The sequence below is a fragment of the Meles meles genome, chromosome 14, assembly GCF_922984935.1.
Source record: "Meles meles chromosome 14, mMelMel3.1 paternal haplotype, whole genome shotgun sequence".
Taxonomy (NCBI): Eukaryota; Metazoa; Chordata; class Mammalia; order Carnivora; family Mustelidae; genus Meles; species Meles meles.
This window is the reverse complement of record NC_060079.1, coordinates 43,337,742-43,409,830: the sequence shown is the minus strand read 5'-3', so window position 1 is coordinate 43,409,830 and position 72,089 is coordinate 43,337,742. Positions and strand designations below refer to the sequence as shown.

General features: G+C 35.2%; 1 non-coding gene and 1 pseudogene across 1 annotated transcript; both read left to right on the top strand.

Annotated features, from left to right (window-relative positions):
• Nucleotides 1–45,755: 45,755 nt before the first annotated feature.
• Nucleotides 45,756–45,889, top strand: LOC123925390. Its single transcript, XR_006814987.1, has one exon. It is a non-coding gene; the product is annotated as a small nucleolar RNA SNORA70 (small nucleolar RNA).
• Nucleotides 45,890–64,518: 18,629 nt separating this feature from the next.
• On the top strand, nt 64,519–65,314 carry LOC123956061 (annotated as a pseudogene).
• Nucleotides 65,315–72,089: the final 6,775 nt, after the last annotated feature.

Below are 72,089 nucleotides of genomic sequence, written 5' to 3'. Positions count from 1 at the left end.
AAGTACTGCATAGGGAATATAGTCAATAATATTGTAATAATGTTGTACAGGGACTATACGTACCATGGTGAGCACTGAGTAATGTGTTGAATCAATGTGTTGCACAGTAAAACTAATATAACATTGTATATTAATTTTGTACTTCAATAAAAATGGAGAAAATTTATTTTTTTAAAAAACAGGAATTAAGGTACTGGAAGAGAGGCATAATTTTTTCTGATAGCCAAATTATTTAATTGTTATTTTCCTACACAAATAGATGTATGCAACTAAGACTGTCCATGCTTGTATATTTACTTTGTCCTTTTAGATGAATAAGGTATTATTTTAAGTAATGTCATATTTATGTTTAATGAGCTCTTAATATTTTTACCTATTTCAATAGGTTAATTTTGATAGCAACATAATTAAAACATTAGGAATACAGCATATCAGCTTTTCCAAAATCTAAATCTTAACTGTGTATTAGTCAATGTCATGTTTATAATCAATACTTGGCATTGCAGAATAAAAATAAATAAATCTTAAAAATAAGTAAATAAATAAATAGATTTTAAGATAATATTCATTAATGAGAAAGAATAGGGAAAGGGAATGATAGAAATCAAGTAAAGCATGTGAAGTAAACCCTTCCCTCATTTGTTTTTTTAGCAAGTAGCTAATTACATTTTTTTCATATATTTTACATTCCCAAAAGAAAAACACTGTGTAGTTTTACCAAGAATTTCATTAATAAATTAAGAAATAAAGAATTTGGTTAATGACTGGTTTTTTACTTAATTGTTAAAAATGATCTAAGCTTTCAAAAATATTGCCTTCATTAGTATAATCCATTCATTAATACATTAGTACAAATACAGATTTTCTTGTTTCAAGGAGTTTGTGATGCTAACCATTTAAATCTCATACAGTTCAAGCTTCTGTAATTTATCTTTAAGTGTAAATATATCTTATGCACTCAGACAGTTCTTAAACACATTTTAATTGCCCTCCTCCTGTGTACATTGCACTGATCTAAGGCCTAAGGATACAAGAAGCAAAACAGACAAGCATGAATGAGAAAACATAAAAGGTTAAGAATTGTTGGTCTAGAATGTCAAGCAAATTATCCAGAAATGATACCAGGAACTATTTCTGTATTGAGTATATTACACAAAAATATCTTGAGTCCATGTATTTTCATATAATCTACATTTAAATTAATTAATTCCTTGGAATCAAGTAGATGGAGATGACATGCTCTTTTGTATTATATAATATCATCCTAAATTTCAGGTTTTTTAAAAAAATTATATTCAAAGATTGCATTCAGTGTAATATTATTCCTTGCTATAAATGTAAGCCCATTGTACTATACAGAAATATATTGGCTTACATAGAAAAACTTTCATAATTGTGTTTTTAAACAAAGCTTTCAACTTATGTGCAAACTAGAGACTTGGAAAATGCTAGTGTGCATTACAAATTTGCTGTTTTATTTTATCCAGCCCTAATGATTTTCATTATCTCCTTAGTTGATAGAATCCATTTCCAAAACCAATAATCTCTTGAAATCCACTGAGCCACAAATTACTCACTAGAGAAAATTTTCAAAGATCATTACCTTTACCATAGATTTTCGTTTTTCATCTCCTACATACTCACTTGCAATGCTTCTTATAATAAGGGGAGGGGAGATTATAAAGTTACAGAGAATGGTTTCAATAAAATAAAGATCAATGCCTTGTTTACCATTAGAATCACTACATTTTATTAAAAGTCAGTATTGCATCATGTTTAACCTTGATTTTGTATTTGCAGATCTAATATGCTATTATGAAAATATAAATGGGATCTTAATTACACTGTTCTGATGGTTTCTGAGGTATCTTATGGTTTTATTATAATTTTGGGAAAGGGACAAGTGTGTGTGAATAGTTGATGAATTTTCTTTTAGAGTTGAACAGTAATTAGTAAGGAAGTTATTCAACATACTTAACTTTGGGCATTTCTTATATAAGAACATGATTTTACAAGTATTAAAGTATTAAAGTTTCTTACTTATAAGTAAAATAAATGCTTCATTCCTTTTTTTTTTTTTGATTTTATTTATTTATTTGACAGAGAGAGATCACAGGTAGATAGAGAGGCAGGCAGAGAGAGAGAAAGGGAAGCAGGCTCCCTGCTGAGCAGAGAGCCCGATGCGGGACTCGATCCCAGGACCTGAGATCATGACCTGAGCCGAAGGCAGCGGCTTAACCCACTGAGCCACCCAGGCGCCCAATGCTTCATTCCTTAAAAATCATAAATCTATTGATGTGACTAAAAGAAAAAAATTCTCTTAAGTGACGTTAATCACTTTGAATTAAATGAATGTTGCCCTCACAATCTATGTATATTCAAATGCTCAAAAGACATGTGGGAGTGACTAAAAGTTCAATAAAAATCTGAATAATTTTGTCATCTAATAAATGTTGCTATGAAGAAAATCACATGCCACTTAATGATGTCTTTGTGTTTCAAGGACATAGTTAAAGAAAGATTTTATAATCCATGCTTTAGGAAATCTTGGTCTGAGTATTGATAGTATGATTTATTAGCCTTGTGATCCATGACAAGTTATTTAGTTTCTCTTCCATTTTCTCACATAGAAAACAGAAAATTGGGTCTTTTTTACAAAGCTTTTACCACAGTGCTTGACACATGGACAGTTTGATGGATGTGTGACTTTATTACTTTTGAACAATCAGGCCTACATTTTGTTTTGGGCTTTCTCTAAGTTGTGATTATTAACTGGCAGCAAACACTGCCTCACACCATCAGGGTTGACAAAGCTAGTTGCTTGCTTTTCAAGCCTCCGTTGCATACACTACATGAGCGTGTGACTCAGGCTCTGGCAACAAGAAGCACCATGGGCTTCTGAGTTACTGGCAGATAAAGATTTAAAAAAAGAAAAAAAAAAAGAATACTTTTTCAAGAGTTGGCAGGGAGAGCCAGAACAAAGGAGCAGATCCATTACCAAAAACACTTTGGGGATTATTATGGAGAAAGCTGGTGTTAGCCAATGTATACCAGTATGTTTGTACTGGTCATTAAATAAGGTTTGGGGTACTTTTTTTCTGTTTAGCAGCTGGCCTACTTCCCAGCCTTTCCTAATGATTTTGTGAAATGCTCAATATCTCCTAATAAACTCCCTTTCTGCTTAACCCAGGAAGAGCTGCTTGAAATGCTTACAAATAAGAATAACCTCTATACAGAAAGTGGTCACTGAATGTTAATTACTGTTTTCTTATAAAAGTAGAGCAAATAGTTCATAGGATTTATTCAATGGACATAGGAAATCTTTCATTTTTTAAAGGGCTGTACAAGATGCCCCGAACTTTACACTTTATATCTAATAGCATCTTGTGATTCTGTGAAATACATCACATATGCCTGGTGGATTTTGATGTTGTGATAGCACACAAAAGCAAATTATATACATGTATAAATAAATAAAAGGATGCCCTCAAAATCACTGTATGTATGTATATGCGAATGCTCGAACTGCCTGTAGAAGTGATCAGAAGTTCAGTAAAAATATCTGTGCCTAATTTTGTCATATAATAAATGTTGCTATTAAGGAAAATTACAGGGGCTTCAGGATGGCTCTGTCAGCTGGGTGGTCAACTCTTATTTTCCACTCAGGTTGTGATCTCAAGGTTGTAGGATTGAGTCCATATAGGGCTCCACACTGGGCACGAAGGCCGCTTGGGATTCACTCTTTCCGTCGGCTCCTCCCACACCTCATTCTCGTTCTTTCTCTAAAAAAAAAAGAAAAGAAAGAAAGAAAAAAAAAAGAAAAATTGCATGCCAATTATATGAATGCATATGAATATGAATAACTATATATATACATATAGTTCCATAGTTCTGAGGTTCTACATCTACCAAGAAGTGGGAGATCAATTGTATAAATCAATATGAAAAATGAAAAAAAAACAGTAAAATACTCTTGTATAACCACAAATGGGAAGGAAACAGAGGACAAAAGAAAGTTTGATTCTCAGCCTTGAGAAATAAATGGGACATACAAAGGTTCAGTAATGTAAGCTAATGACACCTTGTACTTTGCAGCTATAGTTTTGCTTAAAATAGAATAATATTTGAAAGCATTTGAGAAATGACTACATTTTAATTATTTCTTGTCATGCTTCCTCACATTAGGTAAAACAGCTTGTTTTCATGTCATTTTCCTATCTAGTCCTTGTGCTAATTAATCCGGCCATACAAAACTATAAAACGTACACTAAAAAGACATAAAAAATAATTGACCTCCCTAAGGCAACGTTCATGGCTTTTCCTGGTAGGATATGGATTCATTAAAGTTCTTGCACATTACTTGTATTCATTAAGGGATGAAACAATCTATTTTGTCATCAACAAACCAAACAAACTCTCTAACTTCTCACTACGTCTGTAGCTTTTGTTGAATTGGTCTGACCCTGACTTTCCTTCAGGCTTTTCAAAGAAGAAAGTAGGCAGATCCATGGGGAGGGAAATTAAGTGGGCCTGGAACAGGCTCCTGAAGTGGTCTGGTACCTGTAGATTCAGAATATAGGAGAGTTCAAGAGGATAAGAATAAATAGCTGCTGAGCTGCTAGATGTCCCAGCAAATAACAGCAATTTTGGAGACTGATTTTTAGCAGATGTTTTAAACTTTTTGAGTAATAACAAAAACTGTTATGTTGGTAACAAATATTTCTAAGTTTCACAGTATCAAATATTTGGAAAAATATACATGCAATACACATAGCTGGCTAGCCTTAATATATTATTGACCTTATTACGTGAAGAGTAATGACTATGAAAAGGAAAAACACCCGAAGAGTAATTAGAAGAGTAGTCGAAGGACTTCAAGGAAGAAACACAAATTGCTAGTAAATACAACTATGTTCAAATGTCCAAGAAATAAAATACATGCCACCAAAATTCATACATACCATCTTTTTTCCCTATCTGTATAAAATTGGCAAACATTATGAGAAAAGGAAAACAGATATTCAGCGCTGGAAAGCTGCAGTGGAATAATCAGTCTCACACTCTGTTAGATAGGATATAAAACTGTCTGGAAAACGAACACCAGGAGCCCCCAGAAATGCATCCCTTATGGGGCACCTGGGTGGCTCAGTGGGTTAAAGCCTCTGCCTTTGGCTCAGGTCATGATCTCAGGGTCCTGGGATCAAGCCTTATGTCAGGCTCTTTGCTCAGCAGGGAGCCTGCTTCCCCCGTCTCTCTCTGCCTGCCTCTCTGCCTACTTATGATCTCTGTCTGTAAATAAATGGGTAGAATCTTTGAAAAAAAAAAAAAAAGAAAAGAAAAGAAAAAGAAATGTATCCCTTATGACCAAGTGAGTCTACTTCAAGAATCCGTCCTAAGTGAATCCTTAAATTTGGAACACCATAGTTGGTTTGTTGTGTTTTTTTTTTTAGCAAAAATTGTTCGATTTATAATAAAATTATCACATAATTTAGTTTTATTTATTTTTTAAAAACATTTTATTTATTTATTTGACAGAGAGACATCACAAGTAGGCAGAGAGACAGGCAGAGAGAGAGGGGAAGGAGACTCCCGCTGAGCAGAGAGCCCAGTGCAGGACCCTGAGATCATGACCTGAGCTAAAGGCAGAGGCTTAACCCGCTAAGCCTTTACATATATATTTATATGTATAAAATCATCATGTACGTACATATACACAAATCTATATGTATGATTATGTGCACATATTATGTATATATGATACCTGAACCTATAAAACTATTTAAAAGGGGCATTTACAGTAGCTCCATCAAGGAGGAAAATTTCAGTTAATTTATGTATTTCTTTTTGTATTTCCAGTATAATTAACACACAGCATTATATTAGTTTTAGGTGTAAAATACATAGAGTGATTCAACAATTTCTATACATTATTCAGTGCTCATCTTTTTTTTTTTTTAAAGATTTTATTTATTTATTTGTCAGAGAGAGAGAGAGAGAGAGAGCAAGCACAGGCAGGCAGAGTGGCAGACAGAGGCAGAGGGAGAAGCAGGCTCCCTGCTGAGCAAGGAGCCCGATGCAGTACTCAATCCCAGGATGCTGGGACCATGACCTGAGCTGAAGGCAGCCGCTTAAGCAACTGAGCCACCCAGGCGTCCCTATTCAGTGCTCGTATTAATAAGTGTGCTGACAATCCCCTTCATCAATTTCACCCATCCCCTTAACTATCTCCCCTCTGGTTCTCTATATTTGAGAGTATGTTTTTGGTTTGTCTCCTTTTTTTTTGTTTGTCTCATTTTTTAAGTTTCACATATGAGTAAAATTATATGGTATTTGTCTTTCCCTGACTACCTTATTTCATTTAGCATGATACCATCTAGATCCATCCATATTAATTGCAAATTGCAAGATTTCAATATTTTATGGTTCAGTAATGTTACTATATATAGTAACATTAACATTACTGAGTGTATATATATATATATAATGTAATATTACTAAGTGTGTGTATATATGTGTGTGTGTGTGTATAAAGTATATATATACTTTATCCATTCATTTATTAGTGGATAGTTGAGTTGCTTCCACACTTTGGATATTGTAAATAATGCTGCAGTAGGCATAGGGGTGTGTATATTTTTCGAAATTAGTGTTTTCATATTCTTTGGGTAAATATCCAGTAATGGAATTACTGGATCATATAGTAATTGTATTTTAACTTTTTTGATGAACCTCCAATCTATATCCACAGTGGCTGCACCAGTTTACATTCCCACTAATGGCACACAAATGTTCCTTCTCCTCTATTCCTTGTGCACTTATTGTTTCTTTGTTTTTGATTTTAGCCATTCTGACAGGTGTGAGGTGATATATCATTGTAGTTTTGATTTGCATTTCCCAGATAATAAGTGATGTTGAGCATTTGTTTCCACAGGTGCCCATGTATCTAAGCTGGAGGGGCAGAGGAGGAAGTAAATGGCACCTGCCAGATCCTTTTTTCTTGGAGAAGTTTCTCAAAGATCCCTGTTCCTCTAGCACAGGCCCTGAGATTAGCAAACAAATATCCCTCCAGTACACCCCAAGCATCTTTCAAACTGCTGTTTCTGTGCTGTATCTCAGCATGGCTGTTTATTGTGCCATCATTCTCTGGCTCTCCCAAAGCCAAGCCTGCTAATTTTTTTAAGTTCCTGGTGTTAAGCCTCACCAATTGGAAAAACTTGAGACATTAAGCCTTTCTGGTTTTTGGAGCCAAATATTGTAGGGATTCATTTCTCCAGTGTGTGTCTCCCATGCATGGGGTGCCTGGTGTGGGATCTTCTCTTCTTTCCTCTCCATGTCTGTGGCATCCCTCCCTCCCATGGACAGTCCTGTCAGTCAGTTTGGTTCCCAACCATATCTTTGTTCTCCTTACTCTTTTTGGTGTGGCCTTTTCACTACATTTAGCTGTAGAGCATTTGGTCTGCCACCCTTTGGGTTGTTCTCTGGGTTATTTGCACTAGATGTATTTGTAGGAAGAGGTGAAACTAGGATCCTCCTTCTTTGCCTCTACTATTGCTTTTGTTGTTGTTGTTGTTGTTGTTGTTTTTGTTGTTGTTAAACTCACGGGCCTCCCCCTCATCCCACCATTTCCTCCATCACCCATCACTTGAACAACAAGGGGCGTCATACCCCCTAGTACACACACACACACACACACACACACACAGAGCCAAAACAATACCTCACACCCACTTTAACCAATAGGAGCCTAAAAGCAAGGCCAGATGCAATCAAAGTCCTCAGAAAGAAGCAGAGAGGAAGGAGATTGGGAAGAGATATTGCAGCATGCTCTGGGCTCAGGCCTTTACAACAAGGTCCTTGAAGATGCCAAGGCCTTTGGTTGGGTTGGGGATAGCAAATAACTGAAGGCATTTCAATTGGTGATGCTCCCAATGACTCACTCTTTCTTTATTGCAACATGTTCTTTATAAAAGCCTAGTTCCTCTCATAAGATCTGCTTGGGCAACATGTGATATCATCATAAATAATCTTTTTTTTTTTTTTTTCCTCTTTGAAACATCAGCAGATTTCTTGGAGTTTCTAAAAAGCTAAGAAAGTCAGTACCATCTCCCAGTTTTGGCAGAGAAACCCATTTCTTTTCTTTTCTTTTTTTAAGAAACTCATTTCTTTCCCAAGATGTCTATCTCCTCTTTTCCCCCTTGCTCTCCCATAAGAATCTTCAGAAGGTTAAAGCTCAGATTGGGCCTCTTTGTAAAATGTTCACAGTCTCTGCTGTGGTGCTCTGAAATTTCTCTGCAGTCCTGACCTCTGTAGGACACTTGAATTCCAGCCTGGCCACGGCAAAGGGGCAGACCCATGGTGCAGAACACTGAGTGCAGGGCACCAAACACCTGAGCACCCAGCATGAAGTACAGCTGCCATGGGTGGCTTATTTTTCTTAAAATTTTTGTTTGTTTATTTCTAAAATTTCTAAATTGAGCAAATTCTTCAATATGTTGTAAAACATATTTTTAATATGCTGATAAAATGAGAACTTCAATTCTAACATCTTTGAGAAAGCAGAGGTTAAAAAAAAAGTTGTTAATCTTCTAAAACTGATACTATGAAATTCAAACACAAAAATGTGTTTTCCCTGGGGCACCCCATTTCAATAACACTTGCCCACTCAGGTGTAACATAGGAACCCATGGTCATAATCCATTTTTTAATGTCCTCACTCCTTGCTCCAGAAGATTTAACATAAATTCCATAGCCCTTAAAATGTGTAGTTATGGAATCTGTAATTTTTACTTTAAATTTACAACTTGTTATCTGCCTCCCCAGTTCATAGTAGCAAAATAAATTGGAAATGGGGTGTGTGTGTGTATAGGGTGGGGAGGGTAGAGGATGTGGAGAAAATGTTAAGTAACAAAAGAGGCAATAGAGATAGTTTTTAAAAGAAAGAAGACCCAAAAACACCCTCCCTCTTTTTTCTTCCATTTCCAAAAATTCAAACAATACAACTCTGTTCTCATTTAGATAGTAATATCACATATCTCAGTGATCTCTAAGTATGCTGCAATAATTAAATTTTTAGTGCTATATCTGTTTCACCAACAAATGTTCACTTTCCTTTCCCTACAACTCATTTATTCAATTAGGAAATTGAATTTCTCATGTTATAAGCATTTCTTTCTAGAAAAGCTTATTGTGTGCCTTTAGCAAACTCTGAGGTATAACTTATTTTCTAGAGCTCCCTACAGGATCAGGCTGAGTCTGGATGTCCTCTGAATGTACCAACTGGCTTGATTTCTTTCCCTAACCTGGCCTGTTTCCCCTACTCTCTTCCCTGTTTTCTTTGTGAATGCACTGTCTTAATAAACCACTTGCCCATAAATTGTCATCTCAGGGCTGGTTCTGAGAAACCCAATGCAAAACACTTCCAGAGTGGAAAACATGACACAGGTTCTTAATAGGGATACAGCTTACTAATCTATTTAAATGGGAAGCCAGAGTCTTGAATGAAATCATCAGTTAGACCTGAGGGACTATTTTAACAGAGGAATTTATCAATAACACAAACAAAAAATGATATAAATAAAAAGAATTAAACACATGTTATGCAGTGACTTGAAAAACTTAAACAACCTAAGCATGGTTGCTTGTTCCAGCTCGCTCACCTATGTTCCTCATCATCTACCTCTGTCTTTCTCTCTGGCCCTGGAAGTTGACCTGCCTTATTTCATCAATTTGTGGCTCTGCATTTCAATTGGGCATAGATAATGGGAAGCCGCATTAGGAGATCTTGGGGAGCAAGTAGATGAAGTTAGAGTGTTCATTCCCTTGGCTATCTTCCTTTGAAGTTTCTTTAGGCTTCTAACTTCCATTCTTGACCCAAATCACATTGATCTCAAGACTGCTGACCTATCCAAAGTTCTGCCCTTCTGATTCCTACAATATATCTCTGATAGGCTACTGTGTCTGGATTCTGATAGAATTTGCTCCCTTTTTTCCCCTTTGGGCTTAGGGATGGTAATAGCTTTCTACTATCAGCCCTGAATTATTGCAGTATTCCTGTGATTTCCCTAAAATTACACTTTTATAAACGTTAAAATTGTAACTAAATATTACTCATGTCGTCCGATTTCTCAGCATGCCATCCTTTTCCTGTTATAATCTTAATAGAAGTGTGCATCTAAATTTATAAATATTATATAATACGTTCATCATTTTGAATTATGTTTCTTATTTCTATGTAATTGGCCCCAAATCCTATGTAAATATATCTTCCTTTATCATTTTAAATTATATGTATATGTCCAATCTCTATGTTTTTTTAAATACAATTTTAAACACTCTCATACAGATTTAAAAAACATGTAACAGTATAATTTCTTCTGGTATCAAGATTGTTAAATTATGGTCATGTTGGGTTTCTTTATATATTAAGAATCAAGTTTTAAATTATATTTCTGGAGCTATAACTAATACTATTCCTTCTAGATACTCTTTGATTTTAACAACATTGATTTTCAAGGATATGTACTCCCATTTATTGTGCTCTGTATAGTTGCTATGGTTGCCATTTTTTTCTGGAAATAGTTCTACCTATATTGCATCTCTAGGGCTATATGAGCTCCATTTAGAAAACTTTCTCATCTCTTTCCCAGAAATAGAAGAGTTTTTTATAGTTTTATTTCTCTACACTATAGAGAGAAAAGATGCCCAATTTGTGTAAAATTTAAGAAAACATCTTCCAGAAGGGAAAAATCCCTGAAATAAGAAGAAGGTAGAAATAGTTGCTTTAAATATTTGAAGCCCTCCTCATGTGAGGGTTAGGGACACATCTTCATAAATCCATGAGGTCTTTTCAGGCAATCACAAATGCAGTCAAGATCTTTATTTTTTTGTTTTAGAATTCCATGATGCATAATAAAATTACATGTTGCAAGTAATATCTAATTACAAACCTAAACTATTACTTAATTTGATTAATATATTCAAAAACTCATTATCAGAAAAAATTTTGAACTAATCAGCATATATTTATTGAACACCTAATATAGGAAGCACTAGATTTAAAGTAGTAAAAGAAAAAAAAATCTAGTCAGCCTTAAAAGAAATTTTATAAAGTCCTGAATTTTATTCATTTGGTTTTTTGTTTTTTTGTTTTGTTTTTTTTTTAAAGATTTTTTTTATTTATTTATTTGACAGAGAGAGAGATCACAAGTAGGCAGAGAGGCAGGCAGAGAGAGAGGAGGAAGCAGGCTCCCTGCGGAGCAGAGAACCCGATGCGGGGCTCGATCCCAGGACCCTGAGATCATGACCTGAGCCAAAGGCAGCGGCTTAATCCACTGAGCCACCCAGGCGCCCCTATTCATTTGGTTTTCAAATATATATTTTATACTTGCCCTAGGAGACAAAGAAAGTGATTCTATGCAATTTCTTTATCCTTTACAATTTCAACATATTTTTATTCTTCACGAATCTACTTTGTTTATTTTATCTATATTCCCCTTGATACAACATTTCTTGGCAAGGTTTATTATATTTCCTTCGTGTCAGGAGCCCTTGTCACAGTTCCTGTTCCACAGTCCTGTCCCAGTACTTGGTTCATTATCTTATTTCTTAATGTTCTAGTAATTCTAATCTATCTCAGAGTAGGAATTGGGCTACAGGTCTTCCTTCCTCAAGTCAGAAAGGAAGAAACCTGAAAATACATTTCTTAAACTAACACGGGAAAAAAAAAGAAAGATAAGTCTGAAACATTGTTTGAAGTTGTACAGTTTTCAGAGTCTTATAAATAAGAAAAAATTTAAAAAGTGAATTAAGGCCTTTAGTATTCCTCCTATTTTTTGAAAAGTAGTAAATAAGTAAATAAATAAAAGAATATATATTTTTAAACTTTATTACTTTGCATATACTTACTTTCTGGAATTGATACTGGAGTTTGAATAAATTTTTATCTTTAGTTAATACCACATTATCAATATACCTCATGTAAAACCTCTCAAATTATTCACTTAGTCACTTATCAATTCATTTACTTTTTTTTAGCACTTACATTCCTTAACTTCATTTTCCTTCCTCCACAGACTAATTCATGTAACACTTATCATCAAAGAGATTGTGACCTATAATGGAAAAAAAAAAGTCTTATAACACATTTCTAAAGAATAAAATTAAATTAATAAAATAAGGTTTATCATGTACTTCTTAAATAATTATTCAACAATAGTTTGGCTATTGAGGTCTTCAGTTTTATGGAAAGCAATATTATGGAACGAGCAGAGAGGACAATGGGAGTTTTAGGAAAATAAGAGATTTAAGCTAAATTATTAAAAGTGAGCAAATTTCAGTGAGGTGTAAGCTATAGGGAGGTAGACTAGAAAATGTGAAACAGTGAAATAGTTGCATTATATATGGAAGTTCTGAAATATTGAACTGTGAAACCAAGATAAGTTGAAACAACAACTCAATTTAAACTAGACTAAACAAACATCTAATAACTTCTGACATTGTACTGCAAAATAAATGCAGTAAAAGGAACACACTGAAATGTTTCTCTAAATTATTTAGGCCTTTGTCACTTGATTTGATTATTGTAAGGCAAATTGAACAAAGGTTTTCTTTTTTTTCTTGTTAATACTTTTTATTTATTTATTCGATGGGGAGAGAAAGAGCACAGCAGGGGGAGCAGCAAGAAGAGGGAGAAGGAGAAGCAGACTCTCCCTTGAGCAGAGAGCCTCCAGTGTGGGGCTCAATCCCAGTACCCTGGGATCATGACCTGAGCTGAAGGCAGATGCTTAATGACTGAACCACCCAGTTGCTCCAAGAAAAGGTTTTCTGAGGATATCCTAGCAACTATTTAAATCTTTATCTGGGTGCAAAATTGAGTGGTTTATCCACAAGAGAGTACCATTTAAATGACACAAGTTAGCTTATGATTACCTAACACACAGCCTTCCACATATCTATATTTACTTTATGTTTATACACAAATGTATACTCATTCAACAGGATATGAGGCAACCCCAGAGAATGCATGCTAATATCTCTCACTATAATGTGAGGTCCAAAACACCTAGACAGACTGTTATGAAGGAGATAACTTTTACCAGATATGGTCGTTCTTATTTAAATCCACACCTGAGATCTACAACTGAAAGAGTAATTTGGAAATTAAAGTGAAAATTTTAGGGGCACCTGGGTGGCTCAGTGGGTTAAAGCCTCTGTCTTTGGCTCAGGTCATGATCCCAGGGTCCAGGAATAGGGTCCCACATCTCTGCTCAGCAGGGAGCCTGCTTCCTCCTCTCTCTGCCAGCCTCTCTGCCTACTTGTGATCTCTGTCTGTCAAATAAATAAATAAATAAAAATCTTTTTAAAAAATGTGAAAATTTTACTTGGAGAAACATGTCCACGTGTTGTGAGCTCACTCCATCCACTGCCCACTCCACTCTCAGGGAGGAAGGCTAGTGAGTACAGTTTGTCCTTCCTTTTTTCTCTCAGACCTGTTAAGAAAGTCCCTTTAAAAAATAATAATAATAATAAATAATTAAATTAAATTAAAAAAGAGTCCCTGATACAGGGATATTTGTAAACCCCAGGAAGGTATCATGGATTAGGATCCTACAGTCTAATGACAACAAGCTCACTCTGAGGAGTCAGAACTGGAGAGACAGAGAGTGAAGGAACGCAAGAGAGAGCATAAAAAAGAGAATGAGTAAGCTCATAAGAAAAATAGAGAATTTCACTGAATTGAACTGTTGCCAGGGGCCACTTCATGGACAATAGCCAGTGAAGTTTCACTCGGACCCACATTGGGAAGAGACCTATACTTGGGGCGTAATGCTCTGTGGTCAACATGTTAAAACTCATAATACACCTTCGAATCTCTGCTTTTAAGTGAAATCCACAGGACAATGAAGCATGGTCCAGGATTTCCAGGCTCACATGTGACCCTGCATCCTGATCTTCCCTGAGATAGGTTCCTCACAGCCAGCTTCCTTCCTGTAGTGCTAAAGACCCCACTCACCCAGCCTCCTACTTCCCATCCCTGCCCAGCTTCCACTGCCACCTTCTGCCTAGAGTGTGTTCTGGGTCATACTGGCGTGGGAAGTCCTGTGTTCTACCACTATTTTCTGTCCCATACGGATGCCTGGATACAGTCACGAAGGCGGTCAAATTGCTGCATGCATCCTGTGGCATCTCGGGGTGGGGCAAGCCATGAACATCCTGCTCTGGGCTATCAGCGCCACAGCATATTCAGCTGGAGACTTGAAGCGGTGAGCTCCTCATTCCCCCCTATCCAAGAACTTGGCATGGCTTGGTGCCTTGATGATGGCTTATCTGCCATGAGTAAGTGTGATTGGCCTACCTCCAGCCAGGGTACCATCATCTGTCTAGAAGCAGGATCCTCAGGGCTAGTGAGATTTTGCATGCAGTCTCTGAGTTTCCCTATGTTTGAGGGAGCTTGACATTAAACAGCAAAAAAAAAAAAAAAAAAAAAAAAAAAAGTGTGTGTATATATGAGTGGACAGAAAGGCTGTGGAAGATAAAAGATAAGATTTAATGATAGATAGATGATACATAGACAATAGATAGATAGATATAAATTTAGTTAGTACTGTTTTTAGTTAGTACTAGTTAGTTTCTAGTTAGTTAATACTATTAAAAAGAAAAACCACAGACCCAAGACGGAGTCACTAATGCTGGGCCAAGTCACCAAACCAGGGCTTAGTACCTAACTTAATTGTAATTTCAGCCTTCCCCAGAAATGTTATCTTAAAGGGTCAATCAGGAGTTTTCTGAATGAGGTGATCTGTCACATGGGCCCTTTCCATCTCCTGATGAGGTAATCCACCTAATAGAATTCCCTGTTCTTGGGGTGCCTGGGTGGCTCAGTGGGTTAACCCTCTGCCTTTGGCTCAGGTCATGATCCCTGAGTCCTGGGATCGAGCCCCACATCGGGCTCTCTACTCGGGAGGGAGCCTGCTTCCTCCTCTCTCTCTGCCTGCCTCTCTGCCTGCCTCTCTGCCTACTTGTGATCTCTCTCTGTCAAATAAATAAAAAAATCTTAAAAAAAAAAAAAAAAAAAAAAAAAGAATTCCCTGTTCTTCCTATAAGGGAAGGTGACCTTGACTAAAACAATTCTTTCTTTTCGTTTGTTAATATCTTGCTTGCCACACTCAACTTCCTATTATAAAACCTTCCACTTTGGGGCACCTGTGTGGCTCAGTCAGTTAAGCATCTGCTTTCAGCTCCGGTCATGGTCCAGGGTCCTGGGATCGAACCTGACATTGGGCTCCGTGCTCAGTGGGGAGGCTGCTTCTCTCTTTCCTGCTCCCCCTGCTTATGCTCTCTCTCTATTTCTCTGTCAAATAAATAAATAAAATCTTAAAAAAAAAAAAAGTCCACTTTGTACAACTCCTGGAGGACCCCTCTGCTTCCCAAATAGGATACTGCTCAATTCATGAATTGCTTAGTAAAAGCAATTAGATCTTCAATTTTACCTTAACCGTCATTTTTTAAAAAGATTTATTAATTCATTTTAAAAGATTTATTTATTCATTTTGGGGCAGAAGGAGAGCGAATCTCAAGCATACTTCCCTTTGAGCATGGAGCCTGAGGTAAGCCTTGATCTCATGACCCAGGAAATCATGACCTGAGCCAATCACACTGATGCAGAAAAAGGAGATCTTTTTGCACTTTACCCCTGGCAGATTACCATCTCCTTTCACCTCTGGAGCCACTAGAAGCAAGCAGGTTAGTGAGGAAAGGGAAATAGAACTAGACAGGTAAGATGAAGTTGGCACAGTTAACGTTTCCTTCCAAAAGACTTGATACCAGACTTGAGCAAGACTGGGTGAGAAGATTTAACTTGATGCCTGGAAATTGGTCATTACCATGGCATGGTTATATTGATGACATGACAGTGTTCTTGTGACTAAAAAAGATGATAGGACCTTTTCTTACTGAAAGGTAAATTTGGCTTAGATTTTATCACAGTAGCAGTGTCTGAGAGCAAGTCCACACGGGCAATTGTAGTAAAGGTAAAGTAGTACACTGTGATTCTTATTTGTTTAACTCACTGTGACATACTTATATGGACTTATCAACCACCTATTTTACTCCAAATCAATAGCTTTATTAGAACAGCGTAAATTTAGGCAAATAATGGATATTAATTTAATTTCTAAATTTTAATTATTTTTAATACTGATAAGGTTATTTATAACTGAACTTAAATAAGAGATACACAGAATTAACCATTTTTTAATTCACCAGTATAAACATGGTTTTTACAACTTATTTGCAAAGCATGCTAAATACCAAATTGCTATTTTTTAAAGTTCTGAAACATTTGGTAACCTAAATATTACAAATTGATTTATAACTTCCATTTATCTGTATATAATAATCCATTTATCATTTATCCAGATTAATTTTTAAATTTCTCAGGCTGTCTCATCTAACATATACCCCTGAGAACTAACTCTAAGGAGATGCAAATAAGAAAAAATTTATTTTTTTCCTGTACTTAGGCACTTTAGCGCCCATTTAAAGAATTTCCAAAATATACCTGGCAGTTAATCCCAGTGCTGACATTGACACTTTCTACATGTTTCTCAGTCTGTAAATATTTCTCTGAATGAGATTTTAGAAATAATTATTCCACCTGAATAAATATACCCTAGGGTTGTGCAAATATCTAAATATTCTGGACAAAAACATTTGTAGGAAAACTATATATACACATTCTGTATGCTGAATAATAAATAAATAAAATTAAAATGATGATATTACATATTTCATAAAATAAAGGAAATGACAAAATATTTACTGGATAGTAAAATATTCATTCAGAAGGCATTGTCTTTTCTTTTTTTTTTTTTTTTTTATTTGACAGGCAGAGATCACAAGTAGGCAGAGAAGCAGGCAGAGAGAGAGGAAGAAGCAGGCTCCCTGCAGAGCAGAGAGCCCGATACGGGGCTCGATCTCAGGACCCTGAGACCATGACCTGAGCCGAAGGCAGCGGCTTAATCCACTGAGCCACCCAGGCGCCCCTGGCATTGTCTTTTCAAGTAGTAGACATTGGAGTGGATATGATAGACACATTAATGTTTTAAGTAACATTTAGCAGGATAAGCACTATATTCAGACAGTACAAAATCTTTGGAGAATGTAAGAGAAATATTATTGGGTATGTAAGGAATAAATAAATAAAGTATCATGTTTAATGAAAGGCATTTTATTCAGACCCTAAATGGTAAAGATTTCACAATTAGGATAGAAGAGAAAGGCATTGTAAGGTATAACTCAGTAAATCAATGTCAATAAATAAAAACAAATAATTAAATGGGCATCTTGACTTTAATTAGGGAAATTGTGATAACATCTATTGTGTGCATAATGTTTGAGTGTGGGGAAAGTATAGAACAGAAATCAAGTTTGACACAAGATTGTCATTTACTTTTTAAGAGTTTTCTACTTTATCCTATGAGACAATCAGCTAAAATTTTTCTTTTCAGCATATAACTGAAAACATTATGAAAAATTGACTACAGAGGTCAAGGAGTGAAAAGCAGTCTCAGTTAACTGAATATTGAAAAAGATCATACGAAAGACCACTGTGAAACAATAGTATTATGGCTCAATAGGGATAGATCTGGGAGATATTTAGTGGTGGCATTGACAGGATTTAGAAACTAAGGAAACATTTAAATTGAAGAAGAGTGATGGAGAAAATTAGGATTATGAACAAGATTCCAAATTCTTGTTAAAAACGAGGACAAGTGAATTAAATAAGAGAAATCCCTTATTCTCACATTACTTAAAATATTCTCTAATGTCTTCAAAACTCGGATTTAATTGCCACCCCCCACTCTCCTATTTTCTTCTATTTCAGATTGTCAGTTGGTTGAAGCATTTTAGGCACCCGCCACTGGTTGACAAACACATTTTCTTCAGTATTCTTCTGACCCTCATTTATTACCAGGAAGAGGCTGATTTTATCTAGCTCTAATCCCTCTACCTACATTTTTGGGTCATTTCTCTGCTTATCTTTAAATTTAAAAATTATCAATTTATTTCTAGACCATTAGTCTCTTTCTTTCTACATATGCCACCCTATCATTAAAACATATTCAAATCTTGGGGCACCTGGCTGGCTCAGTGGGTTAAGCCGCTGCCTTTGGCTCAGGTCATAATCTCAAGGTCCTGGGATCGAGCCCCACATCAGGCTGTCTGCTCAGCAGGGAGTCTGCTTTCCCCTCTCTCTCTGCCTGCCTATCTGCCTACTTGTGATCTCTCTCTCTGTCAAATAAATAAATAAAATCTTTAAACAAACAAACAAACAAACAAAAACACATATTCAAATCTTTCCTGTCTGAAGACTTGGGTGACATCCCATTTAGCTTTTTGCTTTACCCCCCTATTTCACTTCATAGCCAGTATTTTCAACAAGTTGTCTGTATTCATTGTCTAAATAGTTTCACAATCATTATTTTTCACTTTTTAAAATCTGGTTTCTACCCTCAGAACTGTGATTATAATCCCCAAGTTACAAAATCCAAAGAATGCATTTTAGTTTGATGTATTAAAATAAGCATGCATGTTGCTATATATCCCTTCCAATTAAAACAAAACAAACTATTGGTCTTACTGACCCAGATATACTTTCTGGAACTTCGCAGGAAGTACTAGTCTGATCTGAAGTCTGTTCACTATAGTCATTCCTTAAAATTTTGGTATTTATTAGTCTAAGCCTATCTTTTCCTTTCTTTTCTTTTCTTTTTTCTTTTCTTTTCTTTTCCTTTTCTTTTCTTTTCTTTTTCTTTCCTTTCTTTTCTTTTCTTTTCTTTCCTTCCTTCCTTCTTTCCTCTTCTCCCTCCCTCTCTCTCTCTCTGTCATTACCTGATAGTATAAAACATTATCTTTGAGCCAAAACTGAACTGGATATTTATATTCAGCACATGGTGTTTTAAAGCATTGATTACTTCTGTGGAGAAGATATTTAACTCCCCATCACTGATTTTTCCACTCCTCTTGAAGGAAGATCCCCAAATATGTAGAGGTGACAGATTTCAGTGACCTTCTTACCATCTAGGAAGGTGAAGTTGGTAAATCTACTTTGAACCTGCTCACTACTATCAGACAGAGAGGTTTTTGCTATTGCATTGCCCATTCAGACATTGCTTTTGTGAGCTTTCAGTCTGGAGTTAGGAAAGTAGAAATAGATCTGAGTTAATGTTCATTGGTTATATTGGAGATATTTTGATGTTTTAGATAGATTATTCATGAAGCCAAGCTCACTAAGATTCCTGGACTCCTGTCTACTTTATAAGCCTGAAACACTTTGTATTATCCTACCAGTTCTGTGAAGTTAAATATCATTCTAAAAATGTACCGTTTTCACTAAGGCATTCAGAGAATTTTTCTTTGCTTGTTAGAAGAACTACCATAATATATACTGGACCATGTGTATAAAAATGTAGCCATTTGGCTTCCCTTCAAAATTAGATAATCTGACAATTCCTAGTGTTGAAGACCAGCTGGCTCTTATATTAAGTGAAGCATGTGGCTTCCATTTCTAAACCACCCTACTATTACATTTGGAAAGCTTTACTTGTTTTGTTATACAACAGCAAGGGTGGTATTTGACTTTGTGAACTGCAATTTACACTTTTCCCCAAGACATCTCATTCATTCTCACTGCTTTGAATGCCATGTGTGTGTTAGAACTCTAAAATCTAATATATTGTACACGAACATATTTTTAAACTTCAGATCTATCTTTACAATTGCCTTTTAGATATCACTTTCAAGGACCTAATATTACAAATAATGAAAACTGAGATCACTACTTACCTAAAAATATCCCTGCTATTCTTTCTATCTTAACATATTGGTTAAATGTAAACATGTACATTTAATTTTATATATCCAAATATAATGTATAGATACAGTTGGATATTTGTGTATGGAACCCAACCAGGTGAATATAATCTTTATTTCTAAATCACTTAGGACTGAAAAAGTGCATTAAATTTTATTGTGGCATGAAGGGTGTTTTTTGAGGTAAAGAAGAAGAGGCTATTATCTGCTCTTAAGCTATAAAAAATAGAAATACATATCTGAGCAGTCAAAATTCAAGAAAAGCCTCCAAAGTACTAAAAAATCTAAAGAAGTTCAAGAGAGAGATAATCTTGATGTAAATGATGAGATATTAACCAATGTAACATTATGAGCCTTAGAGTGTACAACATTTACCTAGATCTCTGACATCAAGGAGCTTAAAACTTAAGAGCAGATATAAGCAATTATTTAAAAATCCACAAAAGTGTGACAAAGGCTATATGATTTGGATAAGACAGGTATCCAAAGAGTATATATCACTTTATTTTGCCATATGAATCTTGAATATGTACCTACCCAACAGTTTAAGGTCTCTTTTCCCAAAGTGTCACACCACTAGAATGAAGTTTTCAAAGATGATACAGCATAACTGCATGCCACCCTAATGATCCACTTCTGTGCACAGTGAACCTGAACTTAGCATGGACTAAGAGAAGCAGGAGATAGAAAGATCTGAGATCACAAAGTAATAAGGCATGAAAATATTTCAGATATTTTAAGTCATGTTACGACTTTGGATTTTAGGGATCCCTGTGTGGCTCAGTGGGTCAAAGCCTCTGCCTTCAGCTCAGGTCATGATCTCAGGGTCCTGGGATCAAGCTCCACATCAGGCTCTCTTCTCCGTGGAGAGCCTGCTTCCTCCTTTCTCTCTGCCTGCTTCTCTGCCTACTTGTGATCTCTGTCTGCCAAATAAATTAAAAAAATATATATTTAAAAAAAAAAAGACTTTGGATTTTACCCTGAGTGATACAAGGAACCATTGCAGTTTATTGCAGATTATTATCATGCTGTAGAATATAAATTTGAAAGAACATTATGTCAGCTGTTGATAATAAATTGTGGGAACCATGGGGCAAGGATAAGATAGATCTAAGGAGACTAGTGAGAAGGTGTTTCAGATACCTGAAACGAAGGTGATGGTGGCTCACATGGGGAGTAGCAGTGTATAGAATGAGAAATGTATGGATTCTGGATGTACATATTTTTCCCTTTAGAATAATATATTTTATTTTTTAATTTTATACTTTCCATGTTTTTCCCTAAAAACAAGGATGTTTTCTTTAATCAGAGTTGAATAATCAAAATCATGAGATTAAATTTGATACTGTACTATTTTCATATCTGTATATACCTTGGAGGTGGAACCAACAAGATTTCTTGCCAATTAAAGCTGTTTATAAATGGAGTTTCCTGGATGGCTCAGTCAGTTAAGCATCCAACTCTTGATCTCAGTTCAGGTCTTGATCTCAGGGTCACAAGTTCAAGCACCACATTGGGCTCCACACTGGGCATGGAGCCTACATAAAAAAAGAAAGAAAGAAAGAAAGGGCAAATAAAAGTTGTTTTAAATAAAAGAGAGGAGTTAAGGACAACTGTAAAGTCAATAAGTTGAAGTAATACAGTTACTTCAACTGTATTTGTTGTAAACAGATAGATAGAGCTGACACTGATGAAAATGGGAAACCTATGAGTGGAGCAGATTTTGGGTGTAGGGGAAATCAGGAGTTCATTGTTGAACATGGAAATTGTGAGAAGTCTTTTAATATCCCAGTGGAGATATCAAGTAGGATATTTGATATATAAGCCTGACCTTCTGGAGACAGGTCAGGAAAATTTTTTCTGGAAAGGAATTGAGATTAGTCCTCCTGCCTAAGGAAAAAGCAAGAAAATGGTGAAGAAGGATGTAAAACCACTTAATATTGTAGATAAAGGTAATTGGTTCATTTCATGGCAGATAGTCTTTATCAAACTCAACAATCAAAAAACAAATAATCCAATCAAGAAATGGGCAGAAAAAAAAAAAAAAAAAAAAAAGAAATGGGCAGAAGACATAAATAGACACATAGACACGTCTCCAAAGAAGACATGCAAATGGCCAAAAGATACATGAAAAAATACTCCATATCACTTGTCATCAGGGAAATACAAATCAAAACCACAATGACATATCACCTTACACCAGTTAGAATGGCTAAAATTAACAAGACAGGAAACAACAGATGTTGGCAAAGATGTGAAGAAAAGGGAACCCTCTCACACTGTTGGTGGGAATGCAAGCTGGTACAGCTACTCTGGAAAATAGTATGGAGGCTCCTCAAAAAGTTAAAGTAGAGCTACCACATGACACAGCAATTACACTACTGGGTATTTACCCCAAAGATAGAGATGTAGTGAAAAGAAAGGGCACATGCACCCCAATGTTCATAGCATCAATGTCCACAATAACCAAACTGGAAGGAGCTGAGATATCCTTCAACAGATGGATAGATAAAGAAGATGTTCATATATACAATGGAATATTGCTGGGCTAACAAAAAGGATGAATACCTACCATTTACATTGACATGGATGGAACTTGAGGATATTATGCTAAGTGAAATAAATCAAGCAGAGAAAGACAATTATCATATGGTTTCACTCATATGTGGAATATAAGAAATAGCACAGAGGATCATCCGGGAAGAGAGGGAAAACTTAATGGGAAAAAATCAGAGAAGAATACAAACCATGAGAGATTTTTGATTCTGGGAAACAAACAGGATTGTGGAAGGGCGTTTGAGGGGATGGTCATTAAGAAGGGCATGTGATGTGATGAGCACTGGGTGTTGTATGCAACTAATGAATCAATGAAAACTACATCGAAAACTAATGATGTACCTACCATGTGTTGACTAATTGAATTTTTAAAAAAAATAATACCTGACAGGTGCAATATTCAAAAACGAGTATGAAAGTAAGGGGCATAGTTTCAGTTCTGCATGACGAATTTACTTAAAATATTTTCCTTGATGGAAAAGGGCCTAAAATCGCATAACAGCTACTTTCTCATTTTTTCCCTTTTACCTCACCTTTCAGAATATTTTCCCTTACATATGAAGTGATTTTTCCCTCCTATCCTATTGAAAAATCTTCAGTTTCTATTTATTTGCTTTATTTCTAAGTGAATTTTCCTGTATTCTTTAGATCCACTGTGATAAATAGTTGATAAATAGAATCATGTTTCAAGGTATTCTCATGTCACCTAGCAAGTATCTCTTTCAGTAAGACTGTAAGAGTCCCTTCCTCTTATCTTTATAAATTTGCATGCATTACGTTTACATGATAAGCTGTGGTTCTCTGATAAGTCAACAACCCTCTAAAATTTCCAAATCTTATCAAGGCTCTTTCAGTTGTTGAGTCTCCTAACTCCTAAGGAGGAAAAACAAAAACAAAAATAAAAACAAAACAAACAGAAAGATTCTACTATTATGCTACTAGCCTTACAGGTAATTGAAAAGATTTCTAATCTGGGTATTTTGAAATAGTCTTTTTTTACCATGTTTCCTTCTTACTGGCAATCTTAGGCTGATATCTTTATCTGCCATGAGTAAAAGTGCTATTATTGCTAGCACATCATTAATGTCCAGCAGGAGTATAATAAATTACATCTGTTCTCTGCAATTTTACTCTAGCACTATTTTTTTGTTGTTGTTAAAATGTATGAAACTGGACTTCCACTTGGCACAAGAGCACAGAGATACTCTATAACTGTCAAGGTCACTAATACATTTGCAATTGGGGTTATCATATTATTTTTGGTCTGCTTACAGAACAGCCAGACAAAAGAATCCCCGGTTGAAAGTGGGGCAAAATCAGAATATGTGTGGAAATAAGGCATGGGCCATTTGTGAATATATTTACTAAAAACAGTGTAATTTAGCTATTTACCAACGTAGACAGCTGGAGTCCAGTATTGTTAAATTTTTCACTTGAAATATTCATAGTAGAGATAATCAAGGTGATGTGGGTCATAAGACTTTTTTTTTAAAGATTTTTTTACTTATTTATTTGAAAGAAAAAGATAGAGAGAGCATGAACAGGGGGCAAGAGAAGAGGTGGAAGGAAAAGAAGCACATTCCCTGCTGAGCAAGGAGCCTGATGTGGGGCTCGATTGCAAGACCCTAAGATCATGACCTGAGCCGAAGGCAGACACTTAACAGACTGAGCCACACATGCACCCCCATAAGACATTTTCTATATCCTTTCAAGCTTCCTTACAAGGAGAGTTTTGTCTGTTTGTTTCTGTTTGGAGCCAGAATTTTTGCAGGTGATGGGAGTATAGATGAACAATTTATTACATTGTATTTTTTTCTGTAGGTCATAGGAAGTAGAAATTGGGAATAGCTATCAGACAGAATACCTGAGTTAAAACAATTAATTTTGGTCATATTTAATTATTTACTAGCATTCATCTTCACTCCTTTTAAGTGTTACAGAAATGTTGTGGGAAGCCTAATGAATGTCAATTTTTCCTTTATTGTATTTCAAATTGCTTTCAGACAAATTGCCTCATTTTATCCTCAGAATAACTATAAACTAATTAATATTCATATGCATTCATTCTCTCTCTAACCTCTTATATATGGTCCATATGGTTAATCACCGATTCTTACCACTTAATTCAATAATAAGACAGCCCCATCTTATTTTTACTTAGAAAATATCCCAACAGCTTCACTTAATCTTGCAAGCATGAAATCTGGCTAAGGTAGCTTGGTGCTTCCTGGGAAACCCAATGTATCATGCATATTTGAAACACAGATAGTCTGTAATATGAAATATATCAACTTTAGATAAAAAGTTACCCAGCCTTGGGGCGCCTGGGTGGCTCAGTGGGTTAAAGCCTCTGCCTTCGGCTCAGGTCATGACCCCAGGGTCCTGGGATCGAGCCCCGCATCGGGCTCTCTGCTCGGCAGGGAGCCTGCTTCCTCCTCTCTCTCTGCCTGCCTCTCTGCCTACTTGTGATTTCTGTCTTTCAAATAAACAAAATAAAATCTTTAAAAAAAAAAAAAAGTTACCCAGCCTTCCTACAAAAGCTTCCAACTAGATAAGCAATCTCATAGTACTTTAGTATAGCATTTATTATATTATTTTGTAACTGTTTGTTTACCTTTCTGTCATAACAATTGATACTGGTTTCAAAAATATGAAAATATGCTTTTTAAATCTGCATTGTCCCTAGCAAGACTTATGGGACCTTTTTGATAGGCAATAATTTTTTGTACATTCATGACTGGAACGCTCTCCTCTTCACCCATGTCTCCCAAAGGTTTCTTTATTGTCCAGAGGACCATTTTGGGAAATCAATTGAATCAAGAATCTTGAGACTTACCCTAAAGGCAATTAAAAACCTGGAAAGAAGATAGTGGAATGGGAGAAAATTAGCATCCTTTCACACTAGAAAACACTTGCAAAGCTTTATTAATTCTTCTATCTTTTCTCCACTTTGAAACACAATTGTCCTGCTTAGGGAATGGGACCTTCATTAACAAAGATTATGCCATATTTACAAGCCTTAGTTGCGGGACATAATGTTCTTGAATTGTCCTTATTACTCAAACTTACTTCCTAGCTCTCACATGTCAAATGTGCCAAGATCTTCTGTTACTCAATCTCTTCCTTGCTTATAATAATTAATATCTATGTTTACCCTGAATATTTCATATTTTGTATTTGGATCACATTCTGTAACTGGAGTATATAACCCAAATTATCCCTGTTTAGGATATTACACTAAACTCAGTACAAGCTTTAGAATCTTTTTTCAACTTTTACGATGATATATTATAAACATATTTCACCCATAGATTTTCTCACTATTTTAACGTGTATTCCTGATGACTTGTGATTTGCAGTTCAGAGGTTTAAAGGCTCTGTGAATGATTTAGTAAGTAGGATATTCTTCATTTGCAAAATTGATTAATTTATTTTAAATTTGTGTTACATTTAAAGAAAACATCATATGGCATTGAGGGATATTCTGTCAAGCATACTTCAGAAATTACATTTTGGTCACTAGCATTGTGGATTTTTTATTTATATATTATTAAAGAATAACAAAGCAAAAATACAAAAACATGATTTTATTTTTTAAAATGTATGGACTGTAGGGGCTCCTGGGTTTGCTCAGTGGGCTAAAGCCTCTGACTTCGGCTCAGGTCATGATCCGAGGATCCTGGGATCAGGACCCTCATTGGGCTTTTTGCTCAGCGGGGAGCCTGCTTCCTCCAATATCTCTCTCTGCCTGCCTCTCTGCCTACTTGTGATCTCTGTCTGTCAAATAAATAAATAAATAACATCTTAAAAAAAATGTCTGGACTGTAGAGGTGGTACATAGATGAATAGTTAAAAGCTATTTAAGGTGAGAAAGGCTAATAGGTGAAAGACAGAAGGTTGTGTAAGGTGGTTAATATATTCTGTATGCTATAGTATTATGGATACTTGACATTATGCTTTAAACCTTTACTGCACAAAATTGAACCTTTATTATTTGCAGATTTAAATTTTTGGGGGGGTGAAACTGGGGGATACCAGAATGGAGCATTGGATATGATGAAACAATCTAGCTATATTACAAATATATGAAACAACATCAGTACATGGGGTAGAGATGGAAAAGATGCTGACCTAAGTAGCTTTGGAAATAAGCAGATTCTGTAAGAATAAAGTCAAAAGTAACTGAACATAAGAACCCTACATTAATGGATAAAATTGTTTCTTACGGGATTTTGGTTAAAATCTCTGAAACCACTATATGTGTATACTGGAACTGAACAATTAAGTAAATGAATGGCAGATAGTGAAAGCTTGGACATATGGATTGTAGGACTTGGGAAGGAAACATACAATATGAATCTGGAACATCGTGTCATGCCAGGAAACAGGGATGTGCTCAACAGCAACAATAAACAACAACAACAACACACAATAATAGGTTGATGTCAAATATAAGAACTAACTGAAAAAACTACTAATAGACAAAGCTAGGAGAATTTAAGCAAACAAATTCAGGATATTAGATTATACAAGAAGTATACAGTAAGTATCCATGCATGTATATGTACATAAATCAATGAAAAACATAAATATATGGAGTAGAATATACAAATCACCTGTGAAGAATTATAAATAATTTTTAAGATATTTTATCATCAAGGAAATGATACATAACTCCTTACTCTTTAAGTGTGTGTTACACATAGGGACTTTTGTCCAAAGAGCATATGGTATGAAACAGGAAACAAAAAGCATAACTTCACAGTAAAGAAACCTAACAAACACTATTTCAGCTTGGTGACCAAGGTTAATATCAACACTGATAAGTCATGTTGACAGGTTGTACTCCTTGATATGATGGTGACACTTGACCTCTGTAGTATTCCTCCTCAAACCCATAACCCACATCTAATCTTAAGAAAAATATCAGACAAATCCCAACTGAGGAATATTCTACAAAATACATGACTTTTGAAGCTGTATTTTTCTTGACAAACAGCATTGACATTGATACACATGAGCTTTTAATCCATTTGTAAAATCTCTTCTTTCATTAGGTTTATAACACTGTGTGATCTTTTTTTAGGGAGAAGTTATAGACCATTTTTTGATGGTTTTTCCCCTAAACAGTAGTTTAAATTTAGCTGATTGCTTATATTCAGAATCATCTGGTTACTGGCATTTTACTTCATGTCTAAAACTTAGTTTTTCATCTTATATATTTCTTCAAACTTCCTCACATTCACATACTTGCTCTTCTTGTTTTTCTATTTCATTTTTCCTCATTTATTAATTAATTTAACAAAAATTTTAATTGAATACTCAATGTGCCAAGAGCTTTTCTGTGCAATAAGGAAATAAAAATTAACAAAGACTAATTTTTTTGTCATCTTGCAGTTTATTTCCTTATAAGGTCTGGTGGGGATACAATAACAAAAAAAAATTTAGATTATACTATAATTTCAGTGACAATAGATGTGATAATTTAAGTATGAGTTAAAAGTTGGGGATATCAATTGGTTTTAATTTAAAATAAATTATAATTATACAAGACCTTAAGAAGGTGAAGGATTAAAATATGTGATCCACATGGGATCACTCTCCACTTCCAAGTTTATATATGTGTCAAAGATGTCTGATTTAGTTCATGAAAACATTTCATACAGGGGAAATAGAAAAACACAAGGGTTCAAGACGGGAACTACCTGATGCATCTGAAAAAAGTACTACCACTTTATATATGTGATACTGACACACCTCTTTGACTAATTTCACACTTTCTACCTTTATACCATATAGTGGCCATTAATCACTATTTGTTGACTAGGTAAATATGCAAATCAATGATGAAAGCCAAAAGAATAAAGAAGAAGCTTCCAATGTTATACCAAATTTTTTTTACGAATTTTTTTTTTTTTATTATTTGTTTGACAGAGAGAGAGAGATCACAGGTAGGCAGAGAGGAGGAGGAAGCAGGCTCCCTGCGGAGCAGAGAGCCTGGTGTGGCACTCGATCCCAGGACCCAGGGATCACAACCTGAGCCGAAGGCAGAGGCTTAACCCACTGAGCCACCCAGGTGCCCTGATATACTAAATTTAATTATTCATGATGAATACCTGAAAGGTAATCTCCAAGCTGAAATGTATGTACAAAAACCAAATGAAGCTAGAGGAGTTTAGTGCACAGAATGCAATCAATTTTTACACATGCTTCAGAGCTAGGTTTTTGAGATTTTTTTTTTAAAAGATTGATTGATTGATTATTGATTGATTTGACCGAGACAAAGTGAGGACAAGCAGGGGTAGCCGCAGACAGAGGGAGAGGGAAAAGCAGGCTTCCTGATGAGCAGAGAGCCCAATGATGGGCTGGATTCCAGCACCCTGGGATCACAACCTGAGCTGAAGGCGTATGTTTAACCAACTGAGCCACCCAGGCGCCCCTCAGAGATAGATTTTAAGCTTTCTATAAATCACTATGGTGATTGGAAGATAACTTAGTAAATAATATTTCTGTTACTTAATCTAAGATGTTTCATCAGTTCTCGTAAATTTACCAATGTTCACTTTAGTTTACCCCAATTTTTTTTTTTTTTAAAGATTTTATTTATTTATTTGACAGAGAGAGAGATCACAAGTAGGCAGAGAGGCAGGCAGAGAGAGAGGAGGAAGCAGGCTCCCTGCGGAGCAGAGAGCCCGATGCGGGGCTTGACCCCAGGACCCTGAGATCATGACCTGAGCCGAAGGCAGCAGCTTAATCCACTGAGCCACCCAGGCGCCCCTAGTTTACCCCAATATTACAAAGTGTTTCTTATCATGCCCTTTAGATAAATGGTTTACAAAATGCTACCAATTATTAGCTCAGAATGTATACTCCTGAGTTTTCACAACATACAATTTTATTTTGCCATTTTGAATTGGTACTTTTCACCCAAACTTATAGGAAATGAGTTAGGTTGGTCAATCTTTGAAGTGAGAATAGCAAATTGAAGAACAGTAAACACCCAATCTTTTTTAAACACAAAAGCCTTTTAACAGAAGAATGTCACCAATGTTCCATGGACCTTTGAAAATTATTTATGGAGTTAATATGAACAAATAATTTATTTGATGTTAGAGTTTCTTATTTTTCACATTATTCACAAAAAGGAAATAAAATAAAATATACCCCTGGAATACTGCCATTTCTTGCAACTATCTGGCACAAAGATGATGATGGGCCTCTTTAAAGCTTAAAGAATACAGTAGGTGGTAGAAGAGGGAGCAAGAAGAGGCCAAAAAATATCCTGGTAGGGTGGGTTTTGATGTGCATATTTTCTTTTAAATAACTTTTCATAATTTATTAGGTGTTAAAAACTATTGTGAGATTCCAGAGCAGAATGAGTTGCAAATGAAGGAGCACATTTGGAAATGTCTAAGCCTTTTGTCTTTCCATGTTCCATTTTATCATCTTCACTCAAGAAACTGACACAGTAGTCCTCAGATCTGCCTTTTTTTCCTCTGCATTGAATACTTTTTTTTTTTTTTTTTAGATCCATAGCAATTGTATTCAAATTTCAGTTAGACAAGTATTTACTTGACAACTATAGTCAGGCAGCAAGGGTCACTTAAAAATCATGTAGATTAGTTTGTAAATACTGATACTGGTAAATTACACGTAAATTAATTTATAAATACTGATACTAGAGGATTATAGGGAAGCAATAACTGTGAGAATATATGTTTCTTTGCATTGGATACTTTTATGTGTGAACCACAGAAATAAAGTTAAAATGAATGTGCAAAATATGTAGACTCGTCATTTCAAAAATTCAGGATTGAGTACTGCACAAAGCCCTTTCTGATTATTTCTAATATTTATTAACAAAAATGTCTCACAGACAAGAATAAAATATTTAATGAAGAATGTGTTTTTCAAAATATACCACACTCCGGGGCGCCTGGGTGGCTCAGTGGATTAAGCCGCTGCCTTCGGCTCAGGTCATGATCTCAGGGTCCTGGGATCGAGCCCCGCATCGGGCTCTCTGCTCCGCAGGAAGCCTGCTTCCTCCTCTCTCTGCCTCTCTCTGCCTGCGTCTCTGCCTACTTGTGATCTCTCTCTGTGAAATAAATAAATAAAATCTTTAAAAAAAAAAAAAAAAAAAATATACCACACTCCAGTAATGTATGTCAACATCAATAAACTGTTTTTTTAGGAAATATATATATGATCTAATGTTTATTACATCCTTTTACTTTTACTAATTAAAAATATATTATGTAAATAATTAGTATGTATAATTGGTTCACCATATCAAATTGTGTTGGTGAAATAGGCATTTGTAGGAAGAGTATTGGAATTTTTCTTTCTCTCTTTCCTAAGTGATACATGTTTATTTGATAACCAATTTTATCATCTAATTGGTGCTGTTAACATTACTTAATAAAATTGAAATTCAAATAAAAGAAATTAGAAGTCTTTTTATATTAAGTCTGTTGAACTGAATATCATTATGATTATTGACAACATCCTATTAAGAGTAGTATCCACCACCCAATGAAAGTGGTAACACATAGAAGGACAATGTGATAAATAATTTTTTAAAAGTTGAAATGTAAATGTTATAGTAGGAAAAAAAGGAGATATTATTTCCAGGTAAGACACTGTAAGTATACCCTGTGCAGAATTTGGATCTGAGCTGTATCATAAATATATGGCTTATTGGTTCAGAATTCATGGCATATACAGAAACTGATTATTTAACTAAGCAAGGGTGTGTATAAGCAGTAAGAGACTTACAGATTGGAATAATTTTGGAATAGCTGGAAGTATGGGTTCTAGGCTTAACCTCTAAGACCTCTTCTGAATTATCAGAAGTTACCACCTGACTGAAAGGAAATATTTATTTTCCAAGAAGTTATTGTTCTGTTCCCAAACCATCTGGGTCTGCTTCACGTTTCTCCTATTAGTGTCTGCTGTAGAGTACACGGGACATACAGATGTGCAGTAGACACTTCAGGCAGTCAGAGCAAGACCAAAATGAAAAATCTGTTTGCACTTTATTCTGGACGAGCTAGAGAACCTTTACTTGCTCAGCATACTTCTTTATGCTGAGAGTATTAGTGGTCATTGTATGAATGAAGAGCAATGCATTCAAATGTGGTGCATGTTACGGCTAAAGAGACTCAATCTTGTACTATTTTCTTATTAGTTCAGATCTCAAGGCAAAGCTATTTGTTACTCACTTTGAAGAAGTGAATAATGTGCCCCTCATCTTGCAGCACAGACATCTCAGGAGCATGGGAACACCTTCAAATTTCCATTAGTGATGTGGGCTAATATAATGAATGTCCATGCATATTAATTATGAGCAGAATGGGAGTGTTGATATAGCCCTGAGCAAAATTGTTATAAATTTGATTGAAAGCACTCAGCTGTCATTGTCATGGGAATGCAAATGGCTTCCACCTTTCTTAGTTTTATTTGCAGGGATAAATCATTTAAAAAATCATTGGTTATTAAACAGATACCAGGGATGTGTTGATATGCCTAACTGTCCCATTAAAGAGTCTATATCTGAAACATCAGTTGCAACTGAAATCCTGGCCCCATTCAGTTTACAATATTTCACTATAATCCTTTAAGATGCATCTGTCTCCAGGAAAATCATAAGAGGATAATTAAGTTAGAAAGTAAAATAAATATTTTACCTTGACTTTTTTCACATATGTAAGGTGCTAATAAATACTGCTCTTCCCACAGATCTTTACCATATTATTCGATAGTGAAGTGTCACTCCAAAAATTTCCCTATGGTTTTTCTAATTGTATTCAACGTCCCAGTTAAAACTTACTTAGTAATTTAGTATAAAAGCTTGAGGAAGTCTGCAATGTAAAGCAAAATATACGAAAAAGTAATATTAGAGAAAATAATCAAAAAGAATCTATTCACTTTTTCCACATATTCATAATAAAATGTCCAGGATTATAGAACAGAAAAAAGTAGAAGGAAATAAATTATTAAAAATAATAGAAGACTTTTTTTTCCTCAATCAGATGATAAACATCATTCTTCTGCTTGAAAGGGCTGATGGACTGCCAGTCTAGTTAAAAGCAAATTAACCTAGAGATAGATATGTTTTGCTAAAATATCAGAACTTTAAATATAGAAGAAAATTGTAAAATCATCCAGACAAAAAGAGAAGAAATATTAGATGGACATTACACTTACATTTTAATGACTAAACTAGAAAATAATTAAACCTCTTACATTTCCAAAAGAAAATCAATTTTGACCCCAAAATTTAATTAAAATATGTATAAATTTTAATTAAAATACAAATCTGATGTGAGAAATAAAATCTGGTATAAGAGGAAAAAAGTAAAGAAAAATATTTTGACAACGATTTATACATTCTTCTATGAGAAAACAAAATTGAAAAAAAAAAAGTTAGAATCTTCCTGCAACCACTAAAGCTAAGGACATTAGGTATCTCACTCAAAGAAGAAAGGGATGTTTTACATTCAGCTATGATCTTAAACAAATTTGTCTACCATGTTGCCTTTCATTTTCTACTTTTCTCTTATTTTCTTTTTGTTGTTCTACTTTTCCCATTTTCCTTAGTATTATTTTAAATATTTTGATATTCCCTTTTGAATCTCTACAGTTTGAAGCTATGGATAGTGGTATCTCTGGATATTATAATTATATTATAATATTTATCCTTATCTTCTAAAGGTTGTCCTTCATAGAATAGAAAAATCACTTCACATATTATGTAAGAAGGATTATTCTTTTTACCCCTACCCACAATTTGTGTAATCATTGTCATATTTGCTTACAAAATTAGTAAATTCTCGGGTAATAAATTCTCTGCCTGACGCTCTTCCTACTTGTGCTATCTCTCTGACAAATAAATAAACCTTAAAAAAAAAGTCCATTGTGGGGCGCCTGGGTGGCTCAGTGGGTTGAGCCACTGCCTTCGGCTCAGGTCATGATCTCAGGGTCCTGGGATCGAGTCCTGCATCGGGCTCTGTGCTCAGTGGAGCGCCTGCTTCCCTTCCTCTCTCTCTGCCTACCTCTCTTGTGATTTCTCTCTGTCAAATAAATAAAATCTTAAAAAAAAAAAAAAGTCCATTGTGTTTTCTCAATGAAATATCCTTTAGTTATTAATATTGAAAGAATATTTACAATATGTATACTCATTCCATTGCGTTTTATTCCTTCATAGATCTAAGTTTTTTTGGAAATGTAAATTCCCCTGTAGAATTTTCCTTATGAAAATATTTTTCCCCTCTGGATTTTTTCTGAAGTGGTGGAAGGACTATTAAGATTCCCAGGCAGATCCACCCTACTATAACTAAACAAGTTGTGTTGCTTCCAAAATGTAGTTCTTTTGTGTCTTGTATCTTGACTTACCTTTCTTGGCTCCAGTAATAAATCTAACCAAGCAGGGAAGATCACTTATTCTTGTTGACTGTTTCCAACTCTGTTTTGTTTCTCAGCCAAGTCTGATTCCATTTTGTAAATGAACATCGTTTTGTTTCCTCTTTAGCAGCAACATTGGGAGGTTGGCTTTGATTTTATTATCTGACCATATGGTCTTTTACAAGTGACAGAAAACACTATCTTTCTGTTTATCCCTGTGTTTGCTTGTGTTGAGGACTCTGTTATCTCTTGATATTCACTTTGGCAATAGATCATAAGAATATAATTTTAGGGTGCCTGGGTGGCTCAGTGGGTTAAGCCTCTGCCTTTGGCTCAGGTCATTATCTCAGGGTCTTGGGATCGAGGCCTGCATCGGGCTCTATGCTTAGGGAGGAGCCTGCTGCTCCCTCTCTCTCTGCCTCTCTGCCTACTTGTGATCTCTCTGTCTGTCAAATAAATAAATCAAATCTTAAAAAAATATATGATTTTAAAAGGTAGATGGCTGATCTCTAATGCAAAGATTATAAAATGCTCGTATTACATATTAAAACTTTAATTATGTATAATCTGATTAATAGATAAAACCCTTAAAGTTTCTATTGTTTGCACATTCTATGAACTTGAATCACTTTTTTTAAAGATTTTATTTATTTATTTGACAAATAGAAAGAGAGCATAAACAGGGGGAGTAGGGGGGAGAGAATCAGGCTCCCCACTGAGCGGGGAGAAGAATGCAGGCTAGATCCTAGGACTCTGGGATCCTGACCTGAGCCAAAGGTTGATGCCTCACCAACTGAGCCACCCAGGCACTACTTGAATCACTTTAATTTTTTTTTTAAGCACTCTAATAAAAATCAGTTCTTACTTCAAGAGACATCTCAAAATTTTTCATGTCTACCTGACCATCCCAACTTGAAAGTGATGCAACTGATTGCTGCTTTGGTTTGAAAAACAGCAAATTGTTCCTTGTATTAACATTTGACCAATGGCCAAACTTGAAAAACTGGCTATTGGTCCTCTATGTTTCTTTGTGGTGAATGTGTGAGAAACTAATTTCTGAAACAGTTTTTATTCTACAAAAAGAAAATAATTATTTTTTTAAGTGTGCTTTTCACTGTAGCCTTTTTTGTTTCTATGACTGGCTCCTTTTTTAAGACTTTTGGAGATTAACTGGTCATATAAATATTTCATTTGTGTGTATTATGGAGTCATCTAATTGGAACAGATCTACTATAAAGGGGGTAAAGTGTATGCAAAGTTTTAAAGATTGGAACCATTTTTATGTGGTTCAAAGAGCAAAGAGCTCTGACTTTAAAAAAAAAGGAAGAAAAAAGGCTTTTCTTGGTTTGGATGAAAATTGTATGAATGAGTCTAAATTAGTATCTTAATTAAATGTGCATGAAACGAAAACCTGTACTTCTGGCTTGTAAAGTGCTCTTTCCCTGACTTAGATTATCAGAGGGTTCTAATTGCATGTTTTTTGCTCATTTCTTTTGAAAAAAACAAAACAAAACAAACAAACAAACAAAAAAACAAGACAACCACACAGAAATATACAATGTCTAGGTAAGACGTTTGCAAGAAACCTGTAAACCTGTGGGTCTGTAAAAATTGTTAAATTTTATCTTGACCCAAAATATCTAAACTAAGTGCTTTCATAAACAACACAAATGAAATAGGGAGATATATCCCCTGACCCAAAACATCTTATCCTGAATTTCTGTGGCTTTTAAGCCCTGTGCACAGAATGAAATGCCTATTCAGGGCTTAGTCCCAGATAAAATGGACTATAAACTATAGAGAATAGCTGTCTTCAAACTTTTTCTAGCTTACCTGATTAGTTCATAAGATCTTTTGTGTGTGTGTGATTTTTTTTTTTTTTAGGACTTCAACTTTATTATTCTACTCACCATTACTATTATTAATTGTGTAACTAATTGGGATATTTTCTGACTAGACAGCAGTACAACTCAAAAAGTAATGGGACAGTTGCTAAGAGTAGATCTTAAACATTCTTATCACAAGAAAAAATTCTAACTAAGAAGATACATGTTAACAAAACTTGTGTGGTAATGACTTCATAATAGGTACATATATAAATGATTATGTTTATACCTTGGACTAACGTAATAGCATATAGAAATTTTATATCAATAAAACTGGAGGAGTGCATGGATAGCTCAGTTGGTTAAGGGTCTGCTTTGGCTCAGGTCATGATCCCAGAGTCCTGGGATCAAACCCCATATCAAGGTCCCTGCTTGGTGGGGAGCCTGCCTCTTCCTCACCTTCTGACTCCTGCCATCTCTGCTTGTGCTCTTTCTCTCTGTCAAATAAATAAATAAAATATTTTAAATACATAAATAAAACTGGAAAAATGTAATGATAAATATGTCTGTCTCCAAATTACTGCTTAAACATACTGTCTGCTAATAGCCTTAGCTTGATTCTTGGGGAAACTGTCTAGAGTGAGAATCTCTGTAAAATTCCCAACTTTTTAGACAAAAGACTCAAAAGACAGAAAGAGTTTTAGGCAGGGGGGAGGCTAAAGAATTCTCAGATGCTTCAAGTGTACCAGTGTGGGAACTTGTTCAAATTACTGATTTCAGTCTAGTTAATGAATAAACTTGGCACAGAAGTGTAACACACATGTATAAACTTTTGGGAGTCTAGGGGACAGGAACCTAGTTGGGGGGATCTAAGAGATGTTATTCAATCAATTCCATGCTATTCTGTAACACAGAAATTAGAAGGAAGCATAGGAGTTCAGATAATATGGAAATTCCCAGGGAAAACAATTTTTCATTAAGCCATAAATAATGTAATTATAAAAAAATATTTCTTTTCTTTTTGTCTTATTGCTGTGGAACATGCTATTTTTTAAGATGGAAAAAAAAACAGCATTTTGGCCTAATATAACTGAACACAGCATACTAATGTTGCCGTTTGGTAAAGAAAATTAATACTGGATCATATAAAAAATATTCAGTTATACCTCCTCCCCCCACATTGTAGTAACATCACAAACATGATTTCAATAACACCTTCTGGAACCAAAGAAGCCCTGAGATTGAGAGAGAACACATTGTAGCAAGGTAGAGTCTTCCTGGCTGTCTTCGGGAAGGTTTTTGTTGAAGTATCAGGGAAGAAATGGAGTATATAAGAAGAACTGTCAGACTCTGAGGATCAGCAGGACTTTTTGTAGCATGAACCAAAGGCTATCACAGAATTAACCCTATAGGGAATAATTTAGTTGTGGACAAACTTGGGTCATTCAATTTTTGATATGCCCACAGTCTATAATTTACATATAGCAAACTCATTTGTGGTGTTCTACCTGTTTCTTTGGTTTCCATCTTTCATAAGAATTGGAAGCCAGATCCAAAAGCTTGATCAGATTCAGAATATATGTGAGAAGACTATTGGCAGTACTTTGTTCTTTTACCTGACAGTATATAATGGTTGTGTTTTTATGACAAGTAAGAGTCATAGATACTCAAATCTAGGTGCTTTACTTCATTAAAACATTGTTTTGTTTTTATCTTGAGTAATAATATAAGAAGATGGTTGTCTTCTTCTATTATTTAGTTATCCTGCTGTTATTTACTGGTGCAGTTGATATAGGAAAGGAAAGAAAAATCCTTGATTTTTTTTCCCTTTTATTTAGCAAACTGTCTAGATAATGAATCAGTCTCCTATTATCTGAGAAGGTGCATGGTTGGTTTTATTTCTCTTAACATCACTATAAACTCATGAGTTTAAATGAATTTGATGAGTTTCAATTCATTGCACTTATTATTAATATTCAAATTACCTCTTTTGGCCAATGGGAGTCACTTTACTTTGACATCTAAATCCATTTGTAATGACCATAGAGTTAGATAAGTTTGATAACATCTTGAATTTCTGTTCTATTTGCACACTAGAAATGTTCATTGCTACTGGGTTGGTCATTAAAAACTTTATGACTTTTTTTAACATTAAAACTCCAAAAATCATGTTCCTAATATTTTTATTAAAAATTGATATTTATATTGAGTAAGATTCACAAATCTGGATACCTTTACTTTTTCTGGAGTACCTGATTATACTCACTTGATCATTTTTGACATTAACTGGGGGGAAAATAGACTGCATTACAATGTCTTATTCTGTGCTTTGTATTAAACAGAAAATTCTCATAATTTTTACTAATTCTTTCATTATGCAGTGATATTTATGTATTTTATTTAATAAAATAAATTTTTTGAGCTAGGAATGGATATGGGTTTTAAAAGAAAATTTAATAACAATACTTTAATGCTGAGTCTGTTCTATGCCTTTAGAAAACATGCTTTTTCAAAATGCAAATGTAGTCTAAATTTTTAATTTATTCATATACTGTAGAAATGAGTAAATTGTAGTAGCCCTTTTAATCAGTGTGATGGTTAAGGGTAGAATAACAGCCATGATATTCTTGTGGCTCACATAATTTGGTTAAAATAAAATGTTTTCCATTTTTGCTAGAGTGCAAATTAATGATATCAACATAGTTGTGTCAAATTTACCTTTCAATCAGTTCAATCTCATGAATTTTTTCATCAAAACTCAAAATCACTTGCATTAAGGAAGAGAAATGCGAATTTACTCATGCAGTTACTATAGGATACTTTACAAATATTGAAAGACCAAGAAGATTAACAATCTCTGAATGCAGGTAAAAAATTTAAACCATTAAAAATCAAAGCAAAGGTCCATAGAAACACAATGAAGTTAGAAAGGTCAGCGAAATTGTTATAGACGAGCAAGAGTGTAATCTTGAACATGTGAAAAAAATGTTTGAAAATTTGGCGAGAGTGGAAAATCAGAGATAGATATAGGTGATTTAGAGAATTCCAGTTGTGGATGGATTGTAATGACTACAAAGTTGTTGTCTAGTTATCCACAACTTAAACATGGGAAGGAGAGGCAATGGAGACAGAACAGAAATCTTTACAGGAAGTAAATGGAAACGTTTATTTACAGCAAATTGCCAAAATGTAAATTAACAAACAAACAAAATATTGGTGGAGAATGAACTAGTATCTTTTAAAGAATCTAAATTGTGGGTATATAGATCGGAAAATAAGAGAGTAAATGGAAAGGAAGACAAGGGAAATGGTGACAAATTGTAACCAGCCCAATGAAAGCCATTCTAGCAAATACTGGAATTCTGATCGTTGGACAACAGGGGTGGTATAATGGCCACTTTGCTTTCCATTTCCTTTCTTTTTTTATTTCTTTTCTTATATCTATACATAAATACAGTCATGTTAAAAAATGCTGATATGCAGCGAACCAACAATCTCCCTGTAAATACTGAAATTACTGTGATTTGTTTCCAAATAGATTGACTAAAACTCAGTGGTAATTTATCAAATGGTTTTAAAAAACTTTGTGTAGTTTCAAGAAATATCTATTTTGCTTTGAGGGAGAAAAAATTGTTTCAGGCTGTCTGTGGTCAAATTGATTGTCAACTTGGTGATGCAGTTGTTGGTTTATGAATAAATCCAAATAACTATTGTACATTCAGTTAGTGCAACTTCCTCTCTAGGAGAAAAGTCTGTAAGGGGAAGAGCAAGGATTTCTCTCCTACCCAGGGGAAACTTTTAGGATGTATAGTTCTACTTTTCTTCCCCAAAGAAACCTGCCTTTTTAAACAAACATAAAGGCTATAATGGTTTTTATGGATCATATTATTAAGAATTGTTTTCCAGGACACGTGGGTGGCTCAGTGAGTTAAGCCTCTGCCTTCAGCTCAGGTCATGATCTCAGGCTCCTGGGATTGAGCCCTGCATCAGGCTCTCAGTTAAGCAGGGAGCCTGCTTCCCCCTCTCTCTCTCTACCTGCCTCTCTGCCTACTTGTGATCTCTCTAAAAAAAAAAAAAAAAAGAATTGTTTTCTAACTGACGTATTTGAAAGGTTTAGCATACATATTAAATAATTCAAATGCCAAATCTATACATATTTTGTTATTAAATAACTGCTACCTCTATATCCTGAATTCTCATGCTTTTTATGATATGTTTTGCTGAATTAATTTTTCATATAAATTCTACCAAATAGGCAAAATCAAAAGATAAAAACCCTTGGACTATGGTTTTAATTCAAAGGAAACAATATAGGATTTAATGGTTTGTGTCAAGTGGTATATCTCAGAAAGAACAGATAATAATAACAGCTAATCCATGTACTTGCTTTATTGCCAGTCAAGCAGTTTTATATTTTAAACAGCTTTATTGAGATATAATTCATAAATCATAAAATTCACCCATTTGAGGTGTGCAATGCAATGGGTATAGCTTTTCAAAGATATATCCAAACATCACTGAGTCAATTTTAGAAAATTTTTATTACCACATAAAGAAAACTCATATGTTTTGGCTATCATCCCTTTATTACTCCATTCCCTGTCCTCCATCCTAAGGAACTATTTTACACTTTTTCCTCTATAGATTTGCCTATTCTGGATAATTCATGTAAATGAAATCATATAATATGTTGTTTTTCTATGGCTAGTTTCTATCACTTAGTATTATATTTTCAAGGTTTATACATTTTGTAATATATCTAAGTATTTCATTCCTTTTTATGACTGAATACTACTGTATTGTGTGTATATACCACTTTTGTTTATTCATCCACATACTGACAAACATTGGAATTGCTTCCTCCTTTTGGTTATTAGGAATAACGCTGCTATAACAATTCATGCACACTTGTTTTGTGGGCATGTTTTCATTTTCCTTGGATTTGGGGTTGGAAGGGAAACTGTCTCTTTGTCTAACTGCTTAACTCAGAAATCAGTCTTCTCCTGCCCTCGGACTGGGACTTACACTCCTGGTTTTCAGGTCTTTCAACACAGATTGTAATTTACACTATTTATTCACCTGGTTTCAGGGTTCTGGACTCAGACTGGAATTACACTGTCAGCTTTCCTGGGTCTCTAGCTTGTAAATGGTATATTGTGGTATTCTCAGCCTCATAATCATGTGAACCAATCCTTAGATAGATAGATGGTAGATGATGATTAGATAGATAGAGATAGATAGATAGATAGATAGATAGATAGATAGATAGATAGATAGGTGGACTCTCATACTGGTTCTGTTTCTCTGAAAAACCCTCATATATCCAGGCACCGGGGCTCCAGGATTTGTAATATTAACAAGCATACCAGGCAACCTCATGCCCAAAATTCTGCAAAATTTTCCCTCTTCCATCTCTATATTTGAATATAGGCTAAAGTGAGATATTGTAGCATAACACAAAAAATTAAAGATTTTTGTAATCAGATACACCAGGAAAAACCTTCTAGATTTTGTCCCTCCATATTATGTGTAAGCAGGTAAATAACTACTATTTGTGTAATTACAAAATGGGGAAAATCATCATCTTTCAAAGATTCTATTGAGACACATACTCATCTATGATATATAATGTGGTAATTTGGTCCCAGGAATGTAGTGTTTGTTGACATAGCTCCAAACTAAATACGAAATAAACCCTTTTGACAAGGTGTGTCAGAAGATTTATGATTTAAAGATGTAGTTGGCAGGAAGGATTTTGTCGTATATTGACACCCACTAGAGTACTTATTAAGTGTCAGTTTACAGAAATTCAGCAACTAGTTATTCACTGTATTTCTGCTGCTTAAAAGATTTTAGCACCAGGTGCCTGGGTGGCTCAGTGGGTTAAAGCCTCTGCCTTCGACTCGGGTCATGATCCCTGGGTCCTGGGATCAAGCCCTGCGTCGGGCTCTCTGCTCAGCAGGGAGCCTGCTTCCTCCTCTCTCTCTGCCTCCCTCTCTGCCTACTTGTGATCTCTGTCTGTCAAATAAATAAATAAAATCTTTTTAAAAAAAGATTTTAGCACCTTCTCTTTATGTATTTTGAGGCCAATAGTTGTTGCCACTGATTTCAATAAATAATCTGTAAGTTATTATACCAGTCATGTTTCAAACTATGTGGTGGATAATGAAACTCCATTTTTAAATCTCAGTTTTGTAATGTGGTATCTGCTCTTAGAAGATAAGGTGGCAAAATGAACTAAGCCTAGACAACATGAGCTGACACAGTCCTAAGAAAAGCTATTCTGGTTTAGGGATTGCCACATATATCACTCTACTATCTTTTTTCTTTTCTACACTGGGCCCATTCACTTTCTAGGATTCATTGTCTTATGAGTTAACAAGAACTGTGGTTGCATACAAATTTTGGTGACCATGATAAATATAGAAGAAAAGATAATGATCTTGTATTTATAATGACGTGGCCCATCTTTCCATGTAAGCTTGTTCATGCACATATGATTTTTCTACCAATATATAGAGTGAAACTCTGGGATTCTTTATTTTAAGATAATCCATTTTCTACATTGTTAAATACTAATCTATCTATACACTTTCAAAGTATTCGTCATTTATTATCAAGAGAATTTTTTTTTTACTAGAGCTAAAATAAATCAAGGGGAAATGAAGCAAAACAGTTCTTTTGTAATTCAATTACATCAATTAATTTACGCAATGCATTGTGGCTAAGGAGGTATGTATTTCAAGAAAAAATCAATTCAAATACTACTTTTTTCTACAATTATAATTTTTTCCTCTAAACCTACCAGATTGATAGTGTATACTTGGCATGCCTTAATGCAAAGACAAAGTAGCTCATGTATTTGCTTTTAAAATGTATGCATAAAGCTGAATTCAGTCCAGTGAAAACTGAACTCTCTAGAGGATAGGACTGATATAAAATTCAAAATTGATAAAAAGATTTGTTTAACTGTAGCCACTTAAAAAACTACTACTTCATTTTCCTGGTAAAAAGGGTCTAATGTCTGTAAGCATAGTCCTAGTTTTTTTGCTGATTAGATTCACTGATTAAGTTTCTCTACCTGATTAGCTTTGCTGGGCTAAATGTAGGTCAAACTTGTACTAGAAGAACTTGTAGCATTTAACTATTATTCTAATGCAATTAGTCTATAGGGCATTATTTTATGTTCCAGAGCATGAATAACTTGAAATTATTAGAAGTAACTATGGTTACAAAATGGTGATTAATGCTAGATACTAAAATTCCCATAGCGACATGATTCAAACAAACAAATATCAATTTACAGAAGCTCCTTATGTCAGCATAGTTCAACAGGCATAATCTGTGAGTTTTGAAGAAGTATACTGAGGGGAGCGCCTCTCTACTTGTTAGATGGGGTGCTACCCCACGCATGAATCATTTAATAAAGCCAATTAGATTCAAATTTACTTGGTTGAATTTTGTTATTTAACAGATTTGGAAGCAGCAACAGGATCTGAAGCAATCAGCAGCAGATGGGGAAGAATGAGAAACACAAGCATGGTACCTGTCAATCCTTTGAAAGCACTTTCTCCTTCCCAAGGGCTGTGGGTAAGCTCCTCTGGGTCTGAGCTCCACTGGGTTTTGCTTTTGAGCTCTGAATCTAAATGGTTTTCCTTTGCAGGGTGGGTCAGCATGGGCTGGCAGAAGGGTGTGCAGGAGCCAAGCCCCTAGCATTTCATGTCACAATTACCCAGGTGGAAAACCTAAGTGAGGTTCCATGGGAATTGGCGGTGATCTGTACAAAGCCTTCTTATGGCCAGGGCAGAGTACAGCTGATATATTAAGGTAAATGTCTTTCTTGTCTTGTGTAAATAAAAGCTATTTCTAGTGGGATCTCAGAAGCCAAAAACTGCAAAAATTGGTGGGCCTGGGTTCAGCATTAAAAAGATGTCAGAGCACTCACCACCAAAGGAAGATTCATATAGTAAGGATAAGTTGGTTATGAAACAGATTAGATCGACCCTAGGTCACCTACCAAACTCAAGAAAACATCTGTGCAACAAGGAAACGTAGATGATCCCTAACCCGGCAACACATCCCCGTTTTGTTTTTTGTTTTTTTTTTTTTTTTATTACCCACCACCTGGCTCCTCAACCTCCCACCCCCCACCCCTTCAAAACCCTCTGGTTGTTTTTCAGAGGGATTATCTGGGCTCTGAGAAACCTAAAGTTTAACTAATGAGATCCTTAAATTCTAAAGAGTCAAGTCTGCTACCTTCCAGCACACCTGCTTATTTTATGTCTAATAACTACAGTCATGGAAGTTGGCAGACATCTAGAAAGATGAAAAAATGTATTAAAAATAACCGAGAATTATAGCGGCCATTATGGGAAGTATTCCAATTAGATAAGATGTTTATTTAAGAGGTACATTTGAAAGGAAGGGCTCCCAAATTAAATAAACAGAATGGGATGCCTGTTTTAATTTATCTGTAGAAGATTCCAAAAGCCTTAAAAGATTCCAAAACAGTCTTGTTGAAAGATTCATGGTGAAAGACTAATAAAATTAAAAATGCAAAAGGTACCCAAGGAAAATAAAAGAAGTATGGTAAGTTTTAGGTTTATTTTCAGATTCATTTTCAGTTTTTGATTATTTGGAGTATTTTTCTCTAATCTATGAATGAATTATTTCTTCCATATGTATTAAATTCTGGACTTAAATTGTTAAATATGTTTAGTAGAACATTGTTAGAATACTTTCTAGGGAGAGATTTAGTATAACAACATTCACTGCAGTTAACTATTGGCTTTCTTTTTTGTATTCTTTTAGTACAAAACCATGAAAGAAAGTTGAATTATTATGAAGAGAAAAGAACCGAATTCTTTTTTTATGATGGAGAAAGTTAAGAAAATTTTCCAAAGCGTTGTTGGAATGTTTTTTCAGAATGTTTTTGAGTACCTAATATGTATCAGATATGAATTAAAAATCAGAAAAACATGTAAAAAATTCTCAATTTTATCAATCAAGAGGGAAATGCAAAATAAAAGCACCATAAATTAGTCCATAACTCCCGAAATAGGAAAAACAAAAGAAAACAATAGCAGCAACAATAAGGAAAACGTCTCCTTCAATGTGACTAGGTTGGCTAAGCTGCAGAACAACTGGAATTTTTTTTTTTTAAAGATTTAATTTATTTATTCGACAGAGATCACAAGTAGGCAGAGAGGCAGGCAGAGAGAGAGGGGGAAGCAGGTTCTCTGTTGAGCAGAGAGGCCGATGCGGGGCTCAATGGGGGGCTCGATGCGGGGCTCGATCCCAGGACCCTGGGATCATGACCTGAGCCGAAGGCAGAGACTTTAACTCACTGAGCCACCCAGGTGCCCCTGGAATTGCTATACATAGTTGGTGGCAAAGCAAAATCGTACAGTCATTTTGAAAAACAATTATGCAGTTTCTTAAAAACTTAAACATATACTTACCTTATGTTCCAGGAATCTCACTTTACATATGTACTAAATTAAATGCAAACATGTTCACATAAAACCTAGCAAGTGGATGTTCATAGTAGATTTATTTATAATCATTTTAAAGTGGTAACAACCCAAATGTCATTCATCTCGTGAGTCAATAAACACACTGTAGAATGTCTATATAATAAGAAAAAACTTACTAAATTTATAAAATCACGGATGAAACACAAATGTATCATGTGGACTCCAAAGTCTATATACACTGTGACTCTATTGATAGGACATTGTGCAGAATGAAAAACTATAGGAACAGAAAATACCAGTGTTGCCAGAGGCTGGTAGTTGGAGGTTGACAACATGTCATGGGAAAAGTTTTGAAGTATTTTAATTGTGGTGGTGGCCAGATAACTGTGAGTGCTTTTCAAAACTTGCAGAAATTTACACAAAAATGGTAAATGTCATTGTATGCAAATTAATTTAATTAAAAAGGGTGAAATGTTGAAGGGAAAAAAGTCCAGTAAATAGTCTAGTAAATAGTTGTGTTACTTCCATGGTTGTTATACTTATAGAATTAAAGATTATATGACATTCAAAAGAAATGGGTTAATCCTAACAATACAATGCTCAGTTAAAGAAGTAAATCCCTCTGCAGCCAATTAAGCCAACTGTGCTTTTTGTCTATGGGGGCCCAGTGTGCCATGGCTGCAAACAGTAGCTTCCTCGGTAGTGTATGCAGCCTGTTCATTGTATGGGTTGCCCTAAGGGACCTTGGAGACAGCCCTTTTGGTGGATGCTGGGGTCTGACCTCATGGCTATCTCCAACTTAGGCTGCAGACAGGTATGTGGGGTGCCTTTGGAAAGCCCCAGGGCACAGTAGCCAGGGTCCACGATGGCCAAGTCATCATGTCCATCCGTACCAAGCTGCAGAACAAGCAGCATGTGATTGAGGTCCTACACAGGACCAAGTTCAAGTTCCCTGGCCGCCAGAAGATCCACATTTCCAAGTGGGGCTTTAATAAGTTCAATGCGGATGAATTTGAGACATGGTGGCTGAAAAGCGGCTTATCCCAGATGACTGTGGGGTCAAATACATCCCTAACTGTGGTCCCTTGGACAAATGGAGGGCTCTGCACTCATGAGAACCTTGGCACTACCCCTTCCCGTCATATTTATGCCCACCAATGAATCCAACTTCCTGTCAAAAAGAAGAAGAAAGAGAAGAAGAAACCCCAAAAATACATATAGCACGGTAGCCATTTTTTAAAATCAACCAAAATTAAGCAGCATTTTTGCCTTTTAGGAATTCCTGTCGTTGTGATTTGTGTGTGTGAGTGTACATGTGTGTGTTTTTGTGAGTGTACATGAAGTAAGACAGTGGTCTATATAAGATCCAGGATTGTGGTTTCTCTGGGTGGTCAAAGGGCAAGAGCATATAGGAGCTTCATTTTTGAGTGGTGTATATGTGTTTCCCTACGGTAAACTATAAATGTTACTTCCCTTTATTCTATGGATAAAATATTGCATAATAAAATTTTAATAATAAAATAGTAGCTTCTTATTGACAATGTATGTAGGTACTTTAAATATGTTTTATTATTTGATAATCAAGGACTGGAATTAGAGAGAAGACCTTCATTCAAAATTAGTCTTTGCTGTGCAAAAAGAATGAATACTGTTACGCTGAAAAAATAAATAAAATGGAAAAAAAAAATTAGTCTTTGGCGTGTTGACTTGTGATGTTTCACAAAATATTTATTTGATTTCAATCAGCCAATTTTTTTTCCATTTTATTTATTTTTTCAGCGTAACAGTATTCATTCTTTTTGCACAACACCCAGTGCTCCATGCAAAACGTGCCCTCCCCATTACCCACCACCTGTTCCCCCAACCTCCCACCCCTGACCCTTCAAAACCCTCAGGTTAGCCAATTTTTTTTCAGTTAAATAACTGATATTAACAGGTATTTAAACTTTTTTTTTTTTAGATTTTTTTATTTATTTGACAGAGAGAGAGAGAGATCACAAGTAGGCAGAGAGGCAGGCAGAGAGAAAGGGGGAAGCAGGCTCCCTGCTGAGCAGAGAGCCCGATGTGGGGCTCAATCCCAGGACCCTGAGACCATGACCTGAGCGGAAGGCAGAGGCTTAACCCTCTGAGCCACCCAGGTGTCCCCGGGTATTTAAACTTTTTAAGAAGAGAGGGAAAAAAATGATTTAATACTAGGTAGCTAAAGTCTCTAATTGCTTGTCAAATACAAATAATGCATTGTCTATAATGGTCTTATTAAGAAGTTAAGAAGTTAAGTTCCACTATAGCAGAACAGTAAAGATAGTGATAATAAAGAACTTCATTATCTTTAAATTCAATTTCTGATTTTTCAATATTTTTCTCAGTTATCTTAATGTATTAAATTGAAAAATAATATTTAACTGAAATATTGGAGCTCATATCCTCATGAGATGTTTGCCAAGGATCAAATTCTTTGTTCACATTAAAAAGAGGAAATAACTTCAGGCATAAGATAACTATGAATATAAAATAATTCCTGGGGAAATATACACATATTACTTCAAATTACATTTTAAGATTACAAAATCATGAAAAAAGTTGCCTTTTAGAGTTAGGTAGTTCTTCCTATCCTAGTGTTTTATCTGTTCTAACTTATTTATTGTTCTTCTGTGTGTCTTGTAAAACTTTGTCCAAGTCATGATTCAATCAGATAGAATGAAACTAATGCCATGCTATGGCAAGAACTGTAATTTTCTCAAAAATGAGCAAACAAATTGGATTATTAGCACTGAAAAAATGTATGAATATTGCACTATGATTTTGTCTTCTGTTCTCTGTGGAGAAATACTCTAAATGCAGATTGTTTACCTTGTTAAGAAAATAATTAGTACACTTGAATATTTATTTTTCTTTCATAAAAAGACAGTGTTACTAAGCCAAAAAATGTAGATTCTTTGCAAATTGATTTTATTTCCATGTTTTTGTTATTATAATAATTGAACATTTGATATAAAAATTAAGCATTTTGAAACAGAAATACCTAGAAGAGATTATAATCATTTTAATCTGAGAGATCTTTAAAGCCCAAAGACTTAGTTTTTTATGTCCAAAATATTGTTTCATTTTTCAAATTGCCCTAGAAATTTTGAGTTACTTTATATGACTGTAAATAATCTAACTTAATAGGGAGCCTGGGGAGCTCAGTGAGTTAAGCATCTGCCTTCAGCTCAGATCCTGATCTCTGACTGACACCACACTGGGCTTCCTGCTCAGTGGGGAGTCTGCTTCTCCTTGTGCCCCTCACCCCACTCTTGTGCTCTCACTCAGGCTCAAATAAATAAATAAAATTTTAAAATATAATAATAATAATTTAACTTAATAGTACATAAAATGTGGTAATTTGTGGACAATATACCTATAAGTTTATAAGTATTTTAATAATGTTTCAGTGAAACGCAGAAATAAATGCATTATTTTTCAGAAATAAAATATTGCCTCAAGTATTTTTATAAACCAGATGAAAATTATTTGGGGAATTTACAGTGAAGATCTAGATAATTACCTCTGTTCTCTGATGCAATTTTGTGTACTTACTCATATGCAATTATTTTCTATTATTATAAGTGTTTCTGTCTCTCTCTCTTTCTCCTTTTTTTTTTTTTTTTTTTTTTGCCAATTTAATAGCCTTAGGATTCCATGACTTTGGGAGATTAAAAAAGACAAATTGGGGTTCCTGAGTGGTGCAGTCTTTTGGGTGCCCGACTCTTGGTTTCTGCCTGGTAGTAATCTCTGTGTTGTGGTATTGAGCCTACCACTGGGCTCTGCACTGGGTGTGGAATCTGCTTGATATTCTCGCTCCCTTTGCCCCCTCAACTAAAATAAATAAATCTTTAAAAAAAAAAAAATCCAAACTTTGTTGCCTTACTTCTGAGTATTATATCTATACTCAAGATAAAGCATCATTTTTATGATTCTCTTAGTTTTCCACAATGACATAACCAATTAAACTGGTGACTGAAAGTCATAAATGCTTTTCTGTTAATTGTTGATATTTTTATAATTCCCACATATAATATTCAACCAGAAAAATGAGGTACATATGGTTAATTAAGAAGTAGTTTTTGGGCGCCTGGGTGGCTCAGTGGGTTAAGCCGCTGCCTTCGGCTCAGGTCATGATCTCAGGGTCCTGGGATCGAGTCCCGCATCGGGCTCTCTGCTCAGCAGCGAGCCTGCTTCCCTCTCTCTCCCTCTGCCTGCCTCTCTGTCTACTTGTGATCTCTGTCTGTCAAATAAATAAATAAAATCTTTAAAAAAAAAAAAAGTAGTTTTTGTTTTTCCATATGTAGAATGGAAAAAATATAAGAAGACCATATTTAAGATATTATTTGGACTTGAGGAAAATATGGGCTTTTGCCATAATGGTAATTTAAAGATCAAAATATTGAAACAAAAATCATTGGAATCACTTAAAGTAGGTTTGCTTCACATGTATATTTTTCTACTATTAGCAAACTGGGACTTGAAACTCACAGGTTATTTAAGTCTTTCTCACAACTACCTCCAAACAAATCTGAAATATATATTTAGTACTTGGGAGTTTGTCATAGATCCCAAGGTGTCTTATCAACTCAGACTTTTGAAGTCTAGTGGGTAAAGAATTTATATTGTCAAGATTTCACAGGATGGGTTTGGATCAGAAACATTCCAAAACAAAAAGACAATGTTGTCAGCAACAATTTGTTTCTTAACTTTGCCTCCAAATCCCATTTTCCCAAATAGACTTGGAAGCTTGGTTCTCAAGAAGGTGAGGGTTATAGGAGACAACACTGGAAGTTTTTACAATTAAAGGATTTCAAAGAATATTGTGAAACCATAAACTCTGAGTATCACTTGATATGGATTTCTTAACCCATGTGGTATAGGGAGTGCCCAGGAAGAGAATATAATATTGCCAAATGCTATGACTATTGGTCTCTACTTTAACTTATAGGTGACTTTATAACCATAATACCCTATAGGGTCAATTTGGCTTTAGTATGCTTATCCAGATTGTAATAGAGGAAACTGCTTGAAAAAAAAAAATGCCCCACTATTTCATGTTTGTTCAAGTGAACTAAGTAGTACCATATTTTTAGCAAAGTTAATTTTCCAAAGGGAAAAAGAGAGTCTGCATATTAAACACAGAGAAAAATTTTATTACTGAGAATCTAGCATAGAAGTTAGGAGTAGTTCTATTCAAAAAACAAAATCTCGCTCACTTTTGTATCAAAGAGAAAAACTCTCCTACACATTGCCAGCTAGATTTAGAAATGACTGCCCAAAATACCGTGAAATGCTAAAATAATGACTGAATTATACAGATTTCCCTCAAGTCCCTGGAAATAAATTTATACATTTAGGAACACCAAAGTCTGTGGACCCAAGAGGGAACCAATCATAGTATTTGACATCCAGCCCTAGGATCATTTCAGATTTGTCATTGAAACAATATGCACTCTCAGATGGAACCATTTATCTCTGACATTCAATGTAAAATTACAGCATAAAGATAATGAAATCTCACTTTCATACAGTAATTGCCACATGCTAGGCATTGTTCTAAGCATTTTATGTTATTATTTCATTTAGCTAGCTCAATAACCCAGTAAGAAAGGTATTATTTTCTTCATTTTCCAGATAAGGAAAATAAAACACCAAGAAAATAAGTAACTTGCCAAGGGGTCATAGCTAACAAATGGCAGTGCTAGACTATGACCTCTGGCTGGAAACTTCCAGAAACTTGAGTTTTATTCAATGTACTACTCTAAATTTTATCAGAGGAAGTGACATTTCTGGAGTAAGTTTTCAAGATTTTCTATCTTATAACACTGAAATTAAAGTAACCAGAAATGAATACAAAAGAACACTGTAGCTTTTTACAATATTTTATGGCAGAGTAAAATAACTCTATATTCTAGAACCTGGGTTGCCGTGCTCATAGAAGATGAGAAATCACCCAGTTTGAATCCACCTACAAACTATTTATTTTATAACCCAACACACCAAGATGCTTTTATTCCCTTACAAACAAAAAAAAAATATTAAATATGTATATATTAATTTACTATTGAAGAATAACAGTGATTGATGAAAATAATGCCCCATATATGCTGATTAGGATTTTCCTATAGAAGCCCAAACTTCACTGACTGAAGAAAAAAATCGAGCTTCATGATAAAAGGTTCGGGTGTATAATAACAGGTGCCTACCTAGGGAGTTATACCAATTAGCACTTAGAATCTAGACCGATGAAATTCCAGCTGGTTGCAAATACCTTCTCTAACTCTTCATTTTTTTTTCCTCTGAAGACAAAGTGGTAGCAGTAAATTAAGGTAAAGGGCATAGTTGTGATAGTTATATTCTGTTCAAATTCATTTGGCTATTTAGTTGGAGTGCTTTTATTTAAATTCAGCTCTGGGCTTTTGACATTTCATTACCTTGTTTTTCCTTTCAACACTCAACAATACAGATATCCCAAAAAGTATCTAGGTAGACTTTTAGTGCTTTTTCTACTCTAAATGTGCTGAGCACTCATGGTTCTTTTTTTGAGCTACACATATTAATATAATTTATTTTCAATTTGATTTTCCTAATAACAAATTAACAGATTTCTGGTCTGTTTTAGATCTGCCTTTCAATCATAATCAAAGGATTATTTTTTTAACTAGAAGAAAAGATGCAAAATCAACTTTAATTTGGATTGTATTCAGTGAAAAACTTTGTGAATGTGACAAATTGATTTTATGGGTGTATAATCATTATTAATCATCTTTCTACTTTTCATCATCATTGAGCAGCCAAATTAATAAAAATTTCAGAAGATCTGCCAACTAAATAGAAATCACAACTTTTAGTAATGCAAAACTAAACGAGTAATTTGAAAATATATGTATACTTTGAGATTATACAGAAATTTTGTCTTAATTTGAGTGAAAGAAAGGTGGTAGAAGTAATATGCTTGACTATGAGATAGCATTATGTAGTTCTGAGCAGCGTATTTTTTAGATTTTTCCTTTATGTCGTAGGTAATTAAAATCCTTCATCAGTTCTCTTCCCCTTTATCACAGGCTCTTTTTATTTCACAGACCATTTCCTCAACTTCATGGTGTTTTTGATCTAGTGGTTTATAAAAAATTCCCAAAATAAATTTGGATCCATTGTAACAACCAATTTCTTGCCAGAGTGAGCCTGACCTATCCTATTCTCACTTATTCTACCCAGCTATGTTATTTGCAATCTTTCCATCTCTGGTGTCAACACATATATATAAGACAGAATGCTCCGTAAATGGCATATTGTGAATAAAGTGATGAACAGAATGATATGAAAAATATCAAGTTCCAAATATCCAGCATAAATGTTAATGAATGAAACATGAGCTGTAACCCCATAAAAATTTCACATCAATCCAACTATTTCTCATACTTGTTGCCCTCAAAGTTGGTTATTTACCAATACAGTGTGGAGGTTACCATTTTGTAAATAATGAATGATCAATATTAGCATCAATCAGTTGAAAAATTGCATCTGTTATACTGTCCCACTAATATAAGTTCAATTGTATTTTTGTATTAATTGATTAGCTCAATATTTTACTACATAAACATATGTAATTTTATTTATTTTAACTGATTTTGACATACATATGTATGCAAAAATTTGTTAGATCTCATTCAGTATACAGAATGATTTGTTAACAGGACATGAAAATTCAGGAATAATAAAGAATAGAGGGTAGAGTTTGATATTCTTACACAATAACAAAGAAAGAAGAAACAGAATGGAGTCTTTGGAGAAAATATTGAGTAAACTCAAGTACTGGAATAATGTGTTAGAACAAAACAGGACAGCAGTGAAACTTCATGCTTGAGTGAGTCTTAGTTTTAGTAGCTGCCTGACCTTACTTCCACAGGCATGGTCATAATCAACCTAATTAAATCACATATTACTCATAATGTGGTTCACAGCTATGTTTAACTATGCCGCTAAGTGAAGCTATTCTTTCACTAAGGAAAATAAAACTCACTGTTATGGTTTTCATATCTAATACAGGCTACTAGCAATTGAGGAAGATTACTACATGAATTATAATTCTTGCCTCTTACTACAAGCAGGAAAGGTAGGACCCTTTTCTGAAGTGGATTAGGAAGGACTTCCCAAAAGAAGGAATGGATTGGGAATGGGAACCATAATCCCAGACCCCTGGGTCTTTGTCTTCTTTCTCTGCCACTCTTTCACTTTTGAGTGTTTTGCAAGAATGGTCAATCTCACTAGCTTTCTTTTGGTATCTTCAAGTGAATATGCAGGCCTTTTTAGTTTTAATGAAAATACTATTCATCCTTGCAGGGAAAAAGACAGGATAATAAAACATAATGAAGGGAGAAAATTTCTGTTTCAGTCAGCACAGACTATGTTATGCTGTGACAACAAACAACTCTCTGACCTTAGTGACTTAACACAGGTAAATCCTTCTACAAATCTAAGTGGTCATTGGAGAAACTACGATTATGAGGCAACTCAGTGAGCTAGGCTGAAAGAGACTCCACTATCTGGGCACTTGTATCTAGAATACAGCACTTTCTAGTTCTGTGCCACTAAGAAAGAGTGATTGGAAGATTCAATCAATCACAATTAAATATTTCCACCCAGGGGTGGCGTATGCCATGTGCACTCACTATTTCTTAACCAAAATATCATATAAACATGCTAACATCAGGGCAACATTATATTTCTTTGTGTCCAGTGTAGAAAGGAACCAAGGTGATTTCTGCCACAATTATAAATTTTAAAAGCTCCTTAATCTATAGCTTTGGAAAACACTTTAATATAATAAAAGTAAGTATGAAGTTCCACACATGATTATTAAAACATATGATCTGGATGAGAATAGGTAGGAAGAGCTAGGATATATAACTAGGCCACAATGAAAAAGATTATTCATTATTTTAAAAATACATTGAAACCAATAATGTACTGTGCTCCAGAGGTAAATTTGTAAATGTGACAAAGTAAGTGTTTCAACTAATTTAGCTTATAGTCCAGTGAGTGATATGCACTTAATAAGCCAGGCTTACAAGAATAGACATAATATTTTTTAAGGCAACTATCTTATCTTTTTTAAGTTTAGTGAACCACCCAAACTTTAGATTAGTAACAAAGTATAAGGTTATGTGAGCTTTTGCCACGTGATCATAGTGGGTTGCCAGTCAGATATGGAGACACAGAACAGCAACACACTTTAATTTAATAGAAAGAACAATCTATTACACTTATTTGTATCCATGAAAAACATTCATAGAGCAGGAAAGATGACAGTTCTCCTGTCTTAGAAGGGCCATCAAGTTCAAAGAAGCACCTTTGTATTTAAATGCTGGCTGATAAAATTATAGGGATTCTTTGTGATCCTTTTTTTTTTTAGTATTTGGTTAATTTATTTATTTATTTATTTATTTTAATTTTTTTTTTCCATTTTATTTATTTTTTCAGCATAACAGTATTCATTCTTTTTGCACAACACCCAGTGCTCCATGCAAAACGTGCCCTCCCCATTACCCACCACCTGTTCCCCCAACCTCCCACCCCTGACCCTTCAAAACCCTCAGGTTGTTTTTCAGAGTCCATAGTCTCTTATGGTTCGCCTCCCCTCCCCAATGTCCATAGCTTTGTGATCCTTTTTGAGGGAAGATTAATGTATCAGGGTGAAGTATATTAACATTCTCCTAGACTGTTTATGATAACTCTAACTTTTATGTGTATCATGCAATATGCCTTCTCTACATTTTACTTATCGACTTTTCGAGTAACAGACAACTCCTTTTCCCCATCTCCCTGTCAGCTTACATGTGTGTGCATGCATGTGCACATGTACACACATACACACAAAAAAAACTTTGACAAATATTTCCTAAATATAATCTCTGAACGTTGGAGTAGCTATGGCAGGATTGCTAGAATAGCCTAGTGGTTTAAGTGTAAAAGGGGCGAGACCCAGCAATTGCACTACTGTGTATTTACCACAAAGATACAAATGGTGATCCGAAGGGGCACATGCACCCCAATGTTTACAGCAGCAATGCCCACAATAGCCAAACTATAGAAAGAGCCTCGATGTCCATCAACAGATGAATGGATAAAGAAGATGTAGAATATATATGCAATGGAATATTATGCAGCCATCAAAAAATGAAATCTTGCCATTTGCAACAATGTGGATGGAACTACAGGGTATTACGCTAAATGAAATAAGTCAATCAGAGAAAGACAATTATCAAATGATCTCACTAATATGAGGAATTTGAGAAATAAAACAGGATTATGGGGGAAGGGAGGGAAAAATGAAACAAGATGAAACCGGAGAGGGAAACAAAACATATGAGACTCTTAATCTCAGGAAACAAACTGAGGGTTTCTGGAGTGGAGGGGAGTGGGAGGGATGGGTGGCTGGGTGATGGACATCAGAAAGGGTATGTACTATGGTGAGTGCTGTGAATTGTGTAAGACTGATGAATCACAGACCTGTACCTCTGAAACAAATAATACATTTTATGTTAATTTAGAAAGAAAGAAAGAAAAAAGGGTAAGACCAAAATAAATACAAACTACATTCCCTTCTTGTTTTGTTTTAAGGCAAAAAAGTACAAAAAGGAACATCTAAGAGGCTTCTAGGAGAGGGCCTCTGGCAAAGGAATTCAGACCTCTAGGGTCTCTCAGTACAGTTTACAATTCAAACAACATTTGGAAGGGTACCTGTTAATCTCTAACCCAAGTGAGAATTCAGGATTAGGGATGAGATTAGGACCCTGGACATGAGCTAAGCTCTACTGGCAAATTTTCCCAAGTGAGAACTTTCCTTGCTCTTGCATCCATGTGAGTCAAGTATCCCTGTAGCATCCAGTCTCACATGTTGCCTGACAGATGGCTTACAACTGGTATAGGTTAAGAGACTCTTCATCTGTACTATAACTGGGGCACCTGCATGGAAGCCCTGTGGTTTGGTTGCCTCTACCTGGGTATTCTGTGCCTGCCATTGATCATGTGCTTTATAATCTTATTATCTACTCAATTAAGCACAAGCAGAGCACTGGATTTGAGAAGGGACGTTTCAGCCTGCTAAATGCAATAAGACCATATGGCAGTTACAGGAAAGGAAAAAAAGGGAGTGTATCTAGGTCACTACTCAGGATGGCACACTTTAATCTATTCCTTGGGCTCAGATATTGCAGAAAACCCCATAGTAGAGCTTACCTGTCTGGCAATAGATGAACACGAAGGCCAGCTCCAGCTATTAACCCATTGTACATTCTATAGGACATGCGAGTGTTTTGGAGTTAGTGTTATTATGGGAGAGGAGTTGCTGCCTCTTGCTATGGAGAATTATTAAAAACAATAGAAAAACCAGTGGAGTCATTGCAAGTGGGATGAACAGTTTTATGATGCTTCCTAAATTAGGGAAACTGTGATAGTAGATCAGATGGAAAATATTATATATAACATATTATATTTTATTTTATTTTATTTTATTGTATATAAAATAACAAATGAGATTTCAGGAGATAATGCTATTTCATACATTTGTCAGAGTCAAGACCCAAAATAATGAGGAAGGTCTAATAGAAATCCCTTAATTTGAACAGTTGTTAATGATTAACAGTTGTTAATGTTAATTAATCAGTTGTTAATGAGTTTAAACACTTCATTCTAAAATAAGAGAATCTTTGAAGACATAAAAAAGTAAGACCCTCCTTACTTAATTTATATAATGATTATTTTCAAGCAACTCCATCTTTGCAAATGGGCCAAAGCACTTCATAGTGGATCTAGAGTGGATTAAGTGAAATTGTCACTTTCGTTAGCAGCCATACCAACTTTGACCATGTAGTTGTTGCCCTATCAACAAGATAGAATAAAGTAACTGATCTGTTAAGCTTATTTTCTTTATCCCACTAGCAGGAGTTAACTGCCTCTACAATCTCCACATAGGAATACCTATGTTCTAGGTCTTCACTGTTACAAGGCTGAATAAAAGGAGATTGGGGAAACTGGCTTGAAGCCTACAAAGGCTTCCCTAGGGAATGTGGAGTGTCCATATGGTCAATTTCTTGTGGTACTTATGTAGAACAATCTGTCAGGTAAAATGATGTCTTTCCCATTTCTGAGTGTCCCAGGGCATCTCCAATTTCTGCTTAACAGCAACCTTAAGAACATTTAATTTTAACAAACAAAAATGGAAGGCTCTCCAATTCAAAATTGGTACCCACTGGAGTAAATTATTCAATAAGAAATTGTAAGAGACACAAATAAAGAAATTGTAAGAGACACAAAGACATATGTGTTTTGTTGTTGTTGTTCCCAGAGACCACTACCATGAAATCCAGTTTGTCTCACTGATACATCTGAGGGGAATAGTTTACATGAAGCAAAATACATATATTTCACAAAATTTCAAAATTTGTCTTACTTTAGGATGGTTTGGGTATATCCTCTCATATCAAACCTTGCCAATAAGATATAACAGCAGAAAGTGTGCATTCTCTGTGTTTGTATGAATGTGTGCATGGTAGTGGTCATGGTAATAATATCAAGCTGAATATTAGGGGAAATAAATGGTGATGCTACTAAATTTTTAAAATGCATATTAAAGTAAGAAAGATTAATTCATTTTTTTGTTTTCTTTTGTTTTTCCTAAGGACTGAATAAAAAGTTAGGGATAAGAGTCCTAAATGCTCTGGCACCATGAGATTGAGTTTGGGCTTTCATCTTGCTATGCCAGGACAGTACAGATCTGGCAGAAAAGGTAATTACAAAAGGTCCAGGAAATACAGCCTGGTGCCAGAGAGGAAGACATGATTATACAAATTTTATATTCATGTCAAACTTGCTTCACGGAGAGAGTAATTCTTTTGAAAACTTCAAAAGTTATGTTCCCAAGTGGCTGCTTATTGTCTAGCTAAAAGGAGTTTGCTGGTCACACAGACCCAGAGTCTGAAATTGTTGTGGAGAGATTACATACTCTATTATTCCAATATGGGGATACCTTTACCTATGGCTAAAGATCCCTAAGAAATGTTCTGAGCAATGAGCTGCCGAATGTGATTAACAAAAAAAAAAAAAAAAAAAAAAAAAAAAAAAGCAGCTGAACCTTCAAAAAGGGGAAAGAAGCATGATTGGAATTTATAAACCATGTATGAGTGGTGAAATGTATCCATACACAACATGTTCAAAGAGCTGAATCACGTGGAGTTTTCATTCTTTTTAACTTCTGTATTAGGTTTGTGATACAGTTACTTTTGCTGAAATTGCTGTCACCTGTCAATTAAATTGGCCCTATGTTAGTTTAATGTGGAGTTAAAAACATACTTCACTAGATTAATGAAGTGTCGCCAACAGCATCAAGGATTTTTAAATACTAGTTAAGGATGCATCAATGGTTGATTGATAGGTAGAACTTAGCCATACCTGCATAGTAGAAACAAAAGTAGAACCAATAATACATCAAGAAACAATGTGGAGAAATAAAAGTATTGCGTTTGTGTTCATATTCTCTCCCATCCACTGTCCCCTACTACCACTTAAAACAGAAAAAAACACTGCCTAACTGAATTCTTTTCATCTGGAAGTTCTTTCTCTCTGTTTTGTTGTTCTGTCTGAAGGAAAGAAATGTAATCACATGTACCTGTGACCATAAACTGGATTTGAATTTGAACTACTTGTGGATGATTCTGTAAGAAATGAAGGTGATACTAACCTTAATTGAATCCAAATCATTATTCTCACCCATCCTCAAGCCTGAATGAGGCTTTGTAATTTGCTCTCATTCATTGCTCTTGGCTCTTTTTCAAAACCAACTTTCTTCACTCTTTGTATGTTGGATTTGTTTCCTTATTCTTTGTGGAATTTTGAATGGAGGACTTATACATTTTTTAACATTTATTCATCTTTTTAAAGCTGTTTATTAAAGTATAATATAAACTACTGAATAGTGCATATGAGAATGTAGCTCACATAATTTTGACAAACTGATTTCATTGCTAGTAGACTAGACCAAAAACCACAACCTCTTGAAAGTCCTCTCACCGTCCCTTTGTTTCCACCCTCTTCTAAAGCGGTGTTCTGTATGGGATTCTACAGTATTTCATTTCAAATAGTGTATAACTTTTAATGTCTTGCTTCTTTCACTGGATATAATGCTTATGAGATCTAGTCATATTGCATGTATGCCAAATTATTCATTCTCATTGTTGGAAAGTATTACATTATATGAATATATACTATAATTTGATTGCCATTCTAATATTGTTGGGCATCTGGGTAGTTTTAAGTTTGGGGTCAATTAAAATAGTGCTGTCATGAACATTCTGACACACCTCTTAGGCTTGATATATGTTATAAATATTTCTATTAAGCATGTACTTAGGAGTATAAACTTTAGGTTAAAAGATATTTAAGTGTTCAACTTTTAGAGATACCGTCAGGTTATAAACTTTTCCAAAGTGATTGCACGTAGTAGTATATGAATATTTATTGTTTCATATTCTCACTGATACTTATAATTATCTGTCTTTTTAACTTTTGGCTTCTAGTGGCTCTATAGTAGAAACATTTTACTTTTGAATTCCATTTTTAGCTACAAATTTTCTTACAAGGGTTAGTTCAGTTTTGGCTCTCATATTTTGGCATGTGGAGGTTCTATAGGAATTAGGTACTAATTATTTTTCAAAGTTCCTTATTTTCTCTTTGAGCCAGCATTCACTTTGTAGTTTGTTGGTTACCAGATATGAGAATTTTATAACATTTTCTCATTGATTTCTAATTTTATTGCATTCTGTTTAGAAAACATGGCTTTATGGTGTTTCTTTTGAATACGAGATTTTCTTTTCTCTAGTGCATGGTTTGTTTTTAATACACCAAGTGTATTCCCTATTTGTAATGCATGAAATTCTATAAATACACCAAAATTATTTGTGCAAGCATAGACAATTTTACCTTGTTGCTAAATAATTCACAACAACAAATATCAGTTATCAGAGGTTGAACCTCACAGAATTAGTAGACATTAGCAGTGAAAGGGACAATACAGACTTTGATTTTTTTTTTAAGATTTTCTTTATTTACTTGAGAAAGTGAGAGAGCATGAGAGAGGAGAAGGTCAAAAGGAGAAGCAGACTCCCCGTGGAGCTGGGAGCCCAATGTGGGACTGGATCCTTGGACTCCGGGATCATGACCTGAGCTGAAGGCAGCCCCTTAACCAGCTGAACCACCCAGGCGCCCCAGACTTTGATTTTTTATATCAAAATTCTTTTACCTCTTCAGAATTGTGGACAGTACTGGGTCTGGTCTTAATGTACATTCCAGAATTGAAAACTTTGTTCTAATAGGCCTGACCTGCAGTCCAGTTCCATTTGATGTGTATCCCTGTAGACTTGTTCTCTTGAGTTCAATAGCCATCTTGAGTATGAAGTGATTTGGATCTCAAGATATAAGCAAATTGTAAATTGATTTATAACATATCCTGCTTCAGCTTAGAAGATACTCCATGATTCATTGCACTTGGCTTTATTAATGTAACTCCCAGTTAGTATAATTTAATATTATAACTCTAAAATATATTTCACCAAGCCACAATTCCCTACTGATATAATTTATTTAATGTTGACCATGCTTGTAATCTCATTTTAAACCTTAGAGTTGGAACCTTCTCATACTGTTTATCTTTCCCTTTCTAAGTATGTACCTTCATCTCTGGGTAAGATCACCATTCTGTTTTGAATTTTCTTATCTGTTTCTTTTATTTTTTATTTTGTCAATTAAGATGTTATCATCATATGAGAGATCATAGCAATACAACAGAAACGTGATAAACTCCACTTTTCAATGAATTATCTTCTGCGATTGTATTCTCAAATAGTTGCAAGTCAAAAGTGTTCTGCACTGAAATGCTTACACCATCCCGAACTCAAATGGCTCTCAAACACCATCATAAACACACATACTCCAGTATCTGGGAGGAAGGGAAACTGGAACATAGGAAACCAGCTCCTGTGCTAAAATTTAATTATGCCAGGAATGTGATTGACACATCATATGCCTGACCTTGTCATTTTTGAATGACATGTGATTCACAGAATATTAAATAATTAAGACTTTAGGGTTTATTGCACACTCACAAAATAAAAATAAAAGGAAACAATAACACCATAATACATCTGAATACATCCACTTTTATATATTATAAAATTATATTTTATAATTTAGATTGTGCTTGTATAGTTTCTACAGAATTCTGTAGGTTTATTTTTCAGATCCTACAGGATAAATATGAATTTGGAACTCACATGGCTAGCTGATAAAATACTGGAAACTCTATGTTACTGTAGACATGATTTAGAACTAAATACCCCCCCTACAGAATTCATGATATGATAATAGACACCAGGTACCTAACAAGAACTTATGAAAAATGAAAATTATATTTGGATCTTTTCTAATTTGTCCTTTTTAAAATTTTAAAAGCATGTTCTTTAATAAGCGTTTTCTCCTTCTTAACTATGAAATGAAACAGAAAAAAGATACTGAATGTAGTAATATTGTAATGGAAAGTAGCATGTGCCCAGAATAACAAATAATGCTCAAGAGGTTAGAATTACAGAAACACTTATTTGCTATACATGTCATTAAAATTACATATCAAAAGAATTATATGCACCATTTATTAAAAACATAATAACCTAACAACCATACAAAATACATGGTATCATGCTTTCTGCTCTTGATATCATTCAGAAGATTTAATTTACCTTATTTGTTTTCTAAAAACAAGATGAATTCAAAAACCACTTTACCATAAGAATTTTAGTAATAGAATTTTTGATCTTTTCCATATGGCAGAGCACTGAAAATCCAAATTGTAAAAATACACAGAATGGCATATTCTGTCATGCCTTTTGTTGAATTTCTTTATTTATTTATTAGTTTGTTTTTCCATTTGCCCAAGACTTTCAATTGTTTTAGCCTCTGGGAAATATCCTTACATTATAAAACCCACATACAATTTAGAATGATTGACAGGTTCTGATGACGGGGGATCAAAACTGGACCAGTGGGGGCATATGTGTCAACAATGATGCACAAATGCATCCCAGATACTCATAAAATTCTTTTATATATGTCTTACTAGATATACATTTTGCATGGATGCCTGATTTGCTTAAATCTGGGAAAATATCTCATACACTGGAAAGAGTAAATAATGAAGTGAAACTGAAAGGGTAAAATGCATTGACTGAAGAAGCACAGCTGATGATACGGAGATGTGTTGCCCTGAAAGTGAATAAAACAACAGAAGAGTCTCCCAATACTTCTTGAAAGATAGCGTGATCAATAATAGAAAACTTTGTACCACTGAGGGATAATGGAAGGAATTAAATAAGAGCAGAATAGAATATGAACAGAAGTAATAAGCTTTTTTCCGAGGTTATCAGGAAGAAAGTTACAGATAAGATGTCAGAATTGAAAACAAGGCTTCACAGGAGCTGCATGAATATTTTCTTTAAAATAAGCACGTGCAGGTGAAGACAAATACCGGTGGACACAATGAGGGTTCTTGATCATAAAATACATGAATAGATGTCAAACACACTTGTAAGGAAAGCTGGAATGCAGAATGGTTGTGAGTTGGTAAAGTAAAAGCTCACGTCCTTAATTGGTGTGAATATTGACAAAGTATTTCATACCATGTCTGGTAATTAAAAGGTAGAGCTGAATAAAGAATGCACAGAATAGCGAAAAGTTGGATGTCACATTTTTTTTTCTCATTTGGAAGTCACTTTTCTCTTTTACTTTCCTTTAAAAATTTTCTATGAATATTTTCCTATTTTTAATAACCTTACAGTCCTTTACTGTGAACCTCAAGTACTTTATAAATCACCAATGCTGGCCGGTTAGCGTTTGCACACAGGCCTGGCTTCAGGGGGTATGGGCTGTGCATTCGCCCAGGCCTAGCACTTGGAAGGGCCCCACGCTCACTTTCATGCTCTACTGTTGCCGACTTGATAATTCCTAATAATTTTTAAATAATGGGGCCCACTTTTCATTTTTCACTGAGCACTGCAAATGATGCTGCTTAGTCTTGCATGCATCCCCTTAAAGTTGAAAATCTGTTCTGCTCTTTTCTTCCACTTCACAGAGACACATTTCAGGGAGATTTCATTGCCAGTGTAACTTTCTTGAAAGTAGACTGCTAGCACTCTTTCTCACCTCTTCTGGGTGGACAATTTCTGAGGGATATTCTAAATTGTCTAGAGAGGTGACATCATCTGCTTATTATTGTGGCCTAAGGATTCCTCCTTACTGTTTTTTCAAGGATTTTATTGCTATATATTAAGTTAGAGGACTCAGGGCAACATAGATTTGTGAGGAAATGATGGACATAATGTTCTTCGTATTATTGTGGGGCACTCATTGGAAGAGATCAAGGAAGAATTTGGTGAAATGGTCTGGGTTTAGGAGAGTGACTTAGGATGGACATCGTCAGTCTTTATGATTCGCATGGAACCATGGCTGTGGATGTCAGCTCTTAGGGATGAGTGCACCAGGCCAGATACCTGGGATATGCTGACGTCAAGGGTCACAATGAGAAGCCCACACTAGACAAATAGAACAAGAGAGGGGTGGACTGTTCCTCCACTTTTTGCAAGACATTTACCCTGTTTCCCATACATTCCCCACATTTTTGGTCAAGACCTTCTTTTTACATTAAAGATCATGTTCAAACATCACTCTTTTGGTACTTTATTCTCTGGCATTCAGATGGGGTTATTACTCTTCTAATATCCCTAGAACTTTCTTTCTACTTCTCTTTTATCACATAGTTTGTCTTTTCATTGGAGTTTCCTGTGCTTTCCCACCTTTCCTACTGTGTTATAGATGGTTTTTATGAAAAATCTTTGCCTAAATATCTTCATATCTCTATCAGTCCAATGTGCATATAAGTATGCCTGTGAATATGTGTGGAATGAAGAATAAATTGCTAGATTTGAGCTGAGTCCAGCCAGCTATGCAGAGCAGCTGGTTGCCCTGGACCAGAGCCTGTGAGTACCTCCTGGCATTCCAGTCCAAGGCCTGCAGAGGCCATTCCCATTCAGGGATGTCATCACTGGAGCAGGCACACTGAAGGTCTGGACCCTTTCAGAATGTTAGTGCCATATGGAGATGCATGTCTTTCTTCCTCACGCTTAGGTCCAGGTAGTTTCCAGGTACAAGTGGTCTTGCCTGCCACAAATTTCCCTGCACTCTGCAGTGTACTTCCCTGTCTTCTAGGACCTCCAGAGTGAAGCTCCTTGTGAATGGAATTCTAGCTTGATTGGACCATGGAGCAGAATGCAGCAGATAGCAATAACAAAGCAGATTGTTAGACAGATTCAACAGCAGGTCCAGGGGCATCCATTAGTGGTACAAGTCAGTGTTAATCACTGGCCTGTTAATCACATCAACTGGCCAACCTAACATGGTCCAAATGATCCCTTGCGGACAAGTCATATCATCACACAAGAACCTATATCTGGGACAAAGAATCTGTAGCAGATTTTGTTAGATCTGTAGGGATAAATCCAGCTCTGGGACAGGAACAGAGGACAAAAGTTGCAGGTGCAGGGCCAATGGGACCCCACTCAGCGACATCATTCAGCAGCCACAGGCAGCTTGCAGTGTCAGCCAGACACAAACATGGCTGCAGATCTCTGTCCAGGAGCAGCATGTAGCACAGACTGTTGAAGGGCAGACCGTCTTCTATCAGCCAGTTGATGCAGATGGCTTCACTCTCTAGCAAGGCATGACCACCGTCTCAGCAGCCAGATTGACAGAGGCACGGACTGTTCAGACAGTGGCCAATACCAACAAACCAGCAGTGGGCAAGGGCCTGCCATCATAACTCTACCAGGGGCAGACTACATGATCAGTTCAGGAGGGACGGTAATTAATGATGGTGCCTGGAGGTGGCTCTGTGCCTGCTATCCAAGAAATCCCTCTACCTGGGACAGAGATGCTTGAAAAAGAGCCTCTTTATGTGAATGGCAAACTGCCCATCATCTTTGTAAGAGGAGGCAAGCCTGGGATAATCTAGAGGGAGAAAGGACATTCCAAAGGGAAAAGGAAGTTCCTGCATGAGACATGCCATAGCACAGAAGTGTGGTGAAAACAGGCAGGATGATTATTCTCTTCAAAGAAAAAGGATTGTCCACCATTTGCAGGAGCCACACCAAATAATTTTTTTAAAAAAGCAATGGTACAGATCATCCAAGTGTTCTCACCCAGAGATACTCGAAACCACGTTCTTCCCTTTAGAATAGAGCAGAGACCATTTAGTTTTTAATAATGGTCGCAGTATTATAATTGCAGCAACGTTTGGCAAATTGAAATGGCAAACTTTTATCTCAGACCTATTGCAGACTTTGGATAACATTGACATTTCACAGATTAGGATGAATCAAGGGACCCATGCCAGCTCAGCAGTACCACATGAGGACTTACGTTGACAGGGAAAGCAGGCCACCCAATTCAATAGGAAAGAAACTTCTTAATCTAAACTGTAATCAGGGAAGTCTTAGCCCACTCATTCCCACAGGAATTTGGTTAAACAGCATCTGTCCTTCTGGTTGGGCAGCTCATTTTGACTAATGGAACAGACGTGTTATATTCATGGATGGCTTCCAGAAACAGAAATTCAATATTGTTACTTGGAAACAATAAATTCTCTGAGATTATAAATACTTACATACATTACCTACACCTACATGCATACATTACATACATACATGCATACATATATTGTTTAACAAAGATTCTCAAAGACTGCTCTGAGAAACAGTAGTTCAGAATATGTTAAGAATTGCTAATGTCTGGCAGAAGGGGTCCTGTGATCATTATGGTAGTATATATATTGAAAGTATATAGTGTAGAAATCTTACAGGATTTATCAGACCCTCCAGTGTTTTTAACTTTTGTGACTATCTAAGAGGGAGGTACAGTGTGCAGTACTTTCCAAAATTATTTAATGTAAAATCAGTTTATTTGTTTCCAGCATCTAATGGAACCAGCTTTTCTGTGAAACACACTTTAGGGGCACTTGGGTGGCTCGGTTGGCTGGGTGACTGCCTTCCACTCAGGTCATGATCCCAGAGTCCTGGATGGAGTCCCGCATCTGGCTCTTCTCTCTCGGCTTTTCCCTCTGACTCTCTCCCTTCTCAAGGTCTCTCTCACTCTCTCTCTCTGAAATAAATAAACAAAATCTTTAAAAAGAAAAAAAGAAATACAGCTTAAAGAATATCAACTTAAAATTTAATAATTTCTTTCTTATGAAATAAAGCTTATGCAACTTGCTCAGATACACATGAAAAAGTGACATTTTAAAAATAGTGTAATATTTGGTGAAAATAAATGTAGTGATATTTGATTTGATTTCTCTATATTACTGGTATTTTCACTATATTAGTAATATATACTTGGAATATTGTGGCTACTGGTTATTGCAGTTCCATAATTTTATCTCTGAAATAATAACTTTGATAAAGAAGATGTGGTATATATATATACAATGGAATACTATGTAGTCATCAAAAGAAATGAAATCTTGCCATTTGCAATGATGTGGATGGAATTAGAGGGTATTATGCTGAGCAAAATAAGTCAATCAGAGAAAGACAATTATCATATGATCTTCCTGATATGAGGAATTGGAGAGGCAAAGTGGGGGGTTTGGGGGTAGGGAAGGAAAAAAATGAAACAAGATGGGATCGGCAGGGAGACAAACTGTAAGAGACTCTTAATCTCTCAAAACAAACTGAGGGTTGCTGTTGCTGGGGGGAAGGGGGTAGGGAGAGGGTGGTTGGGTTATGGACATTGGGGAGGGTATGTGCTATGGTGAGTGCTGGAAAGTGTGTAAGCCTGATGATTCACAGACCTGTACCCCCAAGGGTTAATAATACATTATATGTTAATTAAAAAAAAAGAAAGAAAGAAAGAAAGAAAGGAGTTCCTACTTTTTTTCAATTCTCTCCCACTTAAGCTGATCATCCTTTACATACTGCTATCCATATTAACCCAAGAAGAGAGGAATACAACAAGAACTCTTTCACTGTGGATATTTGCAATGCTTAGTGTGGAGATTACTAAATAAATAAGTATATAAACTTAAAAAAAAACAGATAAAAATAACATGAATTGGCAAACCTTGGAGAAAAGGGAACCCTTTTAAACTGTTGGTGGGAATGTAAATTGGCTTAGCTTATGAAAAACAGCATGGAGTTTCCCCCAAAATTAAAAATATAACTAACATATTATCAAGTATTTCCACTTTGGGATAGATATCCAAAGGAGATATATCCAAAGGAGTATTTTGAAGAGATATATACACTCACATGTTCATTGCAGCATTATTTATAATAGCCAAGATATGGAAATGACCTAAATGTCCATTGCCTCATCCATTAATTAGCAGGTGAAGAGAGAGTAAATATGAAGTTTATTTCCAACTTTTAGGGCCAATATCAAATGTTGGTAATGTTAGATGTGGTCCAAAGAACCCCAAAGCCTCATAAATCTTACTAATCCAGTAAATAACTCCCTCTTCTAGAAAATAACGACAAAGGAGAAGTAGAAGGAACGTAGAGTATTTGTACTCTAACTTCTTCTTTCCAGTAGGGTGGAGAGAAATTCTTTTCTCCTATGTGGAAATATAAATATGGTAGAATAAGCATTCCACTCAACATGAAGCATTATTAGAACTATAGTCTTCAGGGTCACTCAAATCTCTATTCTTCAAGTCAGTTACTATATATAATTTATTTTCCTTATTGGCACTTACAAGCATCTTATATATAAGTTATAGTGTTTATTTTTTAATATTCTCTCTTTGCTTCCACATCTTTCTTCTAATTTCCTCCCACTTTCCTACAATCTCATATATCCATTAAATTTCAGTCTTATTAATTTTCTTACCTTTCTTTTTTATCTGCAACCAGCATTTACTGAAATTTTTCATCTTATGGAATATATAGAAAATAAAATAAATATTTTGAACCATTAGGTAAAAAAATTGCTTAACCCCAAAGATAACAGTTTCAGTGGCTACAACTGCCTTAAACCCAACATCCACCTTGAAGGCTGAAATAATCGGTATTTTGGTACCCTTCTAATGCATTATTAGCATACTTATTTCCAATGACAAACTAGTTGGTGAATTTGGTCACATTTTATCATGGATTAATCTCATTGAAATCTTCATATATCATCTACATGCTATCAGTTTCCAAATCTAGATCCTGAGACACAAACTTTCTTTAGAGTTCCAGATCTATTCAGACAACCAATATTAAATGTGTCCACTTAGATGTCTATCAGTAATCTCAAATTTAACCATAACTAAAAATTTCCCCCCAAACCTCTCTCACCTACTTTGACTAAGCTAGAGTTTCTTAATCTCAATACCATTGACACTTTGTTCCAGAAAATTCTTGTGGGATTTGTTGTGGGAGGTTGTCCTGTGCATTGTAGAATGCAGAGACCAACCTGACTTCTCTCCTAGATGTTAGTAGCATCACCCTCAGTCATATCAACGCAATATTGTCAATGTCACCAGGTATGGAGAGGGCAGATTCACTCCCAATTGAGAACCACTTCATTAAAGTGACCATATCAAAAAAATAAAAGTCATTTTAGAGTCCTCTATTTATATTATGCCCATTATTTTTTTTCCATTTTATTTCTTTTCAGTGTTCCAGCATTCATTGTTTATGCACCACACCCAGTGCTCCATGCAATACATGCCCTCCATAATACCCACCACCAGGCTCACCCAACCCCCCACTCCCCTCCCCTCCAAAATCCTCAGTTTGTTTCTCAGAGTCCACAGTCTCTCATGGTTTGTCTCCCCCTCCAATTTGTGAGTAATAATTAATTTATTCAATAATTATTTTAGTTTTCACTGACACTAAATTGTTTAAGACTTTTGTCATCTCCTGTTGGACTGTTTCAATTGTCTCCCAGTCATCATCATTTTACCTTCTGAAATTTGTAATGAATCATTGTCAGTTACATCAAAGTGGTGTTTCTAAAGCACAGAATTGATAAAGAGACCCAATTAAAAGCCTTTCAATTGTTCCTAATCACAAAAAGGATAAAGACCTAAACATGGCCTTTGTCCTAGAATATATGAAAGTCATATGATTAACCTCTCCACTCCCAATTAACTATAGCATCCTGAGGAAAACCATAAAAGAATATACCAAAAAGATAAATATTGAGAACAGTAGTGTCATAATTTAAAAATATGATTAAAAAGCAAAAAAAAAAAAAAGTCTTCAGTAGATGCTATAGAGAGATTGCGAAAACTAAGCTTGAAAAGTATACATTTGATTTATTAAATCATGTGATTTCCTTGAAGAGATGAGAGTAGAAGTGAGAATTTAGTTAAGGAATAAAAGCTGAAGGATGAACAGATTGTGAGATGTGAAGAGGAGAAAATTCTTTCAGGGTGTTTGGATGTAAGAGAAAAAAAAGTTTTATATAATGCTGATTGTAGAGTGATTTATGATGGTTCTTTGGGGTTTGAGATTAGAAATACTTGAACAGCTTTTGGGTCAAGAGTAATTAACAGAAAGGCCAAATAAGGCAGATAATCATCCCATTCATCAAAAATAGTATTGCAAGAGGATAATGAGTTGAAAGTTAGGAAAGATAATCTTTGTTCCATTTTGGAAATTTTGAGTTGAGACATTTGTGATATATATGTTGGAAATGCCCAGGAAATATTTAACAGAGTGAGTATATGGATATTCAACTTAGAGGTCTGAGAACCATTAAGGTAAATATAGATATTTAAAGCTATTTGTTAAAAAAAAATACCAACTGTCTATAGCCTTCATTTTCTATGGAAGAAGTATCCTTCCAATCTAAGGATAATTTGTCCGATGGGGATTTGATTTTCAGCCCCCTTTGCTGTAAGAAAACACTTGTTTGAATAGTGTTCATATCATATTATCTTTATCAGCTTTCATTTATGTGTTTGTATTTCGTGTTTGGGATGGTAGAAAAAGTATGTGGCAAATTAAATACTGTGATTGAGTTATATTACCTGAGAAGTTCTTTCTATTTTCTTTCTTGACTATTCAAGCAGCCCAAACACTTTTTGATGAACATTTTAATCAGAAGGTTGGAAACATAACTTAGAATGAGCCAAATGAAGTCTGAATAGATACTCTAAACCCACAGCAAAGAAAAAAAAATACTATTTTTTAAAACTATGATGTTAGAGTTACTTTGGGACCCAACATTGGTTTTGAATATTAATAGCCAAAAAGTCTGGGGGACTTAGAACATGGCTTTATCATGTGAAGGAATTTGTGGTAGCATAAGAACAGTCTCCACAGCAAGACAGAGGGTGAAATAGAATAATATTAAAATGCTTAAAATACTTAACTGGGGCTGTCCCAGTGCTGAAAAGTAGAAATACAAGTGATAGAAACTTTAAGATAGATTTAGGGATGCAGTAGCAGAAGAGACTTCCCTTCTGTAATTCTTGGAACAGGCAGTTTCTCAGAATGGCAAGAGTGAATCTAGAGAAAAGTTACAGCAGAAAAAATTTTCTGAAAAAGACTCAAATTTTGAATGTCTAAAAACACTAAATTTATCAAAAAAAAAGAAATCATTAATCATAAGTAAGGGAGTTATGACTTTTCAAAATCACATATTTAGCCATTTTGCAGAATTTTGAGTGTGTAAAGTTAGGGAGAGAACTGGTCCAAACTTAAAAACATAAAATTTGGGGTGCATGGATGGCTCAGTTATTTAAGCATTCAACTCTTTATTTCAGCTCAGGGCATGATCTCAGGGTGTTGAGATCAAGCCCCACATCAGACTCATGGAGCCTGCATCATATTCTTTCTCTTTCTTTCTCCCTCTCTCTCTCTTAAAAAAAAAAAAAGGCATAAAATTTATACTATCCTTACATTTTTTTTTAATTAATTTATTTATTTTTATTTGCTTATTTACAGCATAACAGTGTTCATTGTTTTGGCATCACACCCAGTGCTCCATGCAGTACGTGCCCTCCCTATTACCCACCACCTGGTTCCTCAACCTCCCACCCCACCCCACCCCCTCCCGCCGCCCCTTCATAACCCTCTGGTTGTTTTTCAGAGTCCATAGTCTCTCATGGTTCATCTCCCCTTCCAGTTTCCCTCAACTCCCTCTCCTCTCCATCTCCCCATGTCCTCCATGTTATTTGTTATGCTCCACAAATAAGTGAGACCATATGATACTTGACTCTCTCTGCTTGACTTATTTCGCTCAGCATAATTTCTTCCAGTCCTGTCCATGTTGCTACAAAAGTTGGGTATTCGTCCTTTCTGATGGAGGCATAATACTCCATTGTGTATATGGACCACATCTTCCTTATCCATTCATCCGTTGAAGGGCATCTTGGTTCTTTCCACAGTTTGGCGACCGTAGCCATTGCTGCAATAAACATTGGGGTACAAATGGCCCTTCTTTTCACTACATCTGTATCTTTGGGGTAAATACCCAGCAGTGCAATTGCAGGGTCATAGGGAAGCTCTATTTTTAATTTCTTCAGGAATCTCCACACTGTTCTCCAAAGTGGCTGCACTAACTTGCATTCCCACCAACAGTGTAAGAGGGTTCCCCTTTCTCCACATCCTCTCCAGCACACGTTTTTTCCTGTTTGCTAATTTTGGCCATTCTAACTGGTGTTAGGTGGTATCTTAATGTTGTTTTAATATGAATCTCCCTGATGGCTAGTGATGATGAACATTTTTTCATGTGTCTGATAACCATTTGTATGTCTTCGTTGGAGAAGTGTCTATTCATATCTTCTGCCCATTTTTTGATATGATTATCTGTTTTGTGTGTGTTGAGTTTGAGAAGT